The sequence below is a fragment of the Benincasa hispida genome, chromosome 1 (genome assembly GCF_027475165.1).
Source record: "Benincasa hispida cultivar pf3 chromosome 1, pf3_genome.v1.1, whole genome shotgun sequence".
Classification (NCBI taxonomy): domain Eukaryota; kingdom Viridiplantae; phylum Streptophyta; class Magnoliopsida; order Cucurbitales; family Cucurbitaceae; genus Benincasa; species Benincasa hispida.
The window spans coordinates 53,491,591-53,563,679 of record NC_143478.1 but is presented as its reverse complement, the minus strand read 5'-3'; the positions used below and the strand labels follow the sequence as shown (position 1 = coordinate 53,563,679).

At 36.4% G+C, this 72,089-nt stretch overlaps 3 protein-coding genes across 4 annotated transcripts; 1 reads left to right on the top strand and 2 right to left on the bottom strand.

Annotated features, from left to right (window-relative positions):
• The first annotated feature begins 19,194 nt into the window (after positions 1-19,194).
• Positions 19,195-39,215, top strand: EMB2773 (PHD finger family protein). Of its 2 annotated transcripts, none has more exons than XM_039024481.2 (28): positions 19,195-19,917; positions 21,091-21,200; positions 22,081-22,217; positions 22,294-22,387; positions 22,493-22,749; positions 28,422-28,529; positions 29,243-29,354; positions 30,013-30,109; positions 30,202-30,388; positions 30,514-30,945; positions 31,039-31,574; positions 31,670-31,880; positions 31,956-32,006; positions 32,098-32,256; positions 32,350-32,517; positions 34,081-34,380; positions 34,501-34,653; positions 34,929-35,098; positions 35,275-35,383; positions 35,978-36,139; positions 36,227-36,331; positions 36,399-36,632; positions 36,922-37,055; positions 37,123-37,413; positions 37,499-37,928; positions 38,300-38,392; positions 38,470-38,595; positions 38,714-39,215. In XM_039024481.2, exons 1-28 carry the CDS (start codon positions 19,664-19,666, stop codon positions 38,927-38,929), a joined length of 5,436 nt encoding a protein of 1,811 aa, XP_038880409.1. In that variant the 5' UTR covers positions 19,195-19,663; the 3' UTR covers positions 38,930-39,215. The 2 variants fall into 2 exon arrangements, with proteins under 2 accessions (XP_038880409.1, XP_038880414.1); XM_039024486.2 differs by having other exon boundaries at positions 19,475-19,917; positions 22,073-22,217.
• A 3,517-nt stretch (positions 39,216-42,732) lies between these two features.
• Positions 42,733-45,636, bottom strand: LOC120071878 (biotin carboxyl carrier protein of acetyl-CoA carboxylase, chloroplastic-like). Its single transcript, XM_039024290.2, has 7 exons — positions 45,062-45,636; positions 44,071-44,118; positions 43,814-43,980; positions 43,378-43,693; positions 43,218-43,289; positions 43,045-43,110; positions 42,733-42,946 (listed from the first exon to the last, which is right to left on the bottom strand). Exons 1-7 carry the CDS (start codon positions 45,245-45,247, stop codon positions 42,923-42,925), a joined length of 879 nt encoding a protein of 292 aa, XP_038880218.1. The 5' UTR covers positions 45,248-45,636; the 3' UTR covers positions 42,733-42,922.
• Positions 45,637-52,726: 7,090 nt separating this feature from the next.
• MPPBETA (Insulinase (Peptidase family M16) protein) lies at positions 52,727-58,123 on the bottom strand. The gene is made up of 9 exons (XM_039042876.2): positions 57,038-58,123; positions 56,362-56,526; positions 56,002-56,139; positions 55,762-55,913; positions 55,481-55,589; positions 54,198-54,296; positions 53,604-53,669; positions 53,184-53,291; positions 52,727-53,106 (listed from the first exon to the last, which is right to left on the bottom strand). Exons 1-9 carry the CDS (start codon positions 57,698-57,700, stop codon positions 53,020-53,022), a joined length of 1,587 nt encoding a protein of 528 aa, XP_038898804.2. The 5' UTR covers positions 57,701-58,123; the 3' UTR covers positions 52,727-53,019.
• Between the last annotated feature and the right edge of the window lie 13,966 nt (positions 58,124-72,089).

Sequence of the window (72,089 nt, the reverse complement as noted above, 5' to 3'; positions counted from 1 at the left end):
TGTAGTATGCTATGCGTTGTCACAAGTTTCCTTACTTTGAAACCAAGTATAATTTCACCGCAAGTTTCTAGATGTGATCTGAGGTCGAACACAAGGACTGTTTAAGGTTATTGCGTTATGTTTGTGATACGCGACCAGGGGTTTTCAATTTATAAAAGAGTTTGTGTACAAGTAATTAAACATGCGATAAAGTAAAGTAAAGCGGTAAAAATGCAATAATAACATAAATTGCGTTAAAGTAAATTGTGATAAAGTAAATCTAAGCTAAGATGATACAAGATACAGGTTTCATGATAATAGATATTGAGGTCAAGGCTGGCTGTGAAGATTATACAAAGATCGTGTAATGCATTGACAAGTCTTAGGTGTGAAGCAGAAACAGAGAAGATAATTAATATAAACATCGTAAGTTCCTTAATTGCGTTCAAGATATAAGTATGGTTTCGTTTTTTCCTTGGCGTACACCTCTCGGTGATCGTCCATGTTCCCACATCTCTGTGGTGAAACAAGGATGAACGTAATGGACGCAAGGTTGCTTCCATCTCTGGAAGTACTACTCGCTTTGTTAACACATTCTTCTAACCTTCTCTCGACAGATCAGAATGACATCTTCACTTCTGCTCTCACAGGTGAAGATGCCGTCTAGCATGCCTTAGCTAAACGCATTTATCTCTTTAGCACAGATTAAGTTACTCGTTTAATCCATGTTAATTACCAAGGTATTAAGAAAACTTCATGGAGAAAACGATTAATGGAGGAACAAAAATAGGCAGAGAAATGGAAATGAAAATGATCAAGACATTCAATAAAACTATTTAGCGTCTAATACATGATTTGTGAATGAAGAGATTAAGAAGATGAAATACACTTGATGAAATAAAGTTAGAAACAAATACAAATAAACACCAACGTCTTAGCGCCGATTTAGATGGAGATTTGCTTACCGGCGTGGATGAAGTGAACGAATGGATGAGCTTCCCTCTCAGGCTTGCTCAACCGGTAGCAGGGATCTAAACACAGAGCTTCATGGCGGGGATCTGGCAGAATCGCATTGAGACTCACCTTTCGGCCTTGTCTCTTCTCTTCCCCGATTTCTTCCGATCAGTACTCAGTTCAGCCTCTTTCTCTCAATGATTTAGCATCAATTAGCCCTCATATCAAGTATACCTGTATCAAGTATATCTTCTCTAAATTCTATGGGGATATTTATAGGTGAAAATCTTCGACTCTTACTTTTGGTCCCCACTTATTGTTATGGAAATTTCGAAGATGGAGGAATAAATATTCCTTCTGTTATGCAATCAGACCGTCAAATCTGCACAACAGTTAGTTGTACACGTGTCACAATCCTTCCGTTTGCGTCGCTCAGCTACATTTGTCGATCGGTTGCTCGCATGCGGTGTTGTTTTTATTACCACATGCGATTGAAATTCAGCTCGAGATCGACTTTCGCACTGCGCCGTCATTGCGTTAATCGTCTCTTCATTGTTGATGATGGGCACAAGGTGACAAAGATGCGTTATTTAGTTTCTCGTTGGGCCTTGATCGCAAGTAGTGACTTGGTTTCCTGCAAAACAGAGTAAAAATATCCTCTTCTACCATCTTAACGATGTTAGCAGGTGTAATTGCGATAATTCATAATTATTGTATTTCTAAGCTAATTTTCATACAATCGACACATATTCCTCCACTTTTGGCCGTAATATCTGAATAAGGCATCATAAATAACTTGTATTCTACAAGTTATCGGTTATCTACAAAATAGAGAAATAAACACATAAAATCCATTAACAAGCTCGAATTAAGCTAGGAATAATAGCTCTTTTTTAGAGCAATCAATCGCTTAGCTTAAGCAGCCACACGATGTGACCAACAATTTGTCTTCTCCCTCGAAGCGAACAATAACTCCTTGCTTCTGAAGCTTCATCATGAATGACTCAAACAAAGCAAAAACTTGAATACAGACTCGATTACTTGTTAATTATGCCCAAAAACGTAGGGGCTCTTACAAATTATCTTTTGGAAATGTAAAGAAACCTAAACATAGGCATTTATCCCATAATTATCCATCAACAACAGCATCTATAACCACACTTAACACTTAAATGCATTGTAGAATACTTAAAATCCACCAAGACTATAAGTGACAATACAACGATGGAATTTGGAAAATCAGAACAACCTGGCTCTGATACCAACTGAAGGAACTCTAAATCTAGAGAACCAATGAGCGGAAGTGGATCGTTCCAAATTCCATTGTGAAAGAACATGAAAATTTACAATCAAACGAAAATGATTATGCATAAAGAATACATTACATCATGCTTCTTAAATCAAATACAAAGGATCGAGTGACAATACCTTTGAATAACACTTTCTTCACGTATTTCCCCCATCAATCACCAACGCGTCCAAACAGCACGAACGCAATGATCAACTGGAAGATCCTCGATCATCAGTGAATAAAACTCAATCCTCGATCTTCGAATAGAATAAGACACTACCACAAGATTACCTTGGTATTCTCAGTGTGAGAATCCAAGAGTTGTGGGCTCTGTATGAATTTGGATAGAGGGAAGGAGGAAGTAAACGATCGAGTATGCGATGAACAATCGTATAGAGGAAGAAGTCTATCATATAAACTTGATACTCAATCGTGTAGAAAAAAGTACTATCATATAGTAACTCGACACTTGATCGTTTAGGCTCTGTAAAACTATCGTGTAAGTAAAACTCCTTTTATGCGATAGTGATTTTTTTTTTTTTTTTTTGTGAGACGATTCGACCGAATGAAATGAAATACTATTTTTCCTTTTTATCTCACAGTTATGATCAAACCGTATAACCACCCACTCAAGTCGAATATTGAGAAAAAGAAATATTAATTATCATATAATTAATAAATTATAAATAAATACAATAACTAACTTATCATATTATATTTATAACCTATAGTTTTAATATTGCATCATATGCAACATATAAACCATAGTTCTTTTTCTATTTTTATGGAAGTTAATATAAATCATATTTATATTAATTCCTCCAATCTAATAATGTATCAAATACATCATATCAACTATATCATATATAATTGAATCAATTTAATTATATCATATATAATCAAATTCTCTTTTGTTAATTTGAACACTTCAAACTAACCTAAAATCTGATTCTCAATTTGAATCCATTGAGCTACCAAGGGGACCTTATGAATCTATAACTTGAAGCTCCAACAGTACGTGAATAACTAATTAAACTTTTTAATCACGATATCCTCCATCCGTTAACTGCCAGGCGCTCCACTAAAGACCGACAGCTGCACTTTTCACACTACAGATATATTTCTGTGTTCATATAACCAATCAACAGTGCGATGACCCTTCACAAATCCTCATAAGTACAGTTGGGCCAAATTACCATTTTGACTCCTTAAGTACCACTGATTCCTCTAATGAACAATAGGTCATAGTCCCACTATGACTGAGTCCTCTCTTCCCAAGAGAGGGTGTGGCCACTATGTTCAAGACTCGAAATCAACCCTTAAGGGATGAATTTATCTACTTACCCTTGCATCGGGGAAGGAGTGAATTTCTTTTTGTGAAGTTGAGTTCCCAACTCTTCAATCAGACGAATCCCCAAAATGGTAGGCTTGTTGAGTTGGCAATCTGGCCACTCTCCCCATACAAATCAAAGGATCGCCTTCATGAGCAGGAGTTCAAAACTCACTCAGGATTCAAGTCATGTCACCTATGGTCATTCTAGTGAAATGTAAGTCTCTATTATCAACGGTGTTATATAAAGAGACTAATCATTTCATGGTCCGGTCTTATACAAACTCTTTGTATATGATACCTCCACTCGCATGTCTCCACATGAATGATCAGGATCAGATCATTTATAGCACTTCACAACACTTGTAACACCCAAAAAGTGAGTCGTATTCATAGTGTCACCAGGATAAGGTTGATGACATGTAGAAATCCATGTCATCTTAGGCCTTTTACTTAGAATTATGAAGGTTGTTAGGTAAAATATGCGTCAATCATGATAGGAATTCACAAGAATATGAGCTTGCGTCGATTAGCATGTCGAATCTCAGCTAACCTGTTACTTTGCGTTAATTGTGCGTTGACTATTTTTGTAGCCAATGCAGGAAATGAACGCAAACGCAAAAACTGGACCATCGCATAAACGACTACATGTAGAGAAACACTCCATCACAAGGCAAACGCATCGATCAATGCATGGATGTTGTGGTAATTAGCCATATGCGTCCATTGCATGGGAGTTGCACTTGTCAAGCGATTGCGGTCATCGTGTAAAGTTGCGGTGTTAAGCGAATGCGGCCATTGAATGATTGCGGCTGCGCGACAACGCATTCTAATGGGATCAACGTAAGGCAGGTGGAATGAAAGCATCAACGCATCTATCTCGAGAAAATCCAAAGCTGATGTTGACATTTCACCTACCACGCCGTTAGTGGCAGAGGTTCAAAAAAGGACTAACACATCGAACGTTCGACTTAGAGCAGTCTAATTAATGCTGTCGGCGACCTAATCTCCATAAATAGAAGCCAATGAGCTGAAATTCATTTTATCCAAGGTTTTTGCCTGAGGTTCACCTATGACGGATCCTTGCAATACAAACAAATGCATGAGAAAATGGCTGAGAGTTCTTCACCTCCTTCATCCATTCCGAGTGACGACCAGAGTTAGATCTAAAGAAAGTCAGCTCCTCCACTCATCCATGGCACCATCAGTAGCCTTGACGCACATCCACTGGAAGCAAATCTTTGCTTCTAGCCGGTCATCTCTTTTCCTTTCTTTTTTCATATTGTATTGTATAACATTTTGGAATTAAGAAATCAATACAATCTGTTTTCAATGCATTTCTCTATTCCTTCGACTCCATCTCCATCTTCTTGCTTAGTATCTTTACTTTCATTGCAACACTTAGTGGGAGTGCTTTGGTATTGCATACTTAGTCATGTGGATTAGAGATATGAAGCATGTAGCAAACTATCGAGAGGTATGCGTTCCGTGAGTATGTGAGTAATCTTATTTGCTTAGTGAGAAACTACTGCAACGCCTATCTATGGGCTAACGCATTGCTTGTCTATGAGTGAAGTCAGCAATAATCAACTGCCCGAGAAGGTAAGTGATTGGACGCATTAAGCAAGGTATGCGTTGTTCACTAGGGATAGTAATAACCATAGGTCAGCGAAGTTTATGCAATTGTCTTGTATTATGTATGCTTCATTCGTCCATTAGGGATACTCGGGAGGGTAGTCTAAGGAGAGGATCTAGGCTTGGAAAGGTCAGGTCAGAATCTAGGCTTGGGAGAGCAGATTCTAACACATAATACAAGAGATAAGTGCTTAGGAATGAGCACTAATTGTTATTAACGCATCGCATACATCCTAGAGATAGGATACGATTGAATGCGGTCACCTTGCTCTCATGCATTTTGCATCATCGTAATGGATAAGAGTAGAGACTTAGGAATAAGCTCTATGGACACTTTTGCATTCAGCACATGCGTCCTAGAATTAGGAGCACCGCATTTCCATTGGAAAATGACTTGCCGTGTATGGTTGTAGCATGATTCCATGGATTGCATTGACTAGGGTTGCCCTTGCGATCACTCTTAAGTTTTGCAATGAAAACATCTCCGCGGTTTATCTATTTTCCCATTCATTTATTTCATGTCAAGGTTTGTCGCATCTCTACCTTTCATGCATATTCTCATTGCGTTGTCTGATAGATAGGAGTAGGAGTAGGATTAACGTAGCAACATCCCCTCCATTTTTTTATTCAACCGTCGTATGCACAATCACCGCAAACATATAGTTATAAGTCCCTATCTTCGATCTCGGATTACTCGAGAAACTTGTGTCCATGTTATACTTGGCGTGAAAGCGAGAAAACTTGTGGCAGGACGCATGGTCATTGCATACATTTATTAACGCATATTCATTCCAACGCATGATCATCGACGCATGACTATCAACGCATATATTAGGACCATTCATCGCATACTGCGTCCAAGGGAAGTTGGTTGTCGAGTAAAATTGACTTCCAATTTCCCGTCATCAAAGGTACCCAATTTATCCATCTACTACAGACCATTTAGGTTATTATTTAAACAAGATCCACCTGTATGTCTCTACATACTTGTTTAAATTTACATAAAATAACTTCATATCTCAGTTTATTAGATCGAGTAAATGCTTATAAAATAACACTTATTTTTTTAATAACGGTATATTTATACAAAGTTTACAAACTAGAGACTACAAGAAGATTTAGGACACCATTTCCAACAGTATTGAACCTAGCTTTGAGGGCTTGATGGCCAAGAAAGTGTGCGGTGGTGAGAGGAAAATGCACTCTTTTGATATGCGTTGATTTCTATGCATTGATGGTCATGCGTTGAACTGGAGAATATGCAATATGCGTTAATCGTGTATGCAACGACCATGCGTTCCTGTCACAAATTTTCTTGCTCTCTCGCCTATAACGAGAACACAAGTTTCTCAGGATGATCCAATGTCGAACACGGGGACTTATAACTAATGATGTTTGTGAAGTAATGCGTTTGAGGAGGTGAATAAAAATAAAAATAAAGAAGTTAATGGACTATGTGCTACTCCTACTCCTAGCTAAACAGATTGAGCAATGGAAGTTTGACTATAAGAATTGGTAGAGATATAACAATTGTTAACGTGTAAATAGGTGCATGGAGAAATAGAGTTGTGAAGGGAATAAATTCACTGCATCATTATGCTTGGTTGCAAGAGTAATCCTAGCTCGCCACACTAACGCATCGCACACCTCTCGGTGGTCAGCCACATGCTTATATCTCTATAACGTATGGTTGCGTTGAGCATAAAATTATTTGATAAGGAGCTGATCATCATAGGAGAACATGAATAAAATGATAACAAATGATAAAGAGAACTACCTCGATCACGTATGAGAACCCTCCTTTATTCTAGGTGAACCCCCACAACGATAATAAGAATAACCCCCAATAAACAAAATGATAACAACACCAAGAAAGCAAACATATTTGACTTGGAAGATTGATCGATGATCAAAAAGAAAGGAGAACTTGTTCCTAACTTCAAGATTTTGAACTCTCCACAATCTAATTGATCAAACTAGATTGAAAGTTCTAATACATGCATTCTAAACACAAGAATACAAAGAAAAAGCATAAAGCTTGAGAATAAACTCTAATGAAATTTCATTCAAATTCAAAGTCTTCTTCTAAATGTGGAGATTACAGCCCTATTTAAACTAATTGAATAGACACCATGAAAGGATGCAACCTTTCATCTATATTGGCTACATTCATCTAGTACCCTTTCAACTACTCTAATGTAAATTCATAACATTAATTAAATACGTGGGATGTTAATAATGTAAATGAATCTGAATTTTAGATTCATGATGGCTTTTGGATGACCAAATGACTCTTGGAGCTTCAATGGTTGCAACTCTTCACCTTTGGCTGGAAACTTATCTTCAGCATTTAATCATTTTAGAAGTCTTTTAGCTCTAGCTCAACATTGGTTTTTGGGACATAATGATTGCCTCATGATTAGATTGACTTGGAAAACTCTCCCATAGATTTTCAGCATGAGCTTCAATTGAGCTGGATTGAGCTTGTTGAGCTTCATTTTTCTCTTGTAAAACTTCATGTTCTCCCATGATGATCAGCTCCTTATCAGACATACATGTATACCTTGTTTAAATAATAACCTAAATGGTCTATAGTAGATGGATAAGGTTGGATACCTTATCCTGTTGACACTACGGATACGGCCTACCTTGTAGGTATTACAAGTGTTGTAAAGTGCTACAAATGATTTTATCCTGAACATTCTGTTGGGTTTTATGTCCTAAAACTCACAATTTGTAAAAAATAAACATATTCTATAGTCAATAAACTTATTATTGATTCTATAAATTGTATACGTAAAAGTCTAAATCCAATAAACTAAGATCCATGGCTATTATATGAATACTTGAACTTTATGTAGAGATATAGAGATGGATCAAGTTCGAGTAAACAGCCAAAATGATCTATAGTACATGATTAAGGTTGGGTACCTTATTCTGGTAACACTATTGGATATGGCCTACTCTGTAGTTGTTATAAGTTACTGTAAAGATACTATAAACAAAGTGATCAAGATTTGTTCATGTATTGACATGAGAAGTAGAGGTGTCCTATGCAATGAGTTTTCATAAGATCAGACCAAGAAATAAGTCATTCTTACTTTATAACGTTGTTTACTGTATAAGACTAACTATTTCACTTAGATGACCTAGGTAACCCAATCTTAATCCTGAGCTATCTATAAACTTCTGTTTGTTTGGGATTATCCTTAGATTTGTATAGGTGAGGGTTGCCTCAATAGCGTCGGCTCAATAAGCCTCCCATTTCAGAGGTAAGACCAGGTAGATAGTTGAGGACATAAGGTGCAAGACGGAATTCACACCTACCCGATTTAGAGATGGGAGAAAGATTGTTCTCTTAAGTATTGAATCCAGGTCTTGAACAAGAGGCCCAACCCTCTTACTGGGCTGAGAGGATCTGGTTTAGTGACTGGATCACAAACCAGTTGTTCATTAAAGGATCAATAGGAACTTAAGGAACAAAATGTAATCTCGGGGGTAAAATAGACATTAGACCTAACCGTTATTACGAACAACCTATGAAGGGTCGACTTACTAATTATGGTTAAATCATGTGGACATAATATATCTACATTGAGGGGAGTGCAACTATGGGCTTTAGTGAAGTGACCCATTAGTTAGCGAATGGGGATTAATTTGATGTTAAGAGTTTAACTAATTAATTTTGGATTGTTGGAGCCCATGATCTGTAGGCCCACGAGGTTCTCCTACTATCTCGTAAATGGATTAGCCTTAAAATAGCATGATAAGTTAGTTTGAAACGTTCAAATTAGAATTAAGGGAATTAGTAATTATATGAGATATAATTATGTGTTTAATTTTGGAATTAAACGAAATTGGAGAATTAATTAATATTTAAATATTAAATTCATAAAGGTGGAATTTGTGTAAAATTAATTTAATATTTGATATTAAATTAATTAGAATTAATTAAATTGTTTAATTAATTATTTATTATTAATTTTATTAAAAAATTAATTTTGTAAAATTAATAATAATTTCAATTTTTGAAATCAAAATTGATTTTCGAAATCAATTTAAAAATTGGAAAATTTTGGAAAAACACAAAGTGGAAAATTGGATTTTTCCATTAACACCTTCAAGCAACTCACTCATTTGTCCACTTGAATCTTGATTTAATCTTCAAGCATGAGCTGCACCTCATGCAGCTTTCTTCTTTGCATGAATGTCCTGCAATAAATAGAGAAGATGGAAGTAGAAATCGGGCATGCAGTAGAGCTTATGAACTTGCTGAAGTTTTGCTGAAAACTTGTAAGGTTGAAGAAGTGTTCTTCAAATTGCATCAGTGAGCTTCTTCTCCAAACTCCCTTCATTCAAGCTTATTTTGAGTCCCACAACTCAATCTAAAGCTCCAAAAGAATAGTAGGGAAGATCTTGAGGTGGTTTACAAGAAGAATTGGAGAAGATTTGTAGCTGAATATGAGATTAAAAAGGTTCTACAGAGGTATGACTTGAAACCCTCTTATTATTGTATGAACATGCTTTATTTACAGCCAAAATTAATGAATTAGAATGCTTATTAATCCTTGTTGCTTCCACTGCATGCTGATATACTTCTTCACATTCATATGGAGATATGCGAGCGAGGGTATCTTGTACAAAGAGTTTGTATAAGACCAGACCACGAAATGATTAGTCTATTTATATAACACCGTTGATAATAGAGACTTACAATTTCACTAGAATGGCCATAGGTGACATGACCTGAATCCTGAGTGAGTTTTGAATTCCTGCTCATGAAGGCGGTCCTTTGATTTGTATGGGTGAGAGTGGCCAGATTGCCAACTCAACAAGCCTACCATTTTGGGGATTCGTCCGATTAGGGAGTTGGAAACTCAGCTTCACAAAGAGGAACTCACTTCTTCCCCAATGCAGAGGTAAGTAGATAAATTGCTCCCTTAAGGGCTGATTCTAGGTCTTGAACATAGTGGTCAAACCTTCTCTTGGGAAGAGAGGACTCAATCATAGTGGGACTATGACTTATTGTTCATTAGAGGAATTAGTGGTACTTAAGGAGTTAGATGTAACTACAGGGGGAAAATGGTAATTTTGTCCAGCTGTACTTACAAGCGATTTGTGAAGGGTCATTGCACTGTTGATTGGTTATATGATCACAAACATATATATCTATAGTGCGAAAAGTGCAGCTATCGGTCTTTAATGGAGTGCCCATCTGTTAACGGATGGTGGATATCGTGATTAAAGAGTATAGTCAGTTATTCACATACCGTTGGTGCTTTAAGCTACATGTTCATAAGGTCCCCTTGGTAGCTCAATGGATTCAAGTTAAGAATCAGATTTTGTGTTAGTTTGAAGTGTTCAAATTAACAAAAGGGAATTTTATTATATATGATATAATTAAATTGATTCAATTATATATGATATAAGTGATATGATGTATTTGATACATTATTAGATTCGAGGAATTAATATAAATATGGTTTATATTAAATGCCATAAAAATAGAAAAAGAATTATGGTTTATATGTTGCATATGATGCAATATTAAAACTATAGGTTATAAATATAATATGATAAGTTAGTTATTATATTTATTTATCATTTATTAATTATATGATAATTAATATTTCTTTTTCTCAATAACCGACTTGAATGGGTGGTTATACACGGTTTCATGGTAACTGTGTGATAAAAAGGAAAAAAAGTTTTTCAATTCATTCGGTCGAATCGTCTCACAAAAAAAATCACTATCGAGTAAAAGGAGTTTTACTACATGATAGTTTTACAGAGCCTAAACAATCAAGCGTCGAGTTACTATACGATAGTACTTGTTTCTACACGATCGAGTATCAAGTCTATACAATAGATTTCTTCTTCTATATAATTGTTCATCGCATACTCGATCGTTTACTTCCTCCTTCCCTCTATCTAAATTTATACAGAGCCCACAACTCTTGGATTCTCACACCGAGAATATCAAGGTAATCTTGTGGTGGTGTCTTATTTTGTTTGAAGATTGAGGATCATGTTTTACTCACTGGTGATTGAGGATCTCCCAGTTGATCATTGCATTCGTAATATTTGGATGCGTTGGTGATTGATCGAGGAAAATACATGAAGAAAAATTTCTTCAAAGGTATTATCGCCTATATTCAATCGTTTGAAGATTGATAGCGGCATTAAGTTTATACTCGCCCTAAGATCGCATAGTGCTTGACCAATGTAGACCCCTCCAATTGAGCATGGTATCGTGAAGCTTCCTAGGTCGCACATTTTTTGTGGGATCATAGTATTTTGCGTTATTGCCACTGTAGTGATCTTACCTTCATCATTCTGTTTCTTTTTCAATCTTTGCGGGAATGATGGTAGTTGTACTTCTTCTATCTTGTGTTCGAGGCTTGAATGTGGACGCAACTTCTAGGTTCATCTTCTCGGGCTCTTCTGAATCATATGTCAACGGGTCCTCGGTTGTCACCGCATTCGAGTTGGTCATGATGGGTTCTTCCCCTACTTCCACTGTCATTTTTTCACTTAGCAAGGAGACTGCTAAGCATTGTTTCCTTTCCTGTACCCCCAAAGTTGCGAGGGAGCTCAGTTGAGCTCGGCAACACTCCTTGTGGTCTATTTTTGAATTCGCCCGCAATCTGTCTTATCTGAATTTCAAGATTGCGGATGAACGTCGCTTGATTTTGAAGCACTGTTTCATTCTTTTCAATATATTGCTTCAGCAAACTCTCCAAGGATGAAGATTGCGGTGCCTGCGAACTACTGACTTGGTTATGCATTTGACTGTTTTTTCGCGGGAAAAATCTTGGTGGCCCTTCTTTTTGTGCCATAGGTTGAAAATTGTGTTGTTGATTTTTCCACGCAAAGTTAGGGTGGTTTCTCGACCCGGGGTTGTACGTATCGGATTAAGGGTTATATGAGTAATATGAGCTTTAATTTGAATATGGAATTTAGGGGTCAAAAGAGGAGCCCGAGAAAATCGAGGAACTTCTAAGAGAAAGATTCCTATCTTTACCGAGGTGAGTGGTACTTTCCTTTAAGTCTTAAGAATATCTTTTAGAGTAAATTGTATATGCTTATGTTATGAATGAGTATCTAGCATGAGAATGAGATTATGTGATCGGGATGATTAGGGGGTCAATAGACCTAGTTCCTGAGCCCGAAAGCAAAACCTCATAGGGTGGTCAGGGGACCAAGAGGTCTAGTTTCTAAGCCTGTGGGAGGAACCTCGTATGGATGGTCAGAGGATTGACGGGCCTAGTTTCTGAGCCCATGAGCGGGGAGCTATATGCACATAGAGAACATAGGAGACATAGGAAATAAAGGGAACGCAAAAGAGTAAGCGTTTATGTTTAGTAACAGTTAACTATCTACCTTGTGTGTGTAGGTAGGGAACATACTCATTCTAAGTAGTTATCAGTTTATCTATCTACCGTGCGTGTAGATAGAGTTGAGAACAGACCCATTCAAAGCTGATGGTTGAGTGTAACCTCATATTTATGATATACTTGTTATTTATGAGTTGAAATAGACTCTAGAAGTTGCTTACACTCAATGAGCTTTGGGAAGCTCAATCTTTTCTTTCATGTTTTTCTTCCCAAGTAGCGAAAGGTGAGGAGTTCTAGGGTGCTGCTAAGGTCAAGGTCTTCCATAAACCACAGTCACACTTCCAGGGTTATAAGAGTTTGATTTAAATTTTGTAGTTAAGTCTTGGAGTCATATAAACGTTACATTGTTGTAATAAAATGGGCCTACTCAATCAGTTGTTGTTATCTCCTTGACTTAAAGTTTACTGAGTATAGTAAAGAGGTTCAGATGGGTAGTAGGTATCACAAAAGGGTGGTATCTACTGTCACACCCCATCCCAGACTACTCTCTGAGCCTAGGAAAAGACATGACTGTAGCAGTTATCAACCATTTTGTTGACACTTACTGCCTAATAACTCTTGTGGAAATAACTCTGATACCAATGTATAAACTTATATACAGCGGATGCCACTTAGGCCAAAATTTATTAAGTTTAAAAACATAGCATATTTAGAGTAATTACATTACTAGTTTCACAAGTCTCGATGCCCAAAACCTTAGTCCTTATATGAACAACTGTAACATGTGTACAATATTTACAATAATCACCTAATAGACGGTTACAATATCCTTGTCCTTTAGTGGCAGAGCAGAATGCAAAGCTATCTCCTGAGGATTTAACTGCTACCTGGGGGAAAGGAAAACATTTGAAAACGGGGTGAGCTTGCTAGCCCAGTGAGTGACTTAAGAAAGAAAACTAATTCTCATGCAAAAGTCTCAATAAAGAGATTAAACTGAAATATAAACTTCTACAGTAACCTTGTACTGCAGTATAAACATTTTCCATGCATAAAGTATATAAAGCTGCTTTTATCAGAAAACATTAAAACTGTTCCTTAGTTGAGAATAACCCTGCTGTGGTTAAATCCCAACGTCAACTACTAGTCAAGAGAGAACCCTTTTGCTCAATCTCCGACTGCTAGGCAAGAAAGAACCCTTTTGCTCAATCTCTGACTTTAACTACCTACGTACACGGGGCCATACTAAGTACCATCATATTTTAGGTACTTCTACTCAGATACCTTCTCTAAACTTGTCTTTCAGTATCGAGCTGCTCGGATACCTTCTCAGTTGTCCTTCGGTATCGTGTTTCAAGTAGAACTAGTCATAAATGACGTTCTCTTTAAATCATGTAAAGCATAACGCATAGAAAACATGTCTTTAAAGATATTAACGCACGCTGGGTGTATTTAAACACGCATAAATAGTTTTTCAATAAACTTTTCATACATGCATGCGTTTGAAACATAACTCATGGTTTGCTTGGAAATTGCTTTGTAAAACGAGCTGGCATGAGAATAATCTTTCTTTAAAACATGGTTTCTTTAAAACATTGTAAATATTTAGTCAAATATTTTAGTCACTCACCTTGATTGGTTAGGAACTTTTCCCTCTAGGAGTTCCTTGGTTACCTTGAGCTCTCTTTTGAACCCCTAAAATCTAGATTCAATTTAAAACTCAGATTACTCATAGTTCTAGGCCTTATCTTGAGATACTTCCTTCTACAAACATGCTCTAAATATCTTAGGAAGCTTATCCTAAAATCTGAGCTTAAAACTCCTCGTGGCTTGGCTGTAATCACAAAATCTTTAAGACCAGCCCAAGTTTACCCGACAGCTTGACCCTTCTGTCTTTTTCTCAGTTTCCAGCCCGATCCCTTGGGGCTTCTTCTCCAACAGCCTTACCCTGAAAACTAGACTCGCGGAGCTTTCAGGTGGATTTGGAATCACTCCAAATGCACGAGTATGCTTTGAGAACTCCTCGTCCCAAGTTGATGCTATTTCTAGACTTCACTGTCTAACTGCGTCTCCTCTTGAAGTTTTATGACCGACGCATAGATTTGCTATCAATGCATAGTTTAATCAGCTTCCAAACTCTTCTTAATGTCCTTTGAATTTCGATCTGAAGAGAAATCCTTGGCCTTATTTATAGGCGTCCAAAATCTCTCCAAGGCCGACACCTTCTACTTGGCCGCATGTCTAAGTGTCTTTTCCCTACACTATCAACGCAACCTTCAAATCACTGCAATCTAAGGTGTCTTCCTCTTCCTTAGCCAACAAAAAATGCTTAAATTTGCATGTCTTCTTGTGCATCCATCTCATTTTCTTAAGACTTAATATTTCTTCCTAACAAGCCACATGTCCAGATGACGACCTTGAATGCATCCATCCAACCTCATATGCGTTCATCTAACCACAAATGTGCCCATCCAATTGCCACAACATTCCTATGTCCGGATACTGCTAGTTGGCGCATGCATCCATTCAATCTTACCTTGTGTATCTAATTGACGCAACTTGGCCACATATGCTTGATGCCCGCAAAGCTCATCTTTGGCAGCATATCCTTCTCTTTCGCATGGCTTACTTTTGCCTTATGCGCTCAACTAGGATAATGACCAACACTCTTTCAACGCATACTACTAGCTTGTTCTATACGCCCATATACCATTGCGTAGCATCACGGTATACCATCGCGTAGTACTGCTTCTTTTACTACCCGATCAACTAGCGCGCACAACTCCAACGCCCAGCGCCCTTGTCCGTGCAACTTGAGGCTGTCGCATGCGTTTTTCTAATCTCTCAAGATATTGGCTGCCACATGCGTTTCTCTTGGCCACACTTTGGCTTCCTTCAACGCTCAAATAACCTCTAAATGAGCAAGGCCAATGCATGGAACAACACTTAGTCAATTTTTTAGCTTCCAACGCATGGGTTATACTTAGCCAATTTTCCAAGCTTTACCCAAGAGTCAAGCTTTCAAATTCACACTTTTCTTCTAATTCTTCACCCTTTTCTCTACAATTACACATTAGTTTCCACATCAACCTACTCACCATACTGGTCTAAGTAGGGAACATACTCAAGTAGGGAAATTAGGGCTCAGGATTCACATCTGCAGTCCCTCATGCCTCTCATCGGGCTCAAGAGTGCGGGCTCGGGGTGGTGTGTGACAGAACTTGGTATCGTTGAAAAGCTCTGTGAGTCTAATTTCTAAAATTGAGCCTTTGGAAGGAAGTTCTTGCCAAAAAGAGGGCTGGAGAAGGAAAGAAGAATAGAAGGTTCATTTTCGGGCATTTTTGGGCGCTCGACGAAGAAAAATAGATCTAGATTGAACCACTTGGACTTTCAAGTTGAAACAGTAAGATATTATCGTGAACACCATTTCAAGTACGTTTGTAGAAACAACTTTGGCAAGAAAAGGTTTAGGGTTCAAGTTACATATTTTTGAATTTAAACCTAGAATCATTGCTCAAGCAGGGAGATGCGGTTAGGGCTTTTGGGAAAAATTTGAAGGCCCAAGTTAAACCACAAGGAGTTTCATGCTGAAACTTTGAGATAACATTGTTATCAAAATTATGAACATGTTTGTAAAAGGAAATTTCTTTAAATGAGTTCTAGTTTTTAAGTTATTTACGTTAAAAATTAAATCTAGAAATGTTGGACGAATATGCAACCCCTTGCTAAGTATGAGCTTGGTTAAAAGAGTAATCTCAAAAGGGAGGCCAAAATGACAGCTAAACTCTTATTCTTTTATCTGTAGGAGCTACTGATGCTCGTATTTATGAAGTGGAAATATGGATGATATGCATTGATGGAATTGCGTTGTGCACTCAAGTTTCCCCAGCGGAATTTAAGTATAAATTCCTCTAAGTTTCCTAGTAAGTCTAGGGTCGAACACAGGGACTTATGAAAATAGATTGCGTTGGTGATTTTTATGAAGAATTTGCGGTAACTGGTTAAATAAATAAAGAATTGGGTTTGTTTTTTGCATTGATAAAAAGTAAATAAATGCGATGGAGTTTGAAAATAGTTTGTAAACGGGAGATGTGATAAATATGCGGTAAACGGGTTAAGAAGGGTTTCGGCTAACACTCCCTAGAATGCTTCATGCTATGCGATCATGCAACATGCATACAACAGTAAACCACCTCTCGGTGCGAATACCACGGCTTCTAAGGCTAGAACGCATGCGATATATGCGATAAGTCTACAGGGTCTACACATAAACCTCTATTTCTATTTATGCGATGACAACATGACATCCACAGAAATATGTGACCACATAATATCATTCCCATTTCTAGGATGCATGCGATGCAGGTTGACAAACAGAGCTCATCTCTAAGTCCCTATCTCTTGTTTATGCAGTTCTAATCTTGCTCTCTCGAGTCTAGATTCTAACCTAGATCTCTCGAGACATTAGGTTCTTTCTTTAGACTCTCTCTCGAGTAACTCTAAAGAGTATTTTGCAAAACATAAAATAAGACAATCGCAAGCAAAAAAACTTCCTAGGTCATGTTAGCTTAGTTCTTCTCAACCCATTCGACTAGTTTAGCTACTCATGCATATTAAGAGAGTGAACAGATGTAGAAATAGAACTTCCATTGTATAAGTATAAAGATGAAGTATAGAATAACAATGCAAGTATAGAATAAAGGGCCTGGTAGCAATCTCTTGCTGCCAGGCGTTTACACTATTTCTACTCGTGCTCAAAATATAATCTCACTCTCGCGAGAGTCGGCCCACTCTCTACCCTTACGCCCCAAGGTTCTCTCTCAAGTTGCCCTGAGCGATCTCCGGCGCCACCACTCTTCTCTTGCTCCGCCTTAAAATGGAAAGAAAACTATGAACAGAAGCGTGAGCTAAACGGTGAACTAATCAACTGGTTAACCCCTTCTCTGAAGAATGCCCTTGGTATTTATAAAGCATCCATGGTGAAAGACGGCTTCTCTCTCCTGGTTGTACAGATGAGACAGTTTTAATTCTTGACTGATGCGCCGAATAATTATCACTGATAAAGATGAATGTACTTTGTGGCCGTTATCGGCTGTCAACTTAATTTGGATTCGACTATCATCAGCTTTCTGTCCCATTGCTCTTAATTGGCATCACTCAGATGCGCCCATCATGTTGCACTGACCAAGTTGCGACGATCCTTCTTGAGCGAATGTTTGCGAGCACAATTAACGCAAAGCCTTGCGGTGAAGTTGCGCTCGACCAATAAATTCCTATGATCACAGTCTTTGCATTGCGTTAACGCATATTTTACACAAAAATACAAAGATCAACTGTTCTAATGCGCTGAACGCATGCGACCGCAATATTACGAAATTGATGCTTAATGGACATAAGTTAACATATTTCATCAACGCAATCCAACATTGTTTAAGAACTTAGCACTATGATAACGTGCATTTTTGCCCGTTATCAGCTACGTCCATTGAGGAGGCCTACAAAGCTTAGGAAGAACCAAGCCTAAAGATCCGTGAGTAACTAAATGTATTCAAATATGTACACAAAAAGGGACATGCATTCCAAATGAATTTCATGCTAACGTTCATGGATTTTCCAAGCAACTAAAGTTTATACTTATGTTTTAAAAGGTTTATGACATTTCTTAAGCATGATGTTTTAAGTTATTTAAACGAGTTTTACTAATCCTAGCGTATGTTAAGATTGAATGAAAGAGTATTGGGTTCATAGCTTTGTTTCCCTTGTGTGCTTTGGCTATTTATGAGGGCCTTCAGTTAGGGGAAATGATGGGCTATCCTCATGTGTTGGTGTTGTCTGATTCCTAGTAGTGGCTCAAATTATTGAGCGCTATAGGCATATCAATGGTGAGGTGGATTATGTGGTAGATATTTCAAGCATTGTTTCTTCCTTTTGGAAGGTTTCCTTCTTGCATGTTCCTTATGATTTCAACTCCACGACACGGATGGCCAGAAGGGGCTGTGTAGGGATGTAATCTTTATAGTTATGTAATTTTTCTGAGTGAGTCATTTCTCTATATTTGCGGTATTTCTGTTTTCTTGAGGGCCATGTGGCTTTTTAGTTAATTTATATGTGATTTCCTTTAAAAATGAAGATAAAAGATGAGAAAATTAGAAAAGATATTAATTTCATCTTCCTAATTATAAATACATAATCTTAAATTTTAATTTAAATTTTTTTGAGTTATAGTAATTATTAAAATACAACAGCATAATAAGAAAGACTGAAAAAATTAAAATAATAGGTCGAACCAAATATAATAAGATCCAATAAAATTAGGGTTGTTTTCAAATATAGAAAAATAAACTAAAATATTTACAAATATTACAAAATTTTACACAGCGAAAGATCGCGATAACCACTGTAGATTACTATTTATATCTATTTATGTCATGATAGACACAAATAGTAATCTATCGCAGATAAACTGTGATATTTTATTATTATTTGTAAATATTTTCAACTATTTTATATTTTAAATAATTTCCTATAAAATTAACTTGAAAAGTTATAGGAGAAAATTTGATAGGTAAAAACAATTTTTTGTTTAAAAGGAAATTAAAGAGAGAGGAAAAAAAGGTTGAAAGAAGGATCCACGTGAATAAAAATTAGTTTAGTAGATCGGTAGTTGAGTTGGGTTTGTTTCAAAAGCAGCTTAAAACTTAGGAGAGAGAAGAAAAAAAAAAAGGAAAAATAAAAGGTAAGTAATAAGAGAGGACTTCAAAGAGGCGAGACTTCCACATGAAGCCAAACCAAGAACACAATTTTCCACTGTTCCTCTTCCATTTTCTTCGCAGTCTCCATTTTTGCACTCTTAGTTATCATTATTTTTCCCAATTTATCCAAAATTAAAAATTTCTCTCCAAAAAAAATTCCCCAAAAAATTCCAATTTTCCCCGTAAACACAATTTCCCCGCCATTTGCTTTGCTTCTCTCATTTCTCTCTCTTTCTTCCTCTATCGCTAGGGCTCCATCTTCCTCTTCCCTTTTTCCTCTGTAAGCTCAGCTCCCGCTTCCCAATTCAACCTCGATTTAGCTTCCTTTCAGCTTTCTACTCTTCATGCTCTTCCTCCGTGGATCGCACTCTCGCCGGCTTTCTTCTCCATGAATTTGCCGCCGTCTGCTTCTGCTTCTGCCTCTGCCTCCGGCAACCGCGGAATCGGCTTGTCTAATACTATACACTCTGAGGTTGCTCCCTGCTTGCCTTTGCCATCGCTTCCAGTCTTCTTTGGCGCCTCCGAGCCTCAGCTCCGACTCTTCGATGAGCCGGATGGAAGCTATGCTACTTCCACGACTGATCTTCTTGCTCAGTCTAAGAAGATCGCTGATCTGCTTCGTGCTACTGATGTGTCTTACTTGTGAGTTCCGGATTTATTTTTTTCTCTATTTGGAACTTAATTCTCGTAATTCTAATTTTTGGAGTTCTTTACTTCGGTTGACTGAATTTTGGTTCGGTCGTAGTGGTTTAGGATTTCGCGGTGTTACTGTTTCTGCCTCGACGGAAATGCCTTCAGGAATTGGTTTTTTTTTTTTTTTTTTTTTTGAAATCTGTACTTTTTGACCGTTGATTGAGGATTATTCAATCTGGCGGTTATAATTTAGTAATGCAACTAGTGTTTTGCTTTTGGAGTTTAAATTAGGCACTTTTTAAGTTGGAACTACTGTATTAATGCGAATGGCAGCACTTATAGCCTTACAATTTCAAAATTTAACTGCGCACAGAATTATCAATAGTAACCGACGAATTCGGATTAGTGAAGGTAAACGCAGTTACATTTTCTTAGACTAATTTTACTTAGTAGTAGTTGATTCAGCAGTAGAGTTGTAGGCATGCCTTTCTTTATGTCATCTTTTAATCGTGGAAGCCCGTAGGCTACTAAGCGTCACAGCTAGCTAATCACGGGAGATTTACTCTTGCCTGCCTATGGCAGAATGCTCCTGTTAAATGACTCATGCATGCCATGGTGCTTGCTCTATCTTTTCCCTCACCAAATTTAGTTATTGTAAACTACCTCAATCATCAATAAGTATTTGATATCTGTTGATTAGTTACATTACTGAATTATGCTGTACATTAACTCCTTATTTGACTTAGTGATTCCTCGTTCCTAAGGCCTTTAGGTGGCTGTTTTCTTTTTTGGCTGTCCAATATAGTTGACAAATCAATTCCATGGGCGAATCGTTTGTGTTTTGCTCGTATTCTAGCCTCTATGTGGTGTTCTTCATTCAAGTCTTTTGCTAATTATTCTATTCAAGATATTTAGTTGTATTTGAATACTTTTATTTTCTCCATTTAAGTTTTGTATTGTCTCTATTATCTTCTGATTCTCCTATGTTTTTTAGTATCGTGTGTTTTTTAGCATTAGTCTCTTTTCATTTATCAATGGAAAGTATTGTTTTTCTTTTTAGAAAAGGAAAAAAATAGTCGATCTCACTCTTCCTAAAATCTAAAAAAAAAAAGGAGTTACATGCTATAGATTTCTTTCCATGTTTTTATTTGATATTATTATTCACTTTGATGTGATTAACAGAAATCTCAGAGAAGATGCTAAGGTTCTTCAAGAAGGGTCTGTGGAGCCTTTTGAACTCTATGAGGAAGTTCTTCGCCATGATGCTGACGCCTTCAATTATACTGCTCCAGGTAAACAAAGTCTTGAAATGTTTTTCTTCCTTATTTAATGGAAATATTAGTGAGTTACGTTAACTATATCTTGTCATATTTCGGAATCTAAATTGAGTGACACAAACCATCTTATTCCATTTCTTCAAAGTAATGAAAAAGCTTTTGAATATCTTATTCTGAGCAAATTTGGTGTGATGTTGTCACTTTTTGTAATATATAAATAGCTCTATCAGTTGAGTTTATGCTTGTTGGGAGCCAGGAAGCATTGATACCATGCTTTGTGGATATTTATGTTTGAGGTGGGACCTAGGAATTCCAGAATTTCAAAGATAAGTTATCTTCTTTTAGTTTTTTTTATTACTGTGCACCATTCTGCTTCTAGGTCCTGCTCAAGCTCTAGAAATATTCTTTATAACTGTAGTCTTCTGATGTTTAAATGATTGGAAAGCTCTTCTTTGTAGGGGGCTTTCTCTACCCAGCTCCTAGATTGTCCTTGGTATTTATTTGGAATACATTCGTCCATTTTTTTTTATCCAGAAAAAAGGTTTGAGGAGTACAAGGAATTCAAAAGCTTCAGATCCAACGAGTTCCCTTCTTTTCTTAAATAAAAAAAATTATTATTTGTTTGTGCATCATGGTCTTGCAGGGATACGCATTTTAAGAGGTGTAAAATTGTAGAAGTATAATACATGTAGGAAAAAAAAGGTTATGATTAACAATGAAAATAGGAAAGTAAAAATGAAAATGATTTTAATGCTATGTTATTTAGAAATGTGCAATTTGTTCCATTATTCATATACCTTTTTATTTGATCTTATTTTACTTGGTTAACTTGTATTTCTGAAGTCAATCATTTATTTTTGAACTTACTGTCTATTGTGCTGTTCAAGTTTCTCAGGTCCTATTATGGAGCATGTCTCTAGCAGTACGGTATCTGATAGGAAAGTTTTTGATCAAAGACTACATATTAGAAGTCAAGTTGAAGGAGACTCTAGAACAACTCAAAATCATAAGCCTGAAACTATGCCTACTAATGTATGCAAGCATTAGGGTTTCCAGTCTCTTTATTTTGTTACTTGTGCTTTGCTAATCCTGGCATTTTAATTTACAGGATACACCAATATCATCTTCTAGAAAAGTCAAAGTTAAGAAGAAAGGCAGAGATGAAACTTCTTCTGTTAGAACAGATCCTTCTGAGCTTCAAGGTTCTAGACGTTCCTTGAGCTACTATATGAAAAGCTGCACTGTATTTCACCTCACAAGTTTTGTTTTCATTTTTTATGGACTCAATATTACTTTGAATATTGTAGACACCACCCTTGCGAACTTCCGTGAGTTCTTAGAAGACTTTTGTGCAAGAGCTGAAATTGTCGGTGATGATCGTGATGAATCAGAGTGGCTGGCTCTGCCTCTTACTGATCTAAGGGTGCTTGTCAATGAAATAATGTCCATACGTTCAAAGAAACTTCTTCATTTGGTTCCTCTCGATAACCTGACGAGGCTGCTGAAGGTTTTAGATAATCAGATACATAGAGCAGAAGGATTGTCTGTTGAAGAATGCGAACATGTGAGCCTGCTAATTTTGTTTTTTGGGTTTTCACTGTTCTAGCATATGTTTTGTGACTTTTCTATTCATATTCTTAATCGTTGCTCGTTCCTATGCACTTGAATTGTCTTCATGACGTAAATCAGTGATTTTCGAGTTCTTGAATCGAAGTCCATTTTCCCTTAGCCAGTTGTGTAATTGTTAATGCTATGTAAAAAGTAACTCTCCTTTATGCATTCACATTTACTTCAAATCATTGATGCATAGCTTTCAATCCTTTTGTTAGTTTAGTTATTGGAACGTAAGGTTCCATTTCTTGGTCTAATGCAATTATTTGCTTTTGATACACAGTTTTCTTCCCAACTGAGAGTTACATGATTGAAGTATAATATTCAATGTGACTAGACTGATAAGTAGATAGTTAGATGACTGAAATATAAGGGTCTTGTGATCTATAGAAACATTAATACAGACAGACTGACAGATAAAATCATGCTACAAGCTTGTTCTAAAAGCTTATATCTACTCAGGTTATTCAGTCGTCACCATGGCACCACATTCAACCAATTCTTTGTTGTATAATGCTGAAAATCTAAAGCTGTGTTCTTTCTGTGTCCCTCATATCGTTACATGATTGTAGTTGGGGCTTCTTGAGTTCAATTTAGTTGCCACACTTACTATTGTTATTTTTAATAAGAAACAATGAAGTATATTCCAAGAGAAAGAAGGTACATCCTAGGGGCCATGGTAGGGATAAACCCCTCCCACACTAGAAACAAATTGTCTTTCAATCTGTAAAATTAGAACCACCAAAGGGACCTTCAAACAAACAGAGCAAAAAATTTTCCAATGACCAAAGAACCTTATCTTTTCCTTCACTTAGCTGTACCAAATCAAGCTTTTGGACGAGAGTTTCCCACTTCCCCCTATCAAAAGTACCTCTTCTAATGTCCAAATCCCAATATTGATGTTCCATGTTCAAGTAATCTGCATTGGTCGATCCTTTTTTAGTTGAAAAATGAAGATATTCGGGAAAGATGAGCCAAGGTATGAGACTTGGTCCACGTATCCTCCCAAAACTGAATTCTTCTCATGGACCCAGCCCTGAAGTTCAAGAGTTGGGGAAAAAAAAAATTCCGTCTTTCCCGATCTCTGGTCAGAATCTGAATCTTCTAGCTTTCTTCACAGCCTTTGAGGCCTAGCGAAGATGATCCAGCCCTCAAATACTGATTTCATAAACTGAATCTTCTAGCTTTCTTCACAGCCTTTGAGGCCTAGCCAAAGATGATCCAGCCCACAAATACGGACTAAAATCAGGCCAGCCTATAAAGTCCAAAGTCTTTCACCTTGTTTTGCTTCTCTTTTTTGGGTCCACGATAGGTCTAGTTTATACCTACATCAATCATACCCTTTCCTTGAAACTCACATAAAACTTTCCATAGGTTCTCCGTAATATATATATATATATAGTATGAAATTACAAAAAGGCAATGAATGATGTGAGGAATTACATAATGCTATTCTACTGTGATATAAGATATGTAAGATCGTAATCACTAAAAAAGGAAGTGAATTTACACCATGAATGTGATGTATACTATAAAGGTACTAAAAAAATTGGGTGAATTCTGTTTCTCTGTCTTCAAAGATACGATGATTCCATTCATTCTAAATGAGCCAAAAGTAGGTTTTGATGATGGAGGTCCACAATATCGCTTTCTCATTCTTGAACGGATGGCCAATAAGAAGTATATTCAAGAGGATGAAAGGGCCTTTAGGGAAAGCCACTTGCTAGTTGAAGCATGATAAGATTCTCCTCCAAAAAGATTGATCATAGTCACAAAATATCAATATGTGTATAATGGATTCTCCACATTGGTGACATAGAACACACCAGCTCGAGGCAAACACGATCCAAGGGGTCTTTTTGATAAGAACATCAGTCATATTAATGCTACCATGACTGACCTCCCAAAAGAAGAACCATATCTTTTTGGGAATTGGACCTCTCCAATATTCTTATATAGGGTAGCAAGGTGATGAGTGAGCGGTTTCGATGTAAATTGACCAAATTTGTCCAAATTTCATCTCCATGTGTCATCCACCTTGGGGCTATTAGGGAGCAATAGTATTGTGGACAGTATGGACCATTCAATAATCTCAACTTCATTAAGGTTGCGTATCAATCCAAGGCCCCATGCTTCATAATCAGATTTCCAACAGTGCAATGGAGGTCTCTTTTTGACTGGATAGAGAAAATAATCTAGAAAAAGCGTTCTTGTGGGGAAAGGCTCCAATCCCAAATGTCAATCCAAAAGATGTGTTTGCACCATAGCCGATAACATGAACAATATTGTCATGTAGGTGATCACTTTGTTTTTGCGATGTAAGTCCAAGGGCCTTTTGATTGTTAAAGAATCTGCTTTCTGGTTGTTTTGTTGGGGGGTGGCGCACCTCCAAAGGACATCTTTCTCAAAATGATATATCCATACCCACTTTACCAAAAGAATTGTGTTCCTCTCCAGATCAGTCAAGTTGAGACCCCCTTCAGATGTAGGGGTTGAACTTTTTGCCATTTAATTGAGTGAATACCTCTTTTGTCATTATGCCCATTCCAAAGGAAGTTCCTGTAAAGCTTCTCAATTCGGTCAACTGCCTTGGAGGATATCTTACATAGAGAGAGGAAATATGTGGGAAGATTGCTTAGGAGCTGCTTGGATCAAAATGAGCCGACCACCTTTGAAAATATATGTATGCTTAAATGGTAAACCCTTCTCATATACTCTTTGGAGCCCATCATTGAGAAGGTTGAGAGGTGCCTTAATAGTTGGAGTGGTACATATAGGTCCTCCTTAATATTATCCCAGGCTCCTTGATCCTGGAGAGAAGCCATGGTGCAAAGCCATCAAGCCAGGGAATTTATTCCTGTCAAAACCAAAAATCACCTTATGAATTTCCTCAGGACTGAAAGGTGCCTCCAACTCCTCTCTACCCCAAATAGAAATGGGATTCCCATCCATCCTTTCTACGATAGGTCCAGGAATAAGGAGGTAGAGCATAAAGATTCTCCTCAATCTCTATATCCTCCCTCATCATCTCTCTATTTTCTCGGGTAAATCTCCTAAGCCATTTGAGTAGAAGGGCAGTGTTCTTTTGTTGAAATGCCCCAATCCCTAAACCTCCAATGGTAGAGGAAGAGAAGCTTTCTCCCATTCACAAGGTGTCTACAAGAACCATGGGTTGTCCCCCTTCCAGAAGATGATCCATATCAATTTTTCAATCTCATTTGTAACTCCCTTATGGACTTTTAGGATAGAGAAGTAGCAGAGCAGAAGGTTGTAAAACGACCACCTTTAGAGATAGTTAAGCCACTCCATTTATCAATCTTCTTTCTTATCATAGGTTCTCAAAACAATTCCACACCCCCCACCCACCCACACCCTCCCACCCCCCCACCCCCACAAAAAAAAAAAAAAAAAATTACAACCCAAAGAAATGCCCAAGTATGAGAAAGGGGAAGTCTTACTTCCCAGAACCTTGGCACTGGAGGTGCAAGGGAAAACTGAAAAACCCCAAAAACCAAAGGGACCGAAACTGCAATCAATTTTGGTTGTGGGTTTGGTGTTGGGTTGACCGAAAATAATTGAACCTATTGAATATCTATATATACTATAAAATTCGATTATATATACTGTTATTGTGATATCAGAATACCGAAGAATCTCGTTTATTCTATACACTAGAGTTTAATATATATAGACATACATGAAAGCCGTAGACCATAGTGAAAAGACAATGAAGGACAAGAAACTAATAAGCTCCTCTATTTACATATATACTTTAACACTCCCCCTCAAGCTGGTGCATATATGCTGATCATACCTAGCTTGTCGCATGTCTAGTAGACACCAAACCAAGATAGGTGGCCCCGTTGGCTAGAGTAGTGATTGCAAAATCCCAGAGCGTGTGTTCAATCCTGGGGTAGCACAATTTTATTTTGTGATATTTACCATACATGTGTGCCACCAGCTTCCTTAACTCATCCTTGGGCTTGGACCCAATAAATCAAAGTTGACTCTTGGCCCACTTGAGACCCATACCAGTCATGCTTGGACTAAAGACTATTCTGAACCGACAGACCGAACTGATTAAACTTTTGTTTAATTGTTTTGGTCAAAATATCTAGGCGGTTTGGCACGGTTCCTCAATGTTCTGTAGAATTTCTGGTGGTTCGGCTTCAGTTGAACACTCAAACTGAGCCGAACTGAATTATTACACCCCTACTTGGCAGTATTCATCAACTATTCATCTTCAATATTTATGCCAATAACTGAAGTTTTAGCCAGATTTTAGGGAGAGTCCAATTGCTAAAAGGAAGATATTGATAGCCTGCCACCAATTTGCAAGAAAATCATCTTGAGCTCGGCAAAATATAAAAGTGTCATCAGGGTATTGTGAATATGAGATTTCAATCTCCTCTCTTCCAGCCATAAAACCCTTTTAGTCATTGAAATTTACATTTTTGGGTCCACATTCCCTGCTCTTTCAAAGTCAGTTCCATAAATTTAGCTCTTTCAAAGTCAGGACTCTAGCTAGTGCCCTCTCGTAGAATAAAGGGTTTCAAATTTCCCCTTCAGCATAACTCACGATCCTGAACTCCCACAACCAGTTGCCTCCCCATACCATCGAGAAACCAAATTCACAATTCATGCTTCCTCTTGCCAACCTGAGCATTGGTCAATTGGTTAAGAAATATATCTTTTGAGTCATTGACCTCACATGTTGAATTAAAAAAAAATCCACTTTTCTCCTTTTGATATCCCCAAGATCCGAAACATCCCACTCCTTAAAGAACTCCTTTTTTAAGCTCTAGGCACCTTAATTCTTGCAGATTGTTGATTTGTATTCCTCCTACCTACAATTCAGAGAAAAAAAGAACCTTGTTGGAGTAGTTTTGCAATTCCTTCGGTGCAAGACTCTTTAAAATTGAACATGAAATGTTCTGTTGAAATCTAGAACAGAACTCATGTTTTTATTAAAGAAAACATGAGTTCTGTTCTAGATCATTTGACTTATATTTGGATGTTTGACACGATCCTTATATTCGTTTGTTTTTCAAAGCAGAAGGCACAGTCTGCAGTTAGAAGGTCCTTAATCCTCCTTGCTTGGCTAGATGACCATAATCACAATCAAGTTGAAGAAGGGCATAGGTGTTTTTTTTTTTTTTTTTGGTTAAAAAAAAGGAAGATTTTAAGAAGGGCAGCTTTTTTAAAGCAAAATTATTAGAAAAAAGGGTGTGGTCAAGTCTAGCCTTAATTGTGTAAGTGCATTTTCTTTTTGTTTGGGGGTCAGCAGATGTGGAATCGATCTACATCCTTGTGTGGGTTGATGAAAAATCTTCCTCTGCCTGTTTGTGTTTTTTTGGTTCTTATGCAGTTGAATTTTCCTACAAAAATTGTACAACAATTGAATTTGGTGCTGTAATGGTAGAGGAACTGTTTTTGGTATGAAACATGTGTGCAAGGTGGAAGTAATTATTGTTTTCTTTTTTGTGGGAACTGGTGCTGATGTTGTTTCCTTTTTTTCTTGTCATCATTGTTGTTGAACAACCAGCTTCTGCTCTGCTTGGTTTCGGCCTTTACATTATAATTTCCTGATCTTCATTCAGATTTCTTTTTCCCATCATATTTCAGTTAGATTCAGATGCAGTTGAAACCATCTTTTGTGCTTTGGAGTCCATACATGCATCTCTGACTATAATGGCTCATGACCAAATGCCAAAGTTGCTTTACAAAGAAGAGGTTTGTTCTTTTAGTTGCTGGTGTTTGTCTTATACTGATTAGCATTCTGTCGAGTATCAAGTAATTTGCTCACACTGGCGTTCATTGTTATAAAAAGTTTTAAAAGTGTACAGTTAAATGTGCTTCACACTTAAGCTACATCAGGGTCTTCAATTTGTTGAGAGTGCATCTCTCTTTGAATTTGGCACTTTTTGTCCGATAGACTAAAGAAAGGAAAATTTGAACAAATTTTTTGCTCAACCAGAATCTTGCATGCCTTCTCTCTCTCCGATAGATGTGGACTTGGAGGAACATGGAAATAAGATTAAACTAGCTAGGAAAGTATGGAGAGCTATGAGTCTAAATGATGGATGGGAGATATAGAGATGAGAACTTATTTGGTGATGACGGGTTTTAATTTTTAGGCATTTGCTATGTGATTTTGTGTTTGATCTTAAACTTTGTTTGCCTCTAAAAATTAGTCCTTTATTTTCACTATCTCAGACTTCCCACTAATTTCTAATATAAAATCTATATATGTGAATTGAACCTTGTGGGTTTTATTTATTGGAGCTCTTTTTTATTTTTTATTTTAACTTTTTAAAATTGCACTTAAGTCCCCGGAAGGACTATTTCGCTTCAGTGCACTTCATGCTGTAAGAATTGTTGCTGATGATGTATGTAATTCATTGAAGATTGTTGATTAACCAGTTTTTCCCCGCTATCTCTATCAGATCATCGAGAGAATTCTGGAGTTCTCCCGACGTCACATAATGGATATTATGTGTGCTTATGATCCTTCATATCGTGCATTGCATAAAGCCAGTGAAAATGGTGTGTTCGAAGGTCAGTAGTTTAATCTAGATTCATTTTGTCCCCTAAAAAATTGGATAGAGAATTATAAAATATTGAACTTGGATGAAGAATTTTTGAAGAATGAATTTGGACGGAGAATTATAAAAGATTTTTCAAGGAGTTCTTTGGATTCAGATCATTGGAGTAGAATTCATTTTGTGGGGTTTCCTTAATTCTTTGAACTTATTTACCACGGACTTTGCACTTAATAGAATATTGATCATGTTCCTTTTTCTTTTTATTTTTCTAAACACACTATGTTTCAAACTTTGTATCATATGTTTTTATGGCAATGTTGAGCTGATGTATATTGTTTGAAGTACTGCTGGTGCAACATGTTCGAAGTCTCTAATTGTAATCTTATCTTTTGCTTCTGAAATTAAATAAAGGGTCTTGAATACTTTGTTAACTACTCTCATTATTATATTCAGATATTAGTTTGAATTGGTGTGCCTTTATTTTCTCTGTTTAATAATGTTAATCCTTTGATGTATTTTCCTTTAAAACATGTTTTCTATATTTTTGAGCATTAGACTCTTTTTCATTGTATCAATGAAAGGTCTTGTTTCCTTATTAAAAAAAAAATACTTTGTTAACTATCTTACAGATGAACTTTGATCCTCCTTGTACATTTTTTTTTATTCTCCAGTAAATGAAGATGAAGAACTTGATGGCGACTATGGTTCATCGACTAAGAAACGTCGTGCTGTTAAGACTACTAAAATCAGGAAGCCTGCATCCAACAAGTGTGCCTATCATATTTTGTCCCTTTAACATTGAACATTATAATGAGTTTAAGAATTCGAATGATAATACATGTATTGTTTTGCTTTGACAGGGTATCTACTGCTGTTAATACTATTCTTCAGAAGATGTGCACCATTGTCGGTTTACTTAAGGATTTGTTGTTGATAGAGAGATTACCAGATAGCTGTATTCTTCAATTAGTGAAGACAAGCTTTTCTACTTTTTTGGTGGATAATATTCAGCTCTTGCAACTTAAGGCAATTGGTTTAATTTGTGGGGTAGGGATTTCTGCTTCTTTTCTATAAGAAATGTTGTGTTACTTTGTCTATGTTTTACATGGACCGTAATGCAATTGGTTGCTACCATTTTAAATCTTCTGATGATTCATTCAAACTTGGTGCAGATATTTTATTCATATACACAACATCGAAACTATTTGATAGATGAATTAGTTCAGATGCTCTTCAAATTACCATCCACGAAGCGAGCTTTAAGAGCTTATCATCTACCTGAAGAAGAACAACGTCAAATTCAAATGATTACTGCCTTATTGATTCAATTAGTACATTATAGTGCAAACCTCCCTGAAGCTTTGAGGCAAGCATCAGATAGTAATTCCATCTTTGAAGTTTCAGTTGACAGTAGTTGCCCTACCAAATGCCATGAAGCAGCTACAGAAGCTTGCTGTCTTTTCTGGACTCGTGTACTTCAGCGCTTTGCTAATGTGAAGACTCAAGATGCATCTGAAGTGAAAGTAATGATGGAAAATATGGTTTTGGATCTACTCACAACATTGAATTTACCTGAATATCCTGCATCAGCTCCTATTTTGGAGGTAGTGCTATCTTTCAGTTCTAATTTTTTATAATTGAAAAAGACTGATTCTTTTTTTATAATATCATTCCTCCTAAGGCATATCCATTTTCAGGTTCTTTGTGTGTTATTACTTCAGAATGCCGGACTGAAATCTAAAGATATATCTGCTCGTTCAATGGCCATTGACTTTCTCGGCATGATTGCTGCAAGGTTGAAACGTGATGCTGTCATATGTGCCACCGACAAGTATTGGATATTGCAAGAGTTGGGCGATAAAGAGGATGATGCTGATCAGGGTTACTCTAAAGACGTCTGTTCAATATGCTTGGATGGCAGGGTGGAAAAGTATATCCTGGTCTGTCAAGGTTGTCAGAGGTTATTTCATGCGGATTGCATGGGAGGAAGGGAAAACGAAGTTCCTAACCGGGGCTGGAACTGTCAAATTTGTCACTCCAGAAAACAACTTCTAGTATTACAATCATATTGCAAATCCCAATGTAAGAATGATAGTGAAAAGCGGAAAGATCGGTCAGATAAAGGTTCCAAAGTTTCGTGGCTTGTTTCCAACATTGAAATTGTTCAGCAGTTGCTTCTGAATTATCTCCAGGAAGTTGGTCCCGCAGATGATCTTCATCTATTTGTTCGCTGGTTTGTATGGTTTTGACCTCCTTATTTTGTGATTTTATTTTTAAATTTCTTGTTAGAGTCTTGCTGTCATTCTGATATGAATGCACATATTGTAGGTTCTATCTCTGCCTGTGGTACAAAGATGATCCAAAATCTGAGCAGAAATTTATTTACTATCTCTCTAGACTGAAATCTATGGCAATAGTGAGGGATGGTGGCAATACTTCCTCTTTATTGACTAGGGATTCAGTTAAAAAAATTACTCTTGCACTAGGACAAAATAATTCTTTCTCTAGAGGTTTTGATAAGATTCTTCACATGCTTCTGGTTAGTAAACTATTTTTTGTTGATTTAATGTATAGATGTGACTGAAACTCTCATAACATAATTGTCCTCATTCAGGCAAGTTTAAGGGAAAATTCTCCAGTAATTAGGGCCAAGGCTTTACGAGCGGTGACACTCTTCCCCCTTCTTTTGATTTGTTATAATTTTAACAACACATTGTATTTTAAACTGTACTGTTTTATCTGATTTAATGAAGCAGGTCAGTATAATAGTTGAAGCTGATCCAGAGGTATTGGGAGACAAACGTGTGCAATTGGCTGTGGAAGGAAGGTTTTGTGATTCTGCAATATCTGTCAGGGAAGCAGCTTTGGAACTTGTTGGCAGACATATTGCCTCACATCCTGATCTTGGGTTCAAGGTCTGTAAATGCATGCTCTAATTCTCATTTTGTGCCACGATTATCTTTAGTCTCTCATTCCCATTTCTCCCAACAATGTGTTTGATTTTGCAGTATTTTGAAAAGATCGCTGAGAGAATCAAAGATACTGGAGTTAGTGTGAGGAAACGAGCCATCAAAATCATTCGAGATATGTGCACGTCAAATGCAAATTTCTCAGAATTTACAAGGGCGTGCATAGAGATCATTTCCCGAGTTGGTGATGATGAATCGAGTATTCAGGTAGTTCTAAATCAAATGCATTTCGTCATGACTCCTCTCCTTAAATTTAAGTTTCATTTGGTGTTCATCACCTAGGCAATAGGAGCCTAGTTTTTAAACTCTGAAGTCTTTCTGTAGCAAGACAGGAGAAGCTATAATATGATTGCATATTCCTGCGAATCCTCTCCTTTTCAACAATGTTTCACATAACATTCTTACTGCATAATGTGCTATCAATATTACAGCAATTGATTGGAATGAACCAGACCTCGATTCTCTTGTTCTGTGCTTTTGAACATGCATTTGATAGTCAAGAGAATTGAAGTTTTCCAAGTTCTAATGTGTTTGGGTATTCCTTTTCTTTAATGCTATAACTAAGTTTCTTCAATAATGTTTTTTTTTCCTGATAATAGCATTCATTAAAATGCTTATATTGTTCAGCTGTCCAATCGATTAATATCAAATGAAAGAGAGATCCACTAGGACAAAATTGCGGTGGATGCAATAGATGATGAATACATGGTTTTGTTTTTGCCATTTTTTCATCTTTTATTTTTATACAATGAATGTTCACTTCGAGTCAAATTCAAACACTTCATTTGATTATATGAATAATCTGAACCTATTTTTCATTTTAAATGCTGTCAATTGTCAATCTATATTTAAATGCATCATAGTGAAATTCCTGTTTTCTACCCCCACAAAAAAAAGGCTAATACCTTTTAACATTTTGCAAATTTATACCTCTATGCCGGATTTTATTATATTAGTTGATGTTTTGGAACAACTTCTGACTACAGAAGCAGATACAAGATGCAAGGTTTTATTTTATTATTGTTATTTTTTTAATTTTTGAATAAACTACAAAATTTCCTTTTACTAAAGTATTGAATGCTTAAAACTGATAATTACTCCTAGTTGGAAACCCTTTCTTTAGTGGGGTTTTTGTGGGCTTTTTTTTTTATGCCCTTGTATTCTTTCGATTTTTTCTCAATGAAAGCAGTTGTTTCCGTAAAAAAAAGGGTATTGAATGATTAAAACTTATCTGAAAATGATTCTCTTGTTTGATTCCGAGAAATCTGATGTATTTATGGTATGATACATAGGAATTTGCAAGATAAGACATTTTATGAGTTCTGGTTTGATAGACTTCTGTTTACAAACTCAGTACTTTGGAGAATACTGCTTTATTCCATCAAAGTCCTTACTTCACGTCTATTGAATTGAGCCACAAAAAGATACATTTGCTAAAGTAAGAGATGCGTAAACCTGATTTATAAAAGAAATATTCTCTGGTTGGAATCCAATTAAATTGACTTCTTTTAATATGTATGATGGGATTTTATTTGCAAGACATTTTTTTACGTGTTCTTGCTTGAACCTTGAGGAACCTAGTTCTTTATCTCTGTTTCATTAGATTTTTTTTGTTGATTTTATTTATTTTTAATATTTCACATCTATTATTGAATTTTGGAACAAAGATTTTTTTTACTGAAGTAGGAGGTGCCACAAAGTGATATATATGAAAGTTGTTTTTTTAACCGAGCATCTGACTTTTTTCCTTTTTTTACTTATGATTTGTAGGATCTTGTTTGTAAGACATTCTATGAGTTCTGGTTTGAGGAGCCTTCCAGTTCACAAACTCAGTTCTTTGGAGATGATAGCTCTGTTCCATTAGAGATAGCCAAGAAAACTGAGCAAATTGTTGAAGTATTGAGGAAAATGCCAAATCATCACCTTCTTGTGACTGTTATTAAGAGAAACTTAGCCCTTGATTTTTTCCCACAATCAACTAAGGCTGTTGGTATCAACCCTGTTTCCCTCACGTCAGTTCGGAAGCGATGCGAGTTGATGTGTAAGTGCTTACTGGAAAGGATATTGCAGGTAATACTGTTGCTTCCCCGTTCCTTTAATTGCTGATTCCTTAACGGTTTTTTTATTTTAAATTTATTATTATTATTATTATTTTTAAATAGATGATATGCATAGAAAGTTACTTCTCAGGTGGAGGAACGAAGTAACATGGACACAGAAGTGCGTGCACTTCCATATGTATTGGTCTTGCATGCCTTTTGTGTTGTGGATCCAATGCTCTGTGCACCTGCATCCAACCCATCCCAGTTTGTGGTTACTCTCCAACCTTACCTCAAGAGCCAGGTTATCTGCTGTTCATTTCATTTTTGAATAAGGAATATTTATTTTGCAAATTAATTTGGATCTACGGGAATATTTTCTTGTCTTATTAATTTAAGGGAGTCTGATGTTCAGGTGGTCTAGGTCTGCCTCTTTTTAATTTTCTTCCGCAAATCTAGACATCAGATATTAAGTCTATCTATTTCTCATGCAAGCGACATTTTTTTCATGTTCATGTCCTAAACTCAGAAGTGAATGTGGAAATGCCTACTCCTTAACTTGGGTTATATTGTTGTTAGGTTGACAATCGAGTGGTTGCCCAGTTACTCGAGAGTATCATATTCATAATTGATGCAGTCTTGCCCTTGCTACGAAAATTATCTACAAATGTTGCTGAAGATCTAGAGCAAGACTTGAAACATATGATTGTTCGGCACTCCTTCTTGACAGTTGTACATGCTTGCATCAAGTACTTATTTTCTTTACTTGTACTTTTCTCTTATTTTCACCCAACATATTTTTGCATAACAAAGCGTTGTGTAGTTATATACTTATCTTACCTTGCTCATAATTGGACTGTGTAGTTTCAGCTTTATTTGCAATCTCGGTTTTCTTGAGGAACTGATTTTTTCCCCCTAACCACAGGTGCCTTTGCTCTTTGAGTAAGATAGCAGGTAAAGGTGCATGGGTTGTTGAGTATCTTATTCAGATGTTTTTTAAACGCTTGGATTCTCAAGGGGTTGATAACAAACAGGTTAGGTTTTTTAAATTCTTAATTATATTGTTATGTTTCTTGTGAGCAACAAGAAAAGCATACAGTCTAGAGAGAAAGGTTTGGAATCTTGATTATTGGTTATGATTTATGCTTGTGACGAGATTTCTTGATTTTAATTTAAGCTCTCCTTGCGGGTCTCTCTATATGAGCTATTAAATTAAGTACCTCACAAAACTGACTTATTTTTTTAGGCCCTTATAGTTTTCTCCCCGTATATACTTTCTTGTCAAGGGCTAGTTCCCTGCTAGGTCTATTAAAGTAACTTGGGATGAAATTCAGGATCTGTCGCATTGGGACTGTAGATTGAATGGTTGAGATTGGAGTGTTGTTAGTTATTCCTGCATTTCCGTTGCTCTTCCTTGTCACCCTTCTGTATTTGACTGCCGTCTATATTGGTTATTGCATTTATTGCATATTTTAATTAAATTATCTTATAACTCTTCTGTTATATGTGATACTTTGCCTATCAAAACAAGTTTTATGAAGTTCGTTGGTACAGCGATTTTATATGTATGTATAGATATTTTTACATACAAGATAATAGTTATATAAATTTAGATTATGAAATTGCAGCTGGTCGGACGTTCACTCTTCTGTCTCGGATTACTTATTCGCTATGGTAGTCCTTTGTTGAGCAATTCCAGCAACAAGAATGTCGACATTGCAAAGAGCCTCAGCTTGTTGAAGATGTACTTGCAGACGGAAGATTTGGTTATTAGGGTTAGAGCACTGCAGGTATCCTCTCACTTGTTATTTTCTCTTGGATTACTTCTTTTTCTGTTTGCGTATTGAGGCATTCTAATTCTGTATACATTTTTGTAGGCTTTGGGATTTGTTCTTATTGCAAGGCCTGAATTTATGCTTGAAGAAGATGTTGGGAAAATTGTAGAGGAATCATTGTCATCTGGTTCTGATGTTCGTCTTAAGGTGAGTGAATAATGTCCTTTGGCTTTCCTCCACTGTTATGGGATGATTGAATTATTTCTCTGGGCAGATGCAAGCATTGCAAAATATGTATGATTACCTTCTTGATGCGGAAAGTCAAATGGGAATAGATGAACCTGGTGATGGAGCTGGCCCCGATAATGGGGAGGGTGGCCAAAGTGTACCCGTTGCTGCTGGTGCCGGAGACACCAACATATGTGGTGGTATTGTTCAGTTGTATTGGGAAAGGATTCTGGGACGAAGCTTAGATTTAAATGGCCAAGTTCGTCAAACTGCCCTGAAGGTAAAAAGCCTGGTCGGTTGCATTTTCATGTTCTGGGTTATAAATAATTACGTTTACTAGAAAGCTGCCTGTGACAACCATCTTAACATGGATGGCTGATTTAATGTTCATGTTTTTCGTAGCCCAAGTGAGAAACTGAGAAGATCTTTGGATATCAGTTTTTGTTCTATAAGACAGCATCTGTTGTCATTAATGTGTTCAACCATTTGTTCATTTTCCTGCACCGCGCCTATTTTAATTATTTGGTTCATTGAGCATTGTCGTTTTGCTATCTTTTTTCAATATACAGATTGTGGAAGTGGTACTTCGCCAAGGTCTTGTCCATCCGATTACTTGTGTTCCATATCTTATCGCACTTGAAACAGACCCCACTGAGGCAAATGCAAAGCTGGCTCACCACTTATTGATGAATATGAATGAGAAGTAATCTCCCCTACATTTAACTTATTAAGTTATAGCTATGCAATATAACTAATGCGTCCTGTTTCAGGTACCCAACATTTTTTGAAAGCCGGCTGGGGGATGGTCTTCAAATGTCATTCATTTTCATCCAAACTATCAGCCATGGTTCTGACAATGCAAATAAAAAAATTCAATCGAAGGGCTCTAGCAATTTGAAAAGTAGATCCGATGGTTGTTCGTTGACTCAAGCAAGACTTGGAGTTTCTCGAATTTACAAGCTCATACGAGGAAACCGAGTTTCAAGGAACAATTTTATATCCTCCATTGTGCGAAAGTTCGACAACCCACGGCTGAATGACTCAATGATACCTTTCCTTATGTGAGTTCAAATCAAATCCATTCATTTTCCCCACTTCAATATGATATCTTGGTTAAAATGGCTTTAATTCTTCCTTTTTTTGCAGGTACTGTGCAGAAATACTTGCATTGTTACCGTTTACATTCCCCGATGAGCCCTTGTACTTGATTCATGCTATTAATCGAATAATACAAGTAAGAGGTGGATCACTTCAAGAAGAGATCAAAGCGTTTGGTATTCATTTGTTACAACGGAATACGCCGTATATTATGTACGAAAATGGAATGATTCAGCCTCCACAACCTGGGCAATTTTCTGATAATATAATTTCATCAGATATGAATGGGTCAGTGGAGCTTGATCAATCTCGTCCATTTTGTGATTTTACGTCGATGGATCTGAATCAGCAAATTCCACCTGAGTCAGTTGCCCATCATGAATTGAGTAATAATAATACAACATTGGAGGGAAAACTCCATAACATTTCCTCGATGGATGCATGTAGTATCTCAAAAGACGATCTTCAGAAGATTCAGGTGATTTCAAACAGCTGGTTTAATCATATTTAGTCTATCTTTAATTATATTTAGTCTATCTGTCAAAAGTTGCTTTATTAGGCTGCAATACGCTTTTGTCTGCATGTTTTGTATAAAATTAATTGAAATATACATCTTTTAATAGTACATTTTGGTCAAGTTGGGAGAGATTTTGAGATGGTTCAAATCAAGTTCAAAGTCACTCTCAAACATGTCTTCAACCATTCAAAATCAATTTAATATTAGGTTTACTTTTGAATGATTAAAACATTTCAAAATCGATCCTGAATTTTTTTTTTTTTCCTTTGGTATCTTGTTTCTTCCTTTTACTTCAATTGTTCTTAGTTCATCTGTTAAAACCACCATTGCAGACTATGAGCCTGGCAGCTATTGCACTGCAACTTCTTCTGAAACTAAAGAGACATCTAAAAATCGTGTACAGCCTGAACGATGCTCGATGCCAGGTATATATATGCTTGTCAAGGTTTTTATTCACAAACTAGACAAAACAATTCAACTAGTGTTCTTTTCCTGATATTAGTCATTCAATCCCAATGAACCATCAAAACCTGGGGAGTTTCTGTCGAAGCAGAATGTTCCTTTCGACATCAGCGAAACATGCACAACTTTGCCAACATCTTATCAAGAGTTTATGCAAAGATACCAGGTGCGATCCAATCTCGTATCTCGCGTCCTCTTTTCTCCACTAGAAAAAAAATCTTTTTCCTTTTCCATGGTTCCATCTATTCTGTGTCATCTTTTAATTTGTACCATTAACTCCATAGGATTTCAAGAACACTCTTAGGGACGACGCATTTGATTACTCCACTTACACCGCAAATATTAAAAGAAAGCGTCCTACAGTAAGAAAAGGACGGAAGCCTACAATGGGTGGCAACGACGAGGATATTGACGAAGACGAGGATTGGAGCGGAGGCAGGAGGTTGAGTAACAGTGGGAGGAAAGGTAGCTATAGCACCAGAGCAAGTAGGCAACGATGATGATAGGTGTAAGTAAAATTGTAATATGCATAGTTTTAGGCTAACTTGTACATTAATCAAGTGAAATAGAATAGAGAGAGAGAGGATAGAATGATAGGGATGGAAATTGAAAGAAAAAAAAAAAGAGGTGGGGGTTAGGTAATCAATATGGAAACAGCCAATAGAAAAGTTATGGAGAGCCAGTTTTTCTGTAGTTGTTTCCATCTTGTAATTTGTTTTATTTTTGGGTAATATATATTGGTTGCATTCATTTGTTAATGGAAAATCCAACTTTCATTGCGCATTAGATTCCATTCCCATAATTTTGGTTAGGAAATTTGTTTCTAATTGGAATGCTGCATATGGCATCTAACAAATAATGCCCTTTCGGATGTAAATTTTGGAATGCAACTTATTAGTGATGAAGATAGATGTCTCTCTTCAGGTGTTGTAAAAAATCTCAGTTTCTTCTGTCCTTTTCTTAACATTAACTTTAGTTTCCGTCATTTTCTTATTGTTTCTCTTTTCTCATTTCTTTATGATCGGGCTTTGCTGTGATTTAAATATTCATTTCTATATTGTTTCTCTTTTCTCATTTCTTTTCTTAACATTGTAAAAAATCTTCAGTTTTTTTTCTCAGTTCTCTATGATCGGGATTTGCCGTGTTTTAAATATTCATGAAGGTTTGACATTGAAATGATTTGTCTAAAAATTTTTAAATACTATTTTGGTCAAATTTTGAATCTTGTTTTACTTTGATCTCTAAACTTTAAAAAAACGTCTATTTTAGTTTTTAAACTTTTAAAAAGTTTTATTTTTGTCCTAGCTGTTAAGATTCTATTAATTTTGATGAAATCTGTTTGAGGATGAAATTGCAGTTAACATGGGTTAAGTAAGATGAAAGTGAAGTAAAATATCAATGACCAATGTATTCAAATAGTGAAACGGCCAAAATCTTGAACCCAAAATGACCTTTGAAACCTTATAAAAAATATTCTACCACTTAATTCAACTTTTTTTTAGAATAGGTGATATTATTAAATAACAAGGGGATCCCACAGCTCGGAATCAAAGTATCAAAGCAACAAAGCACAAGTAAAGACATGGCAAACAAACAAAAACAAAGCCCACGAGATAAAAGCAGAACAAACCAACACATAAAAGCAAACTTGCAAACCACCCTAGAAAGTCAAAGAAAAGAACTTAAAATCCCACAAACTAGGGATAACAACAAAACAAAGAACAACGTAAAGTTCAAAAGAAAAAACATCTGTAAACACACTAGAACCAAGAAGGCCAACCCGTTAGGAAGGAACACGAACTGTAGAGATCATAAGGTGAACCAGAGCTGAAATCGACCTCGGTCGACCTCCATGCAGCCGCCGATTATGCTCCTGCCAAATGTAATATATGGAAACACACCAGAAAACACGAAACAACTTACTACGCACCCTCTTACCCGACCCCATTCGGCATAACCAACTCAACTCTACATCCCAACCTGCCACCTGATGCGACGAACCTAACTGACGCAACACTAAAAAAATAAATGATCCCGCGACTCCACACTTCTCCCATACAGAAGATACCCCCTGACAACGCACCCAAACTCCTTAACCAATCTCGCGTACCTAACCTGTCCTTCACAACTAACCAACCCAAGACACCTTAGGATGATGAGGACGCAAATTCTCCCATACACTAGTGATAGAAAATCGACCACTAGCATCCGACACCCAAACCCAATAATCCTCCCTCCACCCTAGGCCCTACTGCCTGAATAAGACCCTAGATATCAAGCAGCTTCCAAGACACCGTGGGCCACCTCCAACCTCCCTCACCATCCATGAACTCTAACAACTACGCCTCCAAACTATTCCCTGCATCATAAACCACCGTAGACCCATATGAATCCAAAATCGCGCCCCCGACAACCAAGGATCCCACCAAACAAAACAAGACCGACCATCGCCGACCATCGAACAAACTGCTTGAATCTATCTCTACTTCGCAAGATAGTCCTCAAGCACCAAGACCTCCCAACCTCACTCCGAACAGCCCACAAAGACCGCCCACACAAAACATACGCCTCCACCCATGCCACCCATAATGATCCTGATTTAATTAAGAGAAGCCAGAACAGCTTCACAATAGCATACCGGTTCTAAGAGGCCACATGCTTCACACCCAAGCCCCCTTCTCCCAACGACAAACACACCTCATCCCACGATACCCACGCATCACCTTGACTCACCGCATTATCCTTCCATAAATAACTACGTTATTACGATCAACCTCATGAATTACACACATAGGCAACACGAAGATGCTACACCAAAAGACCTGAAAGGACTATAAAACAGACCTAACAAGCTGCAACCTCCCTAGCAAAGGAGAGAGACCGCACTGAGTGAACCAAGAGAGAAACCCATAAACGCAGCTAGTTCCTTCACCTTCCCAGACTCCACATCTCCAACAAACATGAAACTCTTACCAACATTTGCGACTAACCCAGACAGCTGCAAAATCTGCTAGGACCTGCTTCACAAACTCCAAAGAATCTTTCTCCGCTGCACAGAAAATCATCAAAATCGTCGGCAAACACCAAATGAGTTAGGCCCACACACTCACACCGATCATGGAACCTCACACAAGAGGTTTATTCAACAACCTAGACAAAACCTCCATCACTATCACAAACAAAAAAGGAGACAACAGATCCCCTGCCTTAACCAGGAAAAAACCTTTCAAGGGAACCATTAATCATCACAGAGAACTTAGGTGAAGTAACACAAGCCCTCACCCAACTAACAAACTGAAGGGGCGTACCTATAACCAACAGCACACCAAACAGAAAATCTCAATTGACCGAATCATACACCTTCTGAAGGTCTATCTTCAACACACAAAGCGGCTTCCCTCTGCCCTCCTTATAGGCCCCCACAAGCTCCTGACATAATAAAATGTTGTTGAAAATCGACCTACCCAGAACAAACGCAGACTGGTTGCCACTGATGAAAGCAGGCAACCACAACCACAATCTCTCAGCTAAGATCCTCGAGATACACTTATACACAACATTGCAACAAGAAATAGGACGAAATTTCTCCATACGTTCATCAGCTCCCCGCCTTTTTGGGATAAGAGTAATAGTAGTAGAATTAACTCTACCAGGTAGGTAACAGGTCTAAAAAAATTTAGTACAGCGTCACATAAATCATCCCCAACCACACTCCAAGAAGCTCTATAAAAATCCACCGAAAACCTATCAAGCCCAAGAGCCTTCCCAGACTTCATCGAGAATAAAGCCTTCTAAATCTCCTCCCGACTCACAAAGAATTTGAAACCTTAGATTTTTAAGTATGGTTAACTTGGTTGGCAATTTAGTCATCCAAAAATACTAGTCATCTCATTATTCTGTTTAAGAGTTAACAAAATTTTAATAGTAGGGATCAAAGTAAGTAATTTTTAAAAATTTGGGGACTAGAATAGATGTTTTTGACAGTTTAGAAACTAAAATAGAACAAGATAAGAAAAATAAAATAAAAAAATCTCAAGTGAGATTTGATCCCAAGATCATGAAATTAAGGAGTAATTTGGACATGCTTCCCCACCAATTAACCAAATTTCCACTTCAATATATTTTAGAAACAACTTACAACTTTAAATAAAATAGAAACGAAACAAGAAAAATTATTTTTTGTAATTCTTCAATTTTGACCTCATTTTTAAAAACGTTTTTTAAATTTTAAAAATAAAAACATAAATGATTATCAATCAAGTCAGTTTCTAAAAAATGAAAAATAAAAATAGGAAACAGAAAATGAAAATGTTATCGAATAGGCCCTCTAAAGGTACCGTCCCTTTCAATCAACAATACATCTGTCTTTATTTTTAGTAAAAGGTACACATCTTCCATTAGTGCGTAAAATCTATAACAAATTTGAACCTAAGGAAAAATGAAAAAAGAAAAGAAGCCAATGGGATTGAAAGTTTGTCCTCTCTTCAAGGCTATCAAGGTACGATCACAAGAAGAGGCTGCACAAAAGAATATTTTAAAATTTTAGATTGATTTCAAGGCCAAAAAATGGATGAGAGTTCGTACCGTTACGATATCAAGGGGATTGAGAGAGTACCGTGTCTACGCTGACTGGTTTGCCATCTTCAACCAATATTTCAGCTATGGTTCCAGATTGATCAGCCTGAAGTCAAACATGGAATAAGTACACTAACAACTCACATACATATCTGAATAAAAAAAAAAAAAAAGGTGGGGTTTAAGGGAAAGGTTAGCATTATCAAAGCTAACCTCAATCTCATTCATTAGCTTCATGGCTTCAATTATACATATCACTTGGCCTTTCTGCACTTTATCTCCCACCTACAAGAAACAGAACACATGAAATATGGAAGTTCTGAGTCCTGAGATATTTCTATCCTCCCCCCTCATTATATCATTCTCATGTTACCTTCACAAATGGAGGTTCTCCCGGCGCAGGGCTTCGATAAAATGTTCCAGCCATGGGGCATTTCAAAGGTGGATGAGAACCACCCGCTTTTGGTGCAGGGGGAGGGCTTGCAGGAGCAGCAGAAGCAGCTGTAGGTGCAGGTGCCAGGGTCGGTGGAGGTGCACCCATGCTATGCGCTTGAGGTGGTGGCAGTGATATGTATGGACTGAGAGCCGGTGCAGGTGCTGGTGGCTGTAAAGCTTCTTTTTTTCTTATTACAATTTCGCAATCCTGTTGTTTCAGTTGCAGTTCCATGATGTCTCTTGAATCAACAAGTCTGCATATGAAAAGAGTATGTAAAGATTTCATTCAACGAAAAAAGGTGTTGCAAACCGGGATGATGACTTGACCCTCAAAGGTTAATTCCTTTTTCACAATATGGAAGACAATAACGCACTTGATGAGATCTGAAACTTGGCTCATGAAGGCAGAAACTGACGACTCGTCTGGAAGGGAACTTTGATCAGAAACTGCAACTGCAGAGTCGACTTTTCCTCCAGATGGTGCATTCCCAGGTGTAGGGACAAGTGCTGGTGCAGAATTTGAAGTTTTTCCAACAACCACCTATGATAAAAAAATATATATATATACATACACCTAAAATCTTTGAATATATATAAAAATAGAAAAGTAAAGCTCATGCCAATAACTAACCTCATTAAGTGCATACACAACTAAACCAGCAGATTTCTTGTTTGGACTCTGGAAAACACAAAAGAAGTACATACCAAAATCAAAATGTAATTTAGAAGCATGAACATCTCACCATTTACAGGCTCCATGAACATCAAATTCTTCTCATATAAATTGTAGTTAAAAAAAAAAAAAACTTTAGAAACACATGTGAACAGTTTATAATGATAATGACAAAGACATCAGTACTACACCATCATTCAGCTTCAAAATGTCCTCTAAACCAACCTTGTCACTAAAATCAACTGCTAGGTAAACATGTTCCCTTTCAAAGGGATAAGTTTTCAGTTCATCAACACGAACTCCAAATAATGACCGATAGGACCCCAGCTAAAAGAGGACCGTCTAAACCCCTTGAATACATCAAAACAGAGGAGCGTGATGTGCTGCTGACTGAATTAGACACCAAAATTTGATACCTAACGCAGAACTACTTTTTTAGGACAATAAACAATTTCATTGAAAACATGAAAACTAATCTGCAGTCTGCCTCAAGACAGCCCAAAAACAGTAAACAACCTTGTGATTACTGTACCAAACCTTAAAAAACAGAACATCACTTCGTAAACAAAGTTTCTCTTGTCCTTTGCTCTTTTTCATCATTCTTTAACTCATCATCTTTTTTTCTGGGTTATGATTCTAATTGAACAGAAAAGTGCCACGAGTGAAAACAACTATGGAAACTCGTATCCAAGAGACCTCTTCTAAGTCCTAAAATTGAAACTTAAAATGTCCCAAATTCCATCAGTTACTCTCTTACATTCCACCCCACATGGTTTCATACCAAAATTTACCAATAAAACATCCATCATTTCCATCTCTAAAATTTACAAAAAGAAAGAAAAAAAAAAAAAAAAAAAAAACCATGGAGTAAATTTACAGTTTAGAGATTGCAAAACATGAAGTCGTTGAACATTATAACAATAATGTGGGAATGAACCCAGTTACAGACCTGAATCCCAGAAAATGGCGGGTCGACAAAAGAAGATCCAAACGAAAAGGAATCCTTCAAGCAAAAACCGTGGCGATGAAGAGAAAGATTGTGGTTCATGTGGTTGTGATGGCGAATCTTCTGAGCAGTGGAGCCGAAACCGGGAAGAGTGGAGGCCTTGGGGCATGGGACCGTAAAGGAGGCCATTGGAGAGCGACCCAGAAGGTAGAAAGTGGTTGTGAGCACAGAAATGATTGAAAATGGGGAAGAAGAAGAAGAAGAAGAAGAAGAAGAAGAAGAAGAAGAAGAAGAAGAAGAATTCAAGAATCTTCAAGGAAGGAAATGGGAGTGAGATGTGAATGAGAGGGAGTTGGGGGAATTGAGAAAGAAATGAAAATGAATGGCGATGAGATCCAAGAACAAGAGCGGGGCGGGGCGTGGGAGGCGAGAAAAGGGAAAATGGGAAAATGAGAAATTTTGGCGTTTGGAGAAATTTTTTCGATGATCACAAAGCGCTTTAGAGTGAGAGTGAAAGAGAGCGCATTAAATCAAAATCGCCGTTTTCTTTTCTTTTCTTTTCTTTTTAACGAACACACAAACATCACCACGTCCATTTTTCACCTCATCTCTCTTTTACTTCCAAAAACACGTGCGGTGGAAATTTGAATTCTTTGACCATATCCGTCATTCATAATTCAACTAGCATACTAATGTATTACAGATTAAAAAATTTGTAATTTGAATCAATTGTATTTAAGAAAAATAATAAAAATGTCTAATTCAAAAGCATATACTCTGGTTAAGAAGTTCAAACTTCAAATTCTTACAAAAATTTAATGATAATAAAAAGGAAAAATTGGATAGTTTAGGTCAAGATGTATTTATGGTATAAATTTATGTACTCATGTCTCAATCTCTATACTCTATTATAGTTTTTCTTTTTAATATAGGAAAATGAACCATTACAAATATAGTGAATTTTATTGTCTATCGCGGTCTATTGTAGGTAGAATATAATATTTTGCTATTATTTTGTAAATATTTCAACAATCATTTAAAATAATTTCCCTTTTCCTTTGTCACCAAAAAAAGTGGAGTTGTGTTTACTTGTACATTTAGGGCCCGTTTGGATTGATTTAAAAAAAAATATTCTTCAAAAAACTCATTTTTATTTAAACACTTTTAAACAAAAAGGTTTTAAATACACTTTAAAATCTATTTTGAGTGGTTGCCAAATATTCAATTTTTATAAAATGACTTACTTTTTAAATTAAACACTTAAGAATGTATTCCAAACATCCTTTACATTAAAGGCTAAAATGTAAAATTGGTCCCCGCAATTTGGAAAAAAAAAAAGAAGTTAAAATTTAGTTTTTATGGTTTGATACACTCGTAAATAATTTCTACGGTATGGATTATGTATGGAAACATAAAAACATTGACATGTACAACAATTGCGAAAAAGGGATTGAACTTCCAATCTCTAGAAACAGAGTATATGCCAACGCCATCGACTCAAGCCTATTTTGGCATCATTGAAAATTTAGCACGGTGATTATAACCTCTAAATGTTAAAATAACTTATTAATATATAAGCCAAATAGATACCATTTCAAAACTTAATTGAATCTTTTAATTTAACCCCAAAAAAAGTGTTTAATGTTGCCTTTGAAGTCATATCAATTAATGCCATTGGATTTATGACCTTTATGACCTTTTTAGTTATAGGCAACGTTAGGGACATGAGAATTAATGCAGGCCTTTATTGGACATTGACATTTTCAATATCTATTGAAAATATTTCAATTTAATATGAAGAAGTTTATTAAGCGAAATATTATTGAGGATCATATTTACACTTCTTCCTTCAATTAATTTGAGTAAATTTACTCAATTAATATTTAACTTAATATTTGACTTTTGTTGGCAAAGTGAATAAAATTAGGATAATTGATACGTATACATATACATAGATATAACATAAGTCAATTGAGATTATTCAGACCCTTTGTTCATTAAAAAATAGTGATAATAAAGATAAGTTTATTTATTTACAAACATTGAGGTTATATTTTAAAACCATTTGATTTTTTAAATTGTATTTATTTTCTCACAAGTTACTCTAACAGTGATCTAACACTTCATTTATCTTTCATTTCCTCTCTACGTCAATCTATGAGCTAATATTTTATTATTTCCTCTCTTTTTTTCAATACCTTCTTACGAATTACTCTTTTTCTAGAAGAAATTCTAACTGTTTTCAACCAATTGTATCTAATTCCCTTTCTTTCTATTTTTCCTTTCTTTATATGTGTTTGACTCTTCACACCTCTTCATTCTATCTCTCTTGAGTTTTCCTCTCTTTTGTATTTGCACCGTCAGATCTTTCCCTTGACATCGATTCTTTTGAAACCTAATGATTTTTATATAGTTAATTTTACGTTTTATCTCGATTTAGGGGGGAAAAAATCGAAATAGACATAAGTCAAATCTTCACCCTTGTTTTAGACATTGACGTTCTTTGAGATAATCACTTACGAGCTCTCTTTTGTAGATGTAGATTCAAAGAAGTCCCTTCCTTGTTGAAGGTATCGACCAACTTCTTTTACTTCTAAAAAAAATTAATTGAAATACAAATCATACATTTCAAGTTGTTAAACACAAATACATAAATAAATTTCTCTTTTGGAATCTAAGATGAACAACTAAAGAATATAAAAGGTGCATGAAACTTATTAAGAAATCGGTGTTGAAGACCAAATAGAGAAATCTTAGGAAGTAAAAACGATTATAAAAAGGAAAGGAAAAGCCATAAGAATGAGACACAATTCCATAACTTTGGCTGAATTGAAGAGATTTTTCTTGCACAAAAATAATCAATGGTGATTCTTTCCAAAACCAAAAGAATGAGAAATATAATGCTATTTCTAAAGAAAGGAATGAGTTTTTTTTTTGTAGATTGAGAAAGGGAAGGAGGAGAGTAAGAAATAATTGAAAAAGATGGGAGAAAAAAAAAAAGAAAATGAGAAAATGAGGAAATGAGGACATACGGTTTGTCCATATACTAATAGTAAGGACATTTTAAACTTTTATTTGAAAGGTTGAAGGCATTGATGAACATTTTGAAATTTGAGACGTATTTTTATAAGAAAATACTAACGATATTTGTCTATATATACAAATGATAAGGATATTTTTTAACAATGTTTAGAAAATTTGAAGGTATTAATAAAACTTCAAAAAAATTCATGGGTATTTCTAAAAGAAAGTACAAATGTTCATGGATATTTTCTATAATGTAGCTTTAGTCAATAATCAATTATTGTCGATAGATTTGGTAGCTTTTTCAAGTTGAGACTTTCCTAATGACATGAACAAGAGTTTTGCATATTGCTTGATTTTGTAAATCTTACAAATTATTTACATAAGAAAATTTTATCTTTTTAGTTTTTGAATTTTAAAAGAATATATGCGTATAATTCTTAAATTTTTAAAATGTACCTTTTAGTTCCAAATTTTTAAGAAGAGATTTAAAAAGTCTTAAGTAAAGATGATGCATGATGAGTAAAGAAGGGGAGGAGAGAAAATGGGAACGAGAGAAAACATATAACTTTTATAAATTGTTTTTATAATTTAAAAAATAATATCCTTCATTGAAATAATAAAAAGTTACCTTTCAAACCTACATGTACGTGAATCTTATAGTTTTAATTGAAAAAATTAAAATATATGCGATATTTTTAGGACGTATTAAATAAATACTATATAATTTTGCTTCAATTATTATAAAACTTTTAAAAGTTAGCTAATGTAATAATTTTTATTTTAATGTTTTTATATTATTATTTTTTAATTTTAATATTTATGTCAAACCAAATTATTATTATTTTAAATTAATCTCTACTCACATCTATTTCATTCCTTAATTTACTCAAATCCCCTCACTATATTTGTCATACTTCTATTTTTTAAACCATTTCTTCTTCATTCACATGTCAACTAACTTCTCTTCATGCATATACTTAAAATCCTAACAATTTTTTTTTTTTTTTTTCTGTTGAAGAGAGAAATCCTAACAAAAGTTATTTGGAAAGCCAACATAAACATAATTCTCAACATAAGAAATATAAAAGGCACACTAAAGAATATGAGAAAATAAATAATTAGTTATTTTTATTAATGATGCTATTGAGAACAAATACGTGAAAACTTATATCATACAATGAAAATGAAGGATAATGAATACAATAATTAAATCATGATGGACTCCATAAATTAAATTAAGAAGATTACATTCTCACCTCCTAACTTCATATCTACTCCATTCCCTAATTTTCTCGAGAAAAATTTCTCTCTATATCTCTTTCTCTATTTTTTTTTTTAATTCTCCATTCATGGTTCAAAATATAGAGAATATTAATTTCAACCAATTACTCATCACACATATACTTAAACCTCAAGAATTATTCTTTGAAGAAAAATCGTGACAAAAAAGTTTATTTAGAAATCCAAGGAAGAACACAAATTATGAATACAAGAAAGATAAAAAAACACACTAATCAACATAAGAAGCTAAAAAATTAGCTTGTTTCATTAACTATTAGATTATCCTATGATAAATAATTAGCTTATTTTATTAACTATTAGTTTACCCTATGGTGGAATAGAAGGAATCGAACGACGAACATTTTGTTCTGAATCAAACATACACTCACACCTTTAGGTGACATCATTGAAAAACGTCATATTGAAATCACCCACATTATACACCAAACAATAATGAAAATAGAAGAAAAACAATATCAATAACCACCACTTAAAGAAAATAAAATCAAAACAAAGAAATAAAATGAAAGATGATAAATAAACCTACCTGCAACCGTGGACGGACACAAATTTCAAACACAAGAAAAAAAAAAAAAACACGTTAATGAACTTGAGAAGATAAATAATTAGTTGATTTCAAAGATCATCTTACGGTGGAATACACATCCATTCATACCTTTAGCATGACATTGTCGAAAAACTCGTATCGAAATCACCCATACAATGCACCAAGCAATAATAAAGTTGAGAAGAGAAATGATATCAATAACCGTCACTCTAAAAAACCAAAATCAAAACAAAGAAATGAAATGAAATAAAATCAAAGATGATAAATAAACCTACCTGCACAAGAAGTGTTTTTGGTGAAAAGGGTATGTTTTTAGGTGGAAATGTATTTTGGTGAAAAGTTATGTTTTTCCTGAGTTTAAATAGATTTAAATAACTAACCATTAAGATGAAAGGTATAATGGACATATATTTAAAAGTGAGGGGCAAAATGGGAATGTAAAGATTCTCCTCATTTTGCCCCTTTTATATAGTATATAGATTCTTAAAAAATGACATTCAGTTTAAAAACTAGTAACCGAACATATTTGACTAAAAATAGTAATTTATCCTTTAAATAGTTTGAATAGTAGCCACTCTACATTATTGTGTCAAGTACATACACATTGAATATTATCATATCTTATGACTTCTTAGTAAACGTCTCATTCTGTGACTTTCTATTAGATGTTGCGACGTTCCCGTAAACATCGCATATTACGAATTTCTTATAGACATCACATATTGTAACTTTCTGTTAGACGCCATAGATTACGACGTTTGGGTAAATTTTTCGCAGATTGTGACGTTGTTTTACTAAATGTCCCAAAAACCTTTCATTGACTAGGTTTTAGCATGAATGCTTGCAATGATTTAAATTAGTATCTAAAACTTATTTGCAACGAAAAATATTTTTAGTAACACACTAAAGAACTCATTTCTTGCAGTGAGATCCATTATTTATTTCAACTAAATTCAATATAAGAAAAAAAAACCCAATCAAACAGATCAACAAATTAAAAAAATAAAATAAAACAAAATATTTTTAAAACACATTTATAAATAAAATTTGCAAATAAAGTACAAAAAGATATAATTTAAACATTTTATAAGAGTTTTGATCTGTTTTAGAAGTTTTTTGTATGGATGATTCTTTCTCAAACTCCTTTATGATTGATGACCCGTCCCTTACAAATGTATGAAATATAACCTTCTACTTACGAAATAGCACACTACCACATTTTTTAATGTATTGCATTAGAGATGACCATGTGTATTGTACCCCTTAATGCAGTGACCGTCTTTATCGCGATTTTTATTTTTTGTTGTGCTTTCTCCATTTTCTCACAGTTGGTTATTTTTGGGTGAGAAAAACGAAAATTGCGATAGAGATGGTTATTGCGTTAAAACTAAATGGTCATCCCTAATGCGATATGTTTGTAGTATTTTCCCATTTTCTCACAGTTTGTTAGGTTTCTCTGAAAAAAAATAAAATTGCGATAGGGATGACTATCGCGTTAAGCCTACGATAAACATGGTTATCTCTAACGCAATGAGTTATAAAATGTAATAGTGCTGTATGACGAAAGCTGGTTTTATTTCTTATATTTGTGAAGGGCGGGTCATCAATCATAAAGACCCACCTAAAAAGATCATCCGTACAAAATAAATAAATAAATAAAAACAAAAAACAAAAAACCCTTTGTTTTTAGTATCAGTCAATAAGTAAAAATCTACTTTTAGATTTAAAGTGGAAAAACCATTTGGGGCTTATTATGTTGTTAGTTTTACATGATTATACATGTATCCTCAAAATTTACGATTACCAATTAACTTTCTAAGTAATATTCAATTTAGTTCTATTATGTTTACCCATAATTTAAATTTTCGATGGAAATTTTAATGGGGCCATTTCGATTTTTCCCTCATTTCTCAAAATTTCTCTAAATTTTGAAATCGATCGAAATTTCGAGAATCTCGAAATTTGATGAAAACTTTGTTTTTTTAGCAATTAGGTTAGCTCAATGGAAGTTTTTAAAGGTTTTATGGATATATGTTGATTACACGAATTGTATATTTTCACACGTCAATGTATAATTTCATCTCAAAATTGAATTGATATGTGTTTTATTTTATTTTTATTATCCAAAGCTTTCATTTTCAAGAAACCAAAATTTAGAAAAATAACATATATTTATGTTTACTTCATTCAAACTTTTTTTAATTGAATTTTCATATCACTTAACCTGAAAATTGAATTAATGTGAATTTTGTTTTTTTTACTATCCAAAATTTTCATTTCCAAAAAACCAAAATTGAGAAAAAAAATTACATATAAATAATTTACAATTATTTTACATATTTCATGTCCTTTGAATTTGCAATTAATTACCAATATTTTATTTTTAAATTTTTACTCTTGATTTACACAAATTTTTACACCATACATCTAAATATTGTCTTACTAACTAATTATAACAATTTCTATTGATTTCCAACAATTCCTATAAAGTTCTCCATAAATTTTCATCAAGATATTTTTATAAAATCAATACCACAATATTTCCATCGATATTTAAAACCTTACTTCTACCACAAGATTTAAATCTTACAACATTAAAAAAAATAAAAAATAAAAAATATAATTTTAGAATATATTACAAGTCAACAACTGCCCAAGTTTCTTGGACAGCATCTCTTGCTTGGGAAAATTAGTCAAAATAGTAGGAACGAAACATGGACAAGTGAAAAAATGGCACATGTTTTACATTGCTTCACAAAAGGGCAAACAAGTAGAGGAAAGCTCCAAGGAAATAAGAAGAAAACATAAATTAGTTCAGCTACCAAAAATGATTTTCAAAAAAATTTCAGCGTAAATGTCAAAGATTGGGATATTCCAATGCCATAGTTAACATCACACTTGAACAAGGAACATACAAACTTCTTATTCCTTTGTATGACTTTTACAACTGGCAAAAACAAATAATTAATCCGCCTGAGATTCTCTGAAAGGAGATGCAATTCTTTTTTGGCAAGGAAAATTATTTTGCGAGAACACTGCTGCTGAATGTGAACAAAAAATAACACGGTACTGATATCGATATCGTCTAATAACGGTTCCAGTATGTCCTGCGTCTGAACCAGTTGTAGTCGGGCAAACCTTGGATGGGACCCAATGCAGCAATTGCAATATCCTGCACCAGTGAGAAAAATTGGTCAATAAAGTGAACTCGGGAAAGAGAATTATACCCTACCTCTTTCTGATTCTTACCCTATCATAAATAAAGCGATTGGCAACACGTTTTATCGTGCTTGCATCAACAGCATCAATTCTTGCAAACAATTCAGCAAACGGAATTCTACGTCCGTATGTAAGCAGCTGCACAACCCAGTGAAAATATGAGAAATTGGATTACTTTACACTACTAGATCAATATAGCTTTCATTAGTTGAATGACCATGCAAAACAACAAAGACAAGCATATGACAAATGAAAGGAGTCGAGAAACTCATCTCAGACAAGTTTTCAGCACAATAAATTCCTTATACGTATGTAAAAAGCTCCTTATTTTCTTTTATTTTTCTTCTTCCAGACATATTTGTACTGTAAGCCAATTGCATGTTATCTTGAACCAAGGACTGATATGCTTGAAGAATGTCATTATTTAAGATATTGGCAAGGAGCACCCACCTGACGCCCAATATCTTCAGCTACTGGGCTTGTTCCATCAATGTGAAGCAATAGAGAAGATTTCAACTGCAGATTGCGACAAAAGTGTAAATGGGTGAACACATAATTATTGGGTGGAGTGGGAAAAAAAAATACACGCCCACTCCTCAAATCATCTACTTCCAATGGTTATTAAGAGGCAGTTGTGAACAATTTTTCTAGGCATAATCTATGGCATTTCTTATATTGGGGACTGGGGAGCATGCGAGAATGATGTAGGACACAGTTGCATCATCTGGGCACAATGTCCCATCATAACAAGTTTGAAATTTCTAACTCTGAAGTGGTTCAGAATAATTCTTGAAATGAGCATCATTCCAGTTACCAATACAAAAAACTAGACATTTTGACATAATATGAATTAACTTGTGATACTATGAATTAACTTGTAAAACGTTGCCTAAAGAACAAGTTCATCCCTTCTAATTTTGACATAATATGAATTAACTTGTGATACTTCCCCCTATCAATTACAAGATTCAGTTAATATAAAAACTTGGAGGAGACGCCAACTTTAAAGCCAGAGCCCAGGGGAATAAGAGTTACAGCATCTACCTGATTGTGTGCACGGGTAACATCAGCTTCTGAAACCCGATAAGCTAACTTGGTTGTCTCGTACATTATTGCATAGGCTAGATCATCCAAGCAGTCCGGCTGGAAACATGGACACAAAGCTCAGATTCATAAATTTCAGCTAAGAAATAGAACTGCAGTTATCATAATTGTATGAAAACAACGAATTGGAAAAAAGAGAACAGACAGCTCAACCCTCACAATCCTCCCAAAAAAAAGTAATAATAAATTCTTTAATTCATGTCTTCTAAATTCATCAAGAAATTGCTGAGACCAAGTCTCTCTACGGTAAACAGACTCTGGCTTTCTCCTTCAGGAATACAGCTAGTGATAGAGACATTAGGAACCAACAACCAAACGCACCAAGAAATATCTTCAAACGAAATCAGGGAAAATTGCATAAAAGATTATTAACGTCACAGTATGGTCCTCAAAAAGCACACACCTTATCAGGTTGAAGTTAGCGGACCTCATAGATAATGAATTTAACAATGATACATACACCAGCTTGAATAACTGAATGTTTAAAAGCTAAGTGACTGAAGACATCACAATAAGTCACTAACAAATCATTATACTATGCAATTGAGCCAAAATCAAAAGCTACTCACAAACATGCCTATAAATTTTCATAGTTATGAACTACCAAATATCACAAGTCTAATCGCAGTGTCCCTAATTTAGAATCAGGGCATATGGACAGGCGAGTGACTTAAAAAAATTTTAGATTAGGTGAATAGACCATCAACCACACAAAAATTAAAATAAAACTCAACTTTTGCAGTTCTATTAAAACTCAGAAGCATAGAATAGTTTACAAGAACAAAATTCAATTCAAAACATACGTCATATATGACTTTTTAATGAAATAATGCCTGCTAACAAAAAAGATCACATCAAATTGTACATTCCAGAAAGGTTAAAGAGAAGCACAAATTGAAACATTAATAAGGAAAAAAAGAAAATAGAAATGAAAGCCTCTCATGTTTTTCAACAAAGAAATTGCAGACAAACATTGGTTTGCTAACAAGAAAATGAAGGCATCCATTGACCATAGTTCTAAAAGACCAGTATTAGTAAAAAAAAATCATGTAGGTTGAGAGGCCCAAGTGTGGTGCAAAACCTAAAGGAACTCAGCATTTAACTCTGTAAGATCCAAGTAAACCAAAGGCCATGATACATATGAAAATTATCAAAGCAACAGTTGAAGTATGCATTAAGGAATAGAATATTTCAAGGACAATTAATCCTAATGCCACATTTACCTTTGCAACAGCATAGACACCAAAAAGACCAGTGTCCTTGTAATTGGTGTTGAAAGCCATCATACTTTCTGCTACCTCATTGATGGCAACTCTTTGGGCCAGCTCAGAACTGTTCAAAAATTTTTTTTAAAAAAAATGAACAATAATTATGAATAATGAAAATGATTGTCATTAACGATCATGAAAATAATTTCCACAGGTCCGTAGTAAACAGGAAACCTAAGATTGAAATTAAGATGCAAAGATTATAAAGGACAAAATAAGGAGGGGGAAATATTTACCCCATATGCTTTCCACCTCCAGCACTTTTATTCCAAGAACCCAACATAGCCTGCATGACCATCAGGGCAATGGAGTCTGGATCTGTCCAGGATGCTCCATTAAAAGCAATAGCAAATTGAGCCAAAGGAACATCGTCATCAATTATCCTAACCTGTTTAAATCAATAACTTTCCTTTTTTGGTAAAATAAAGGTATTCATAGAAAGAAATGAAGATTTCAAATATCTTTTCTTCTTGTACCTCAGAACCAGTAAAAATTGCTGGCTCCTTTGCAACCAACTGACTAGCGGTGGTTGGTTCTGCGGACAACTTCGTGAACAATTTCTTTACTTGCTCAACGAAATCCTCATGCTTAACAGCTCCAGAAGCAGCAACAACCTGAAAGAAACAGTAGCATTATTTGACTGACGACCATTTCCCAATAAAGCATTGAACAAGGATCTTGATCGAGAAGAGAAATGGGAGAAAGATACAGTACAAACATCATCCCACAATGAACAAAAAGATGAAACTTTATCCTTTGGTGTGAAGTTAGTCCATATCACCATTCACTATATATCCTGTCAAGTAGTACCTAAACAATCAGATAAGTTGTCATACCATTCTTGGGGCCGTGTAATGCGTTCGAATATAACTTTGAAGATGATTCTTGGTAATTGTCCTGATATTTTGAGCTGGTCCAAGAATAGTTCTACCAAGGGGAGTATACTGGAATGCAGTTGCGTGCAAATGGTCAAAGATAACTTCTTCTGTTTGCCCCTCAACCTGCACAGGTCAATATCATTAAACTATATGTCTAAATATAAAAATGAGAAAGTCCCCCCCCCCCCCCGGTTCCAGGTTTGAAATGAGTCTCCTTATGTACTAGGAAACAGGAACACGGGCAAAACAAACTAAATGCAAGTCGGCAAGTGCACTTGCACAATTCAGACCAGAACTTACCTATCCTTTTGCTACAATATGATTTTGATTGTAATCAATAAGTTAATCACCTACATTGTGCAAATAACAGACCATAATCACTACTCTACTTCAAGCGAATCTGGTACGAGTGCCACTGAAACACGCTCATGGGCTCCATCAATACATACATATACAAGAAACAAACTTTCCTGATATGTGAACAGTTGCGGCTTATGTGCTCTGATATTTATTTACGTCTAGAATTTCAACCTTTTTAACAATTAGCTACTAACCCTTCCAAATAAGACACAAAACACGCTGTACAATTCCATTACATACATAGAAAATCGAACAAACGGAAAAGGATTCTTACCTCCTCCATTTCTCTCAAAATCACATCACGCTCACGACTAATCCGGAGCTCATCGAATTTCGAGTTCTGCAAGATGTCAGCCAAAATATCCAAAGCCTTGGGCACATCCTTGTCCAAGACCTTGGCATAATAAGTAGTCTGCTCCCTGGAGGTGTAAGCATTCAAATGACCACCCATGTTCTCGATCTCCTCCTCGAGCTGCCTAGCTGACCGTTTCTCCGTTCCCTTGAAAATCATATGCTCGAGGAAATGAGCAGTTCCGTTAGTCTCCTCGGTCTCAAACCTCGACCCGGCATCGATCCAGACTCCAACCGTCGCAGTCCGAGCAGCAAGGTTTGACTCGGTGGCCACCCGGAGGCCATTGGGGAGAGTGGTAACGCGAGTTTCAGGCGTGGAGAGAATCCGGGTGTGGTCAGTGATGGTCGGGTGAGGCGAGCCGTATTTGAGAAACCTAGGGTCGGGGTTCTCAAGCTGTTTGAGCTTGGATTTGACAGCCTCTGCGAGGCGATCGTAGATCATGGCATTGGGGGGCGGAGGAGAGGGAGGTGGAGAAGAAGAAGCCACCGCCGGGGAAGTGGAGGCCGATCTAACATCTTGGTAGAAGGAGGCGGATGATCGCCGGTGAGAGGTGCGAGCGAGGGTGAGAAGACGCTTGATCGCCATGATTGATTTTGGGCCCTTGCTCCCTAGGGTTTACAGCGGCTACACAAAGTTCTTTCTTTGAGGACGATGGTGAACAACTCGTGAAAAGGGCTACATCGCGCGTGTTTCGCCAAAATACATGCTACGGCGTCGTTTTGGGCATAACACGACACCGTTTTGGTTTTCAACAACCGGCTTTCGAGCCTAGTTTGGCTGCGCTATTAGACCAAGTTTTCCAAATTTTCTCCCATTTTCATTTCCTTCTAAATTATGTAATTTTCTACGTATAATTTAGTGCTTATATTACGAATTTGGATCCTATTCTTTAGGCATCCTTATAGTTTTTGTTATTATTACTATTATTACAAAAAGGTTGCACTTAGGTCTCCTTTACCTACTTGCAATTACAATGAATACGACCTAATTTAGGCAAGCAAGCCAATTTATTTACTTTTGTGGTTATTTAAATTTTGTAAACAGTAAGGATTAGTGGGCCTCACGTTACCCCCATCCCACAATTTGATTGCTCTCACCTGAGGAGGAAATCCAATTGCAATTGATGAATTACATGAGACCCACCTAAATTTCTTACATACTTTGCCTTTCCCTTGGTATTCTACACCTCAGTTTGAGCTCCTTCTCCATCATCCTCTCCACTCGACCATCACCAATTCGGCATCTTTTTTTTTTTTTTTTTTTTTTTTTTTTTTTTTTTTTTTTTTTTATCTACCGTCCATGCTCTACTTCGAAATCATAAGACCCATTTAAGTGCAAGTATGTACTAATGTATCCTCAACCACATTTTATTTTGTTGATTTTCTCTTCGTTATATCTCTTATGCTTACAAGTTTTATGATATATTAGGTCTCATATGTTAAAAATGTAGCCAAGTTGTATACGTAGTTTTTCCTTTCATTTCGTTGGTTGAATCAGTAGACATCGATATGAAGATAAGGAGTATAGTTTGAGAGTTTAGTGTTGGGGTATATATCCTAAACTCGTGGTTTGTACTTTGTACACAAATTGTTTATTTAATAAATAAAGTACTATTTATTTTGACATTTAGATTTGCATAACTCAAATCCAATAAACTAAGATCCAAAATTATTTAATGAGACTTCAATAGTATGTGATTGACGTACATGTGGAGCATGTTCAAGTAATAACCTAAAAGGTCTATAATATATGAATAAGGTTAGGTACGTTATCCTAGTAACACTATGGATACGACCCACTTTGTAAACATCACAAACGATTTGATCCAAATTGTTTATATAGAGACATGTGAGTTGAGGTATCCTATACAAGGTGTTTGTATAAGACTGAACCATAAATATTTAATCTATTATTGTAACATCGTTGACTAAAGAGATTAGTATTTCAAACGAGGACCAAATGTAACTTGATCTCAATTCTGAATGAATTATGGACTCCCACCTATGACGGATCGTCTTTTGATTTGTATGGGTGAGAGTGGCCCAAGTTGCCACCTCACTGTGCCTACCATTTTGAGGATGAGACAGAGTAGGGAGCTGGAAAAATAGCTACACAAGATGGAATGTACTCCTTCCCACCTTTAGGGTAAGTAGATAAGTTGTTCTCTTAAGTGCTTATTCCAAAACTTGAATAATGGGGCTCACCCTCTCACTACCGTGAGAGAGACTTAGTTAATGGTTGGACCATAAACAAATTGTTCATTAGAGGATCAGTTCTACTTAAGAAGTAAGAGGTAATTACAATGGTAAAACGGTAATTTGGCTCAACTGTAAATACAAACAATATATGAATGATCACTTGCTTATAATGAATTATATCACTGCACATAAAAATATTTTACAGTTCATAAGAGTGCAGTTATGGATCTTTAATAGAATGTCTCATAGTTAATGAATGTTGATTAAATTTATTTCAAGAATTTAATTAATTAATCTCATATCATTGGAGCTTATAATTGTAGGTCCAATAGGTCCCCTTGTTAGCGCAAAAACAGGTAAAGCAAGGATCAAAGAGGACCTTGTTAGCGCAAAAACAGGTAAAGCAAGGATCAAAGAGTTTTGAAAAATTTTGAAATGTTCAAATTATTTAAGGGAATGTATGTTAATTGTATATGGTACAGTTAATATAATGTATATAGATACATTATAATATAAAACTAATTTTGAATAAGATTCAAAATTAAGCTATATAGTATGAGAGGACAATGCATTTCAATAAGATTTAAATGATAAATAATATGAATGAGGTTCATATTAAAACTATAGATTAAAATTAATGTAAATGAGATTCGTATTAAAACTAGGTTATGAGAGAGATGTGCATTTGAATATGATCCAAATGCATATTAAATTAATTAATTAAAGTTAAATTAAAATAAATTTGCTTTAATTTTAAATTAATAAAATAAAACTCCCCTACAGTTGCAGGGGAGTGAGAGAATGGTGAGAGGGAGTTACTCTCCTCTCTCCCCTCTATATGATGTCTACATTGACATTAGTGAGATGATTTTTTAATGCAAAAAATCTCTAGCTCTCTCTCACAAAAATTCTCTCAGTTTTCTTAAAATATAGAGAACCCAAAATTCATTCGTACTTTAAATTCTCCCTTCTTCCAAAAAGGTTCCCACCAACCATCCTTATTGGAGAAAAGCAGGGAAGCCCTTTTAGTGGTGTCCAGTTCGTGATTCCAAGGGAGATCCATTCCTAGTGAAAGAGAAGATTCAGATGTGTTGTTATATTGTTCCCTGAAGAAAGGTCTTCAAAGGTAAAGTGTTTTTCTTTGTAAATTTTCTCTATAGAAACCATGGTAAACTATTTTGTATTTTTTTCTCCTTTGTATTTTTGTATTCAAATCAAACTTAATAGCGAGGCGATCAAATGCTTCTGCTGGGGATTCGGTCGCTTCATTTAGAATAGGGAATCTCAGATAAGAACGAGGAGTGGTAAGACAACGTGGTACAAGGATGCCCAAAAATAGTTAGTGCTCGCTATTGGGGTTGATGCCCTAAATCTCGTAGGTTCTGTAATTTGTACACTTGTGTGACCAAACACTTGTGATATAATAATATGAGACATTTTCTTCACTATTGTCTATGAAATATAGGATATTTTAGTTGCATTAACCACAAGCCAATAAACTAAGATCTCTGGTTATTGTTGTAACTTAAACATGTATGTGGAGACATACAAGTGGATCATGTCTTAAGTGATAACCTAAATGGTATGTAGTACATGGATAAAGGAGGGAAACCTTATCCTGGTGACACTATGGATACGACCTGCTTTGTAGATGTTACAAGTGTTGTAAAGTGCTACAGATAGTCTGATCCTGATCATTCATGTAGAGACATGCGAGCGAGGGTATCCTATATAATGGCATTTGTATAAGACCGGACTACGAAATGTTTAGTCTCGTTATATAATGTCATTCATAACAAAGGGTGGTCCTTTGATTTGCATGGGTGCGAGTGGCCAGATTGTCGATTCAAACCTACCACTTTGGAGATTTGTCTGATTTGGGAGTTGGGAACTCAACTACACAAGATGGAACTCACTTCTTTCCTGAAGTAGGGGTAAGTAGATAGATTGCTCCTTTAAGGACTGATTTTGGGGCTTGAACAATATGGCGTCACATACTTTCTCATGGCCCGAGAAGTGTTCACTCATAGTAGGACTATGATGTATTGTTCATTAGAGGAATCAGTGGTACTTAAGGAGTTAGATGTAACTACAGAGGCAAAACGGTAAATTGGCCTAGCTATACTTACGAGCGATCTGTGAAGAGTTATCGTACTATTGATTGGTTATATCCAATGAACACAGAAATATATCTATAGTGAGAAGAGTGCAGCTGTCGGTCTTTACTGGAGTGCCTGACAGTTAACGGATGGTGGATATCGTGACTAAAGAGTTTAGTCAGTTATCCACGTACCGTTGGAGCTTCAAGCTACAGGTCCATAAGGTCCCTTTGGTAGCTCAATGGATTCAAGTTGAGAATTAATTTTTAGGTTAGTTCGAAATGTTCAAATTAACAAGAGGGAATTTGATTATATATGATATAATTAAATTGGTTCAATTATATGTGATATAATTGATTTGATGTATTAGATATATTAATTGGAGAATTTTATATAAATATGATTTATATTAAATAATGGAGAAAAGAACTATGGTTTAAATATTACATATGATGTGATATTAAAACTATAGGTTATAAATATAATATGATAAGTTAGTTATTATATTTATTTATAATAAAAACAATTATGAGATAATTGTTTAGTTGGTTATTTCATTTCTTAATTAACCGTACAAGTGAGAGGTTAATTTAAGTTTTTAATAACTGAAGAATAAAATGCAAAGTGTTTTCATTTTTTGAAAAATCGCTTCATTTAGTGAATTACTAATCGATTGCTCATGAGAGACTATATGATAGTCCACACGAGAGACTAAACGATCGAGCGAGAGATTACTAGACGATTGGCTCGACGATTGCTCACGAGAGCGAGAGATTGCTAGACGATTGGCTAGACAATTGCTCACGAGAGCGAGAGATTACTAGACGATTGCTCATGAGAGCGAGAGATTGCTGGACGATTGGTTAGACGATTGCTCATGAGAGCGAGAGATTACTAAACTGTTGGGTTTATATCCTAAAACTCGTGGTTTGTAAAGAATGGAACTTATTTTGAAAAAATCCAATAAGGTATTATTGCATTGATGTATTGCTTATGAGAAATCCAATAAACCTAAAAGTTCCTTGACTATTGGATGAGTACTTGAACTTTATGTGGAGACATAAAGGTGGATCAGGTTCGAATAAATAGTCAAAATGATCTATAGTATATGAATAAGGTTGGGTACCTTATTATGGTAACACTATTGGATGCGGCCTGCTCTATAGTTGTTACAAGAGGTTGTAAAGTACTACAAACGAAGTGATCCTAATTCGTTCATGTTGGGACATGAGAAGTGGGGGTGTCCTTGTGCAAAAGGGTTTGTACAAGATCGGACCACGAAATTAGTCATTCTTACTTTATAACGTTGTTTACTGTTTAAGACTGACTATTTCAAAGCGATGACCTGGGTAACTTGACCTTAATCCTGAGCAAACTATCAACTTCTATTTATTTGGAATTAACCTTAGATTTGCATAGGTGAAGGTTGGCTCAACAGCACCGGCTCATAAACCTCCCATTTCAAAGGTAAGACCGGATAGATAATTGGGGACATAGGGTGCAAGACGGAATTCACTCCTACCCGCTTTTAGGGATAATAAAGAGGTTGTTCCCTTAAGTGTTGATTCTGGGTCTTGAACAAGGGGCCCCACCCTCTTATTGGCCTGAAAGGGACTCGGTTTTGTTGATTGGATCACAAAACAATTGTTCATTAGGGGATCAGTAGGGATTTAAGGAATAAGAGGTAATTTCAGGAGTAAAACAGAGATTCGACCCAACTGTTATTACGAACAACCTGTGAAGGGTTGACTTACTAATCATGGTTATATCGAGTGGACATAATATCTATAGTGAGGGGAGTTCAACTATGGGCTTTAGTGGAGTGACCCATTAGTTAACGAATGGTGGTTAGTTCAGTTTAATGAGTTTAGCCGATTAATCTCGGATCGTTGGAGCCCATGATTTGTAGATCCATGAGGTCCCCCTACTAGCTTGGAAATGGATTAGCTCTAGAGTAGCATGATAGCTTAATTTGAAATGTTCAAATTAGGATCAAACGGAATTGGGAATGTATATTTAAATATGATTTAAATATATGAAGATGAATTGTGTAAAAATTAATTTAATATTGGATATTAAATTAATTAGAATTATTTAAATTGTTTAAATAATTATTTATTAATTTTATTAGAAAATTAATTTATAAAACTAATAAATTTTGATTTTAGAAATAAAATATGATTTTAAAATCAATTTTAGATTTTAGAAATAGAAAAACACAAAAATGAAAAATTGGATTTTTCATCTTTATCTTCAAAGTAGCTCACAAAGAACCTATCATCTCCAACCTTCATTTACTCCAAGTATGAGCTGCATCCCATGCAGTAAATCTCTTTGTATGATAGTCTGCAATATATTGAAGAGATTGGAGTGATTTTGGGAGGTTGCAACCGAATGAATTTTTTTGAAAATTTCGAGATGAAGAAGATGTTCTTCATTTGGGTTGCTGCAGTGAGCATTCTCCAAATTTTATTTGATTCTAGCTTATTTTGAGTCCCACAACTCAATCTAGAGTACCAAAAGAATAGTAGGGAGGATCTTGTGGTGGTCTGCATAAAGATTTGGAGGATTTAGCAGTTGGAATCAAGATTTCAATGGTTCTTCAAACGTATGTCATGAAACCCATTAACTTCTATTTGAGCATGTTTTCGTTTCTGCTAAAATTAATCAATTAGAATGCTTATCGATCCTCATCACTTCTACTGCGCGCTACTACCAACCCAACAATTGGTATCAGAGCATCATATAAGCATTCAATTCGGATTGATTTTTGTTTGATGGGTGTTTTATATGAAAATATGAAACTGCTGTACTGATATGGTTTTCTGAGTTTTGGCCTTTAATCTCTCTTTAATTTCTCATTTAAATTTGTAATTGGCTCTTGTTTGATGAGCTTAGATGTCTTCCCAAGAGCCTGTAATTTAGTCATTAGAGTTGAAATTAAGCTATAATTCGAAGAAACAAGTAAGAGGCCGAGTTGCAAATTCCAGAAAATCAACCTCTGTTCATATCGCCGTTGAGCTTCAGTAGCTAAACGATCATTTAGCTTTATGCGTTAAACGATGTGAAGAAAAACTACACGATTGTGTAGCTTCGGGTGGGAGCTAAGCGATGCGGTGAAAAGCTATACGATAGTGTTGCACGATCGCAATGATCGTTTACCTTTGATCGGGAGCTAAGCGATGCGTTGAGTTACTATGCGATAGCATTAAGCGATCGTTTACCTCTATGCGACAGCTAAGCGATGTGTTGAGATGCTAAGCGATAGCATTAAGCGATCGTTTACCTATGTGTGGTAGCTAAGCGATGCGTTGAGATGCTAAGCGATAGCACTAAGCGATCGCTTACCTTGCGTGCACTAAACGATTAAGACACAACGCTAAACGATAGAGCTCAGTGATCATGTAGTAAATTGTCCATGATAAATGATGAAGCTACACGATAGTGTTGGACATTAAGCGATCGTGTAGCGTCCTTCGATACTAGATGATGACACTATGCGATAAAAGGCAAATACTATACGATCGTGTAGCTTTGTTAGGCGATATGCGTTGGTTGCTAAACGATCACGCAAACACTAAATAATCAGGCAAAACGCATGATGATGGTCGTCAATGCTAAACGATCAGCCTTAGCGAGATAGTGAGCGAAAGCAAGAGCAGCAGGTTCGACCGGTTCTCTTGAGATCTAGTCTGGTTCAGCCTCAAATGATTTTTGGCTGGTTCGATTAAGACGATTCGGGTCTGGTTCAAGCGGTTTGGAGTGGTTCAAGCGGTATTGAAGATATTTTTGTAATAGTTAGCCTTTTGTTTGATTGTTTTTGCCAAAACTAAAACCATGTCAGTCTATGTGTTTAATTATTTATGCATCGGATGTATGTTATAATTAAATAAATCTTGTATATGCATACAGTATGCCATTTAGATTTAAAATCTCACCGTAGGAAGCATGCAACATGCATTGAAAGTATGTTATAAGTTGTTATAATATATAGTATGTATGTTAGGGTTTCTTGTATTTAATATAATGGCTATATTAAATATTGAATGCCTGTATGATGTTGTGGATGTTTAGCATATCTAAAGTTTTATAAGTTGTTATAAAATTGGGTTAGACATTTAAAATCTATGACGAAGAACAGTTGCATACTCACGTAGGTTAACCACTTGTTTTAATAGTTAAAATAGGTCATTAAACTTGTAAACTAGGGTTACAAACTCAACTGGTATATAATCCCGTCGAAGGCTAGAGTATTTAAGTTGATAGTCTACGGAACACCTCTTACTTGGGGATCATAACCGAATAATTGAGCGTTGGTAACCAATTTTATAAGTATTTGTGAGCGATGTGAGGTAATAAAAGGGTTTATCTATAACACCCATGAGCGATGTGATTAGCTAAATGCCCACTGGATATTGTGTTTCCTTCAGGATTCACCATATTATGTTTCCTTCGGGATTCACTAGATATTTTGTATCCTTCGGGATTCACCAGATATTGTGTTTCCTTCGGGATTCACCAGATTGTGTTTCCTTCTAGATTCACCAGATATTTTGTATCCTTCGAGATTCACCAGGTTGTGTTTCCTTCGAGATTCACCAGATTGTGTTTCCTTCGGGATTCACCAGATATTGTGTTTTCTTTGGGATTCACCAGAGGTAGTCGACATACTTAATTACAGTAGGATAGAAATTAGTTTTGCATGTATGTATGTGTCCCATGAGGACTAGGGCAGTTTATATGTTCCACCGGAGGTGGGCATCTAGAGGGCATAGATGCCTAGCCTGACCTCAGTAGTGGGGTTACTTATTGAGTATTTTATACTCATTCTTTTTCATGTTGTTGTTTCAGGTAAAGGTAGAGATGCACCAGCGATGGACAAGTGAAATTCGTGATCGAGCCACTGGGACCAGTTTTATACTTCCACTCATGAGACCTAGATTTCCTTTCATGTTTTGCTTAACTTTCAATTTTGATATTTGAAACCTACTATTAAGAATTGTTTTCAGACTTATTTATTAACATTTATGTTTTAAGGGTACCCTATTGTTGTTTTCATTATTTGCTTTTAATGAAGGACTTTCGAACTTACCTTATTTATTTAGCATTCATTTCACCATAAAAGGGTGTCATTTTAAGTTCCATGCATGCATATATTTAGTAATGGCCTAACTTAAGTCCTAGGGGGTCGGGTCGTTACAGTTGGTATCAGAGCCCATGTTTTGGGTTATGTAGACTGACTTACTATGTAAGTCTAGGTAGTCTCTGTGGCCTTTTAATGGATTCCTCGTCATTGCCAGGTATGTCGTACTAATGAAAGTTTTCAGTGCATATATGAGACTAGTGATGTAGTGTTTTAATATCATGATTTCTAAGAAAGATCCAGAGATAGATAGTTAATTTATAAGTTCTTGACAGGACATGGCACCTAAATCTAGAACAAGAAAGACCGTTAGAGGAGGGGTGTAGGAAGAGAGAGCTGAGAGTAGCTAAACTGTCCCGACAGCTCCAAATCCACCTATGGCCCAAGTCGATGAGAAGGCAATGGAAGCCAAAATTAGTGAAGCTGTTGCATCCTCCTTAATGGGAAAACTGTAGGAGCGGATCCGTAACACGATGGTAGGACAGACTGCTCAGAACCAGGCTTAGGAGTAACCGGTGCCACTCAAGCAGTTACAGTAGACTCGACCGTAGGATAGAGACATGCAGGGCTTGTCTCTTGAGGCTAAACATCTAAGGAATTTTAGGAAGTTTGACCTTCGCTTCTTTGATGGATCGTTGGGGGACCCCACCAATGCAGAGATGTGGCTGTCATCTATCGAGACGATTTTTTGTTTTATGAGGTGCCTGGAAGAGCATAAGCTTTAATGCATAGTTTTCATGTTGACTGGCAATGCAGAAATCTGGTGGCATTCAATAGAGAAAATGATTGATACTTGTGGGAAACTTGCAACCTGGGAGCAGTTCAAGGAGCACTTTTATGAGAAGTATATTTCGGCCAACACTCGGTACAACAAGTAGGCATAATTCTTGAACTTGAAACAGGGAGTTATGTTGGTGGAGGAGTATGAACAGGAATTTGATAAGCTATCCCACTTTGCTCTTGAACTAGTGGCCACCGAGGCAGCGAGGACCAAGAGATTCAACCAGGGTCTGAAGAGCGGACTGCGAGGTATGGTACATGCCTTGAACCTCAAGATGTATACGACGGCATTGCGGGCCGCCATGAGGATCGATGCTGACTCCCAGGCAGAAGAAGAGTATAGGAGGTCACTCGGGATTGGGACCTCTACAGGTCAGAAAAGGAAGGCTGAGCCTAGGGCTCCTGAGTATCAGCAGAGGAACCAGAACACAGTGAATGCACCACGTCAGTGGGGACAACAGGGCTCCCAAATTGTGATCGTCAAGGAGGATAGGCTGATATGTACTACTTGTGTGCCTAGCCGGCTCTGGGGTTTGTTTTCGATGTGGCCAGAAGGGGCATATGTCAAAAAAAATGCCCAAGGAGGAACGTGTTTGAACTCAGGGGCTAACCTGTAAGCTCGTTTTAGGGAGGCCCGAGTCATCAGCAACAGTAAGGTAGGTGTTTTCTACCACTCGACGTGAGACCGAGAAGTCGGGCACAGTGGTGACAGGTACGCTTCTCATTTTGGGGCACCATACTTTAGTTTTGTTTGACTCTGGCTCTTTGCACTCGTTTATATCTTCTGTATTAGTAAGGCATGCCATGTTAGAGTCAGAACCTTTGCCCTTTGCACTTTCTATCTCCACTCCATCAGGAGAGATCATGTTAGCCACGAAAAAAATAAAAGCATGTCAGGTAAAGGTAGGAAATCACGCATTAGATGTGACCTTGATAATTTTAGATATGCATGATTTTGATGTGATTTTGGGCATGGATTGGGTAGCTGCTAATCATGCCAGCATAGATTGTTCCCTAAGGAGGTCATCTTTAACCCTCCTACAGGAGTTAGTTTTAAGTTTAAAGGGGTTGGAACTGTGGTCTTACCCAAAGTGATTTCAGCATTAAAGGCCAATAGACTGTTTGACCAAGGAGTCTGGGGCTTTATGGCCAGTGTGGTTGACACTAGAAGGGCTGATGTCACCTTGACTTTAGAGCCAATAGTGAGATATTTTCCAAACATTTTCTTAGAGGAACTTCCTGAACTGCCCCCGCAACGGGAGATAGATTTTACTTTTGAGTTGGAGCCAGGCACGACCCTTATTTCAAAGGCTCCATATAGGATGGCATCAGAAGAGTTGGGGGAACTAGAGGTCCAATTGTAGGAGTTGTTGGATAAGGGTTTCATACGTTCTAGCGTGTCACCATAGGGTGCACTTGTTTTGTTTGTGAAAAAGAAGGATGGATCGTTACGTCTGTGCATTGATTACAGAGTGCTGAACAAGGTGACAGTCAAGAACAAGTATCCCCTCCCCAGGATTGATGACTTGTTCGACCAATTGCAAGAAGCTACAGTATTCTCAAAGATTGATCTCTGGTCAGGATACCATCAGATGAGAATAAGGGACAGTGACATACCCAAGACAACTTTTCGTTCGAGGTATGGGCATTATGAGTTCATAGTGATGCCGTTCGGACTAACAAATGCCCCAACAGTGTTTATAGATTTGATTAATAGGGTGTTCAAGGAATTCCTCAACACCTTCATGATTGTTATTATTGACGACATCTTGGTTTATTCCAAGACAGAGGCCGAACATGAGGAACATTTGCAGAAAGTTTTGGAGATGTTGAGGGCCAATAAGCTGTATGCTAAGTTTTCTAAATGTGAGTTTTGGTTGAGGCAAGTGTCCTTTCTAGGGCATGTCGTATAGAAGAAAGGTGTCTCTGTGGATCCTGCAAAGATTGAAGCAGTTCCGAGTTAGGCTCGTCCAACCACAGTTAGTGAGGTGCGTAGTTTCCTGGGGTTAGCCCGCTACTATAGACGATTTGTAAAGGACTTCTTTCACATAGCCGCCCCATTGACTCAGTTGACCCGGAAGGGAGCCCCTTTTGTTTGGAATGAGGCTTGTGAGAATGGTTTTCAAGATCTCAAGTAGAGGTTGGTTTTAGCCCCAGTTCTTATAGTACCAGATGAATTAGGTGGTTTTATCGTTTACAGTGATGCGTCCAAAAAGGGGTTGGGAGGCGTTTTGATGCAACAGGGTAGAGTAGTTGTTTACGCTTCACGTCAACTAAAGAAGCATGAACAAAATTATCCCACACACGACTGGGAAATAACAGTAGTGGTTTTTGCTCTTAAGATTTGGAAACACTACTTATATGGAGAGAAGATACAGATCTTCACCGACCACAAGAGTTTAAAGTGCTTTTTCACTCAGAAGAAGTTGAACATGAGGCAAAAGAGGTGGCTAGGGATGGTGAAGGATTATGACTGCGAAATTTTGTACCACCCAGGGAAGGCGAATGTAGTGGCAGATGCCCTAAGCAAAAAGGTGGCTCATTCAGCAGTCCTCATTACTAGATAGACTCATTTGTACAAGGAGCTAAAATGGGCAGAAATTGCAGTGGCAGTGGGGAAGATCATGGCATAGTTAGCGCAGTTGTCAGTGCAACCAAGTCTAAGGCAAAGAATTATTGAGAATTATTGATGCGCAGCATTGTGACCCTTATCTGGAGGAGAGAGTTCGTAGGGTGGTGTCAGGCCAGGATGGCGAATTCTCAGTATCATCGGAAGGTGGTCTTTTCTATTAGGGATGTTTGTGTGTGCCAGCAGATAATGATATTAAGAATGAGTTTTTGTTAGAGGCTCATAGTTCCTTATTTTCGATTCACCCTGGTAGCACCAAGATGTATCAGGACTTGAAACATTATTACTGGTGGAATGATATGAAAAGAGAGATTACAGAGTTCGTCAGTAAGTGCTTAGTGAACCAACAAGTGAAAGCCCCGAGGCAGAAGCCAGCAGGCTTATTACAGCCATTGAGTGTGCCATAATGGAAGTGGGAGCATGTGTCTATGGACTTCATCATGGGGTTGCCACAGACAGTTAAAGGTTTCATGGTAATCTGGGTTGTGGTAGACAGACTTACAAAATTAGCACATTTCATACCTAGAAAGTCCACCTTTTCAGTAAATAAATGGGCACAGATATACATGAAGGAGGTGGTGAGATTGCACGAAGTGCCTGTGTCCATCGTGTCAGACAGAGACCCTCGTTTCATGTCTAACTTCAGGAAGAGTCTTCAGGTAGCTTTGGGGATCCGATTGGATTTCAGTATAGCTTTTCACCCACAGACTGATGGGCAGACCGAGTGATTGCATCAGATATTGGAAGAGATGTTGCATGCCTGAGCCATAAAGTTTTCAGGAAGCTGGGATGCTCACTTGCATCTGATGGAGTTTGCTTATAATAACAACTACTAGTCCACTATTGGGTTGTCGCCATTTGAGGCCCTTTATGGGAAGTGTTGCAGGTCTCCTGTGTGTTGGGATGAGGTAGGAGAAAGGAAATTGCTAGGACCCAAACTAGTGCAGACCACGAATGAGGCAATACAGAAGATCAGGGCTCGTATGCAAACAGCTTAGAGCAAGTAGAAGAGCTATGCGATGTGAGACGTAAGGACCTGGAATTTGAGACTGGTGTTAAAGTGTTCTTAAAAGTGGCACCCATGAAAGGTATTTTGAGGTTTGGTAGGAGAGGGAAGTTGAGCTTGAGATTCATTGGACCTTTCGAGGTCTTGGAACGAGTTAGCCTCGTAGCTTACCGTTTGGCATTGCCCCCAACACTATCTTCAGTTCATAATGTCTTCCATGTTTCGATGCTGAGGAAGTATGTGACAGACCCGTCCCATGTAGTTGACTTCGAGCCCTTGCAGTTGAATGACAACTTGAGCTATGAGGAGAAACCTGTAGAGATCCTCATCAGAGAAGTAAAGACATTACGCCGTAGGGAAATTGCATTTGTGAAAGTCCTATGGCAGAATCACCAGTTCAAGGAGGCTACCTAGGAGCGAGAGGATGAGATGAAGGCCCAATACCCGAAGCTTTTTCAGGAATGAACTTTCGAGGACGAAAGTTCTTTGAGGAGAGAAGAATGTAACACCCCACATTTTTTTTAATAATAATGTAACTTTAGTAATTTTTATTATTTGAGGGCATTTTTGGAATTTTGGACTTCAAGTGTAATTGCGGGAATTTGTTGAAATTATTCAATTTGGAAATTAATGGCAGGAATTAATTTCAGTTTAGGAAGGAAAGGAATTTAATAGTATGAAGTGGAATAAGGAAAATAATAAAATATAGTTTATTTTATTCACTTTTTTTTTAATTTTATTGTTATTATTATTATTATTTTATTTTTTATTTTTTATAAAAAAACCCAATTCCCTCTCTTCTCGCTCACACAACCGCAGGCCCCCCTTCTCAATTTTTTTTCTTTTCTTCCCTACTTGTCGCCGAACTCGCCAGCCGCCCGTCCTCCTTAGCCCGACCAAATCACCGTCGACCTCACTAGCCGCTCGTCCTCCTCAGCCTGACTAGACCGCTGTCGCCTGAGTCAAGTAGCAGGTCTCCATAGCCGCTCGCCGTCGATCAACTGTAGCTATCGTGTCGACCCCTTCTTCGACCAATCTCGCCAGCCAGCTTCTCCTGCCCAGTGTTGCTCATCTGCGTGTCCCGACCAGCGTCGCTGCAGCAGTCGTCCCTTTTGGCCA

What these genes read in the sequence shown, in the direction of transcription:
- EMB2773 (XM_039024481.2), top strand. Translation starts at nt 19,664, where the DNA reads ATGAATTTGCCGCCGTCTGCTTCTGCTTCTGCCTCTGCCTCCGGCAAC. An exon ending in CTTCAATTATACTGCTCCAG is followed by an intron (nt 21,201 to 22,080) that starts GTAAACAAAGTC and finishes CAAGTTTCTCAG; the next exon opens with GTCCTATTATGGAGCATGTC. An exon ending in TGAACGATGCTCGATGCCAG is followed by an intron (nt 38,393 to 38,469) that starts GTATATATATGC and finishes TCCTGATATTAG; the next exon opens with TCATTCAATCCCAATGAACC.
- LOC120071878 (XM_039024290.2), bottom strand. Translation starts at nt 45,247, where the DNA reads ATGGCCTCCTTTACGGTCCCATGCCCCAAGGCCTCCACTCTTCCCGGT. An exon ending in AGCTAATGAATGAGATTGAG is followed by an intron (nt 43,111 to 43,217) that starts GTTAGCTTTGAT and finishes GTTTGACTTCAG; the next exon opens with GCTGATCAATCTGGAACCAT. An exon ending in AACCAGTCAGCGTAGACACG is followed by an intron (nt 42,947 to 43,044) that starts GTACTCTCTCAA and finishes TCTTTTGTGCAG; the next exon opens with CCTCTTCTTGTGATCGTACC.
- MPPBETA (XM_039042876.2), bottom strand. Translation starts at nt 57,700, where the DNA reads ATGGCGATCAAGCGTCTTCTCACCCTCGCTCGCACCTCTCACCGGCGA. An exon ending in TTTTGAGAGAAATGGAGGAG is followed by an intron (nt 56,527 to 57,037) that starts GTAAGAATCCTT and finishes TGACCTGTGCAG; the next exon opens with GTTGAGGGGCAAACAGAAGA. An exon ending in ATTACACGGCCCCAAGAATG is followed by an intron (nt 56,140 to 56,361) that starts GTATGACAACTT and finishes TGTTTCTTTCAG; the next exon opens with GTTGTTGCTGCTTCTGGAGC.